This window comes from Amblyraja radiata, chromosome 29 (assembly GCF_010909765.2).
Source record: "Amblyraja radiata isolate CabotCenter1 chromosome 29, sAmbRad1.1.pri, whole genome shotgun sequence".
In the NCBI taxonomy this organism is placed as follows: Eukaryota; Metazoa; Chordata; class Chondrichthyes; order Rajiformes; family Rajidae; genus Amblyraja; species Amblyraja radiata.
In genome coordinates, this window is record NC_045984.1 from 1,801,211 (window position 1) to 1,873,299 (window position 72,089).

General features: G+C 45.1%; 4 protein-coding genes across 4 annotated transcripts; 1 reads left to right on the plus strand and 3 right to left on the minus strand.

The window, feature by feature from the left end:
- Nucleotides 1-17,038: 17,038 nt before the first annotated feature.
- LOC116989713 (histone H2A-like) lies at nucleotides 17,039-17,428 on the minus strand. The gene has a single exon (XM_033047310.1). It carries the CDS (start codon nucleotides 17,426-17,428, stop codon nucleotides 17,039-17,041), a length of 390 nt encoding a protein of 129 aa, XP_032903201.1.
- A 25,321-nt stretch (nucleotides 17,429-42,749) lies between these two features.
- On the minus strand, nucleotides 42,750-43,188 carry LOC116989754 (late histone H2B.L4-like). Its single transcript, XM_033047351.1, has one exon. The coding sequence runs from the start codon at nucleotides 43,169-43,171 to the stop codon at nucleotides 42,806-42,808; it is 366 nt and encodes a 121-aa protein (XP_032903242.1). The 5' UTR covers nucleotides 43,172-43,188; the 3' UTR covers nucleotides 42,750-42,805.
- Nucleotides 43,189-57,279: 14,091 nt separating this feature from the next.
- On the plus strand, nucleotides 57,280-57,690 carry LOC116989751 (histone H3.1-like). The gene has a single exon (XM_033047346.1). It carries the CDS (start codon nucleotides 57,280-57,282, stop codon nucleotides 57,688-57,690), a length of 411 nt encoding a protein of 136 aa, XP_032903237.1.
- Nucleotides 57,691-60,129: 2,439 nt separating this feature from the next.
- Nucleotides 60,130-70,142, minus strand: LOC116989678 (histone H2AX-like; the record flags this gene model as incomplete). The annotated part of the gene is made up of 2 exons (XM_033047290.1): nucleotides 69,765-70,142; nucleotides 60,130-60,138 (listed from the first exon to the last, which is right to left on the minus strand). Coding segments are annotated over exons 1-2 (387 nt in total), but the record flags the coding sequence as incomplete, so codon positions are not given.
- Between the last annotated feature and the right edge of the window lie 1,947 nt (nucleotides 70,143-72,089).

The window sequence follows — 72,089 nt, forward strand, 5'->3', positions numbered from 1 at the left end:
GGACGCGGTGCAGCGGGTGGCGAGACAAAGAGCTTGTATCTGGCGCTGTGGCCACCAAACAATCGAGGGGCAGACGTACGACCAAAAATCCTGCTCCCGTTAAGCAACCTCAAAAGAAAGGAACATCCCGGCAGAGAATGAAGGACGGCACTTGGCCGCAGGAAATTGGTGAAAGATGACAGCAAGCTGAAAAATGCTCTGTGAAAAGCAGCTAGAAAAGGCGGGAAGGGAAAGCGCCAACGGGCAAAGCAGAGGAAACTAACCAGGCCGCAGAAGAAAGCAAAGGAACCTCTCCTTGCAACATCGGATTCTCAGAAAGCTGGTTCGGAGCAGCAAGAGAGCATATGAATAAAGGCAGATCATTGATTACAGGGACAACGGCTCTTTTCAGAGCCACAAATTTATTTCATCTAAAGGCCAAAACTTTTGTATGAAGTTTCATTTAGGGGGATTGGAATTTTAAAATTAACAATTTGACAAGCACATTTTTGCGGAATGACGAATAATGAAAACAAAAACATGCGAAATGTAATTAAAGTTTACCCTACAATTATTGATTTGTTTGTGCTCTGTTGATGACGTATGACAAAATGGATATCTGCAGGGTTTTTTTATTGTATTCATTTGTTTAAGATTAAATCCCCTCAATGTCGGGCTGTAAGAAGATATGCCCATAGTGCTCACAGGGGTGAAAATCCACACGAAGAACAATTTTATGATCGTTTGGCAGGTGCCTAGCTGTCAAAGTATGGGTGAGGTTAGATGTGTTGGTGTGTGATGTATGGGGAGGGGACACAGTCCGTTACCAGTCTTATTGCCTGTGGAAAGAAGCTGTGTAGCATCCTGCTGGTTTTTCAGCTGATGCTCCTGTACCTCTTCCCAGATGGCAGAATGGAGAAGATGTGGTGTGATGGATGATAGGGGGTCCTTAATATTGGAGATGGCTCTGCTGATGCTACTCTTCTGATAGATCTCCAACAGGAAAGGGAGTGGAGCACCAATGATCCTACTGGCTGTCTTCACTATCCTGTTAAGTTGTTTTTGTTCATAAACCTTGCAGCTCCCAAACAAGGAAGTGATGCCGTAGGTCAGTATACAGTATACAGATGGTGCCCCTGTAGAAGGTCCTTAGGTGAACAGTAAGGAGACGTGCTTTTCTTCTTAGTCTCCGGAGAGGGTGGAGCCGCTGTTGACTGCTGTGGTGTTGGTCGTTGAGGTCAGGTCGTCCGCCAGGTGAAGTCCCAAGTCCCAAAAACTTCACACTGCTGACCCTTTCCACAGCAGAACCATCAATGTGCAGCAGTGTGTGATGGTGTTTACCAGCCCTCCTGAAATCGATCACCGTCTCCTTTGAATTTTTCACGTTGAGGGTGAGATCTGCACCACTCTGTAAACAGCTCCACCTCCATCCTGTATGCCGACTCATTGTTGTCACTGATGAGACCCACCAGTTGTCATCAGCGAACTATAACCACAGATTTTACTTCGGAGTCACGTGAGTGACTACGTGAAGAAGGCCGTCCAGGCGCACGCGCGTCATCTCGTCAGATGCATTGCGCTGCGACCGCGGTAGGAGGTGTGGAACCTCCAAGCGGTGAGTGAAAGAAAACCTGAATGTAAGTATTTTCTACTTTTACTTTCAGGCTGCTTTTCTTCGGAGACTGCGTGCAGAGACACAGGCAAGTCTTATGCATGGAGAAAGGTGGGAGGAAGAATAGTAAGCGCACCACAGTAAGCACTCTATAAGACAAAGTGTCTGAGAGTAGCGGGCGCCCACTAAAAAGTCGATTGTAAAGAAATAACTATTTTACACGGGGGGGGGGGGGGGGACAGTCCCGTTGAAACTCCCATAGGGAGCAAGGCCATAAAGAAATAACAGGCCTGGAAGACTCTGAGGAGTCTAATCTATAGAATTTATAAACTGGAATTCCTCATGGGTAAAACAAACTCCAGAAGGAGTATAAAAGACGCGGGCTTAAAGAGCAACCGCATGGAACACCCAGAAGAGGTTCTGGGAAACGTTGGCCCAGATTTGAGTGAAACCCAGAAATGTCTGAAAGATAATAGAGACGTTGGTCTACAGGAGACCCAGAATATGGAGCAGCACCCAAAAGTGGGCTGCTAATATACAGCTCAATGGAAGAGCTTGATGTACCCCAAAGAGGGACAACAAAGCGTAGGCCTATCATAGAGCCATCGCATGTAATACCTGATATGAAAATCCAGGTGAAACCCATTATGAGGAGGAATATCCAGAATACTCTGATAACGAATCAGTTGAGGACCAGAGCCAGTGCAAAAAAGAATAGTGCCAGGGCTGGCCCAAAAGTTCTGTAGTCCCAGAAACAAGGGACTACCTCTATCAGAGGAGATAGCAGAGAGTATAAATTACCTGCTTTCCCATCAGTTGGAAGACCAACGATGGATGAAATTGTGAACAAATATAAAATCCCGCAGAACTGTGCTCGGTTAAGAGTTCCAGCTGTTTACAAAGCAGTGTGGAATTATATGGGCACTGCAGTAAGAGCTCAAGAAATGAGATTACAGCGGGTATTAAAATTAATGGGGTCAAGCATTACGGCATTTGCCAGAGATCTGGAAGAAGGAAATGTGACAACGTCACAACAGGATGTGATGAGAATGATGTGTAATGCATATTTTGGAGTAAGTCTGTGATAAGACCTAACATACATCCTAAGTTTGCAGGACTTTGTAAACCATCTAATATATAATTGCCACACTTACTCTTTGCAGTGGTGCTTGCCAAAAAACTGACGGTTCTCAACAAAGAATCAATAACCATCGGGATGATGAAGCCACCGATGTTTGGCAGCACAGCTAGAAGGCAAAATCCATACTGAAGGGGAACTGAATAAAACCCCAGGATGTGGAGGACATGGTATTCCCACAAGGGGCAAGGTACAAAAAGTGATACCGGTAAACCCTGAGGTAGGTGGTTCTGGTTCTGAAAGAATATCAGATGTGTCCTACTTACAAATTGGGGGTAGGTTACAATTCTTTTTAAAAGAATGGAAACTAATAACATCTGATGCATATATACTGTGCAGTATAATGAGGTTTAGAATTGAATTTTAACAGAATGAAATTCCCCTACTCAACATATTAACCATATAACCATATAACAATTACAGCACGGAAACAGGCCATCTCGACCCTTCTAGTCCGTGCCGAACACATAATCTCCCCTAGTCCCATATACCTGCGCTCAGACCATAACCCTCCATTCCTTTCCCATCCATATAACTATCCAATTTATTTTTAAATGATAAAAACGAACCTGCCTCCACCACCTTCACTGGAAGCTCATTCCACACAGCTACCACTCTCTGAGTAAAGAAGTTCCCCCTCATGTTACCCCTAAACTTCAGTCCCTTAATTCTCAAGTCATGTCCCCTTGTTTGAATCTTCCCTACTCTCAGTGGGAAAAGCTTTTCCACGTCAACTCTGTCTATCCCTCTCATCATTTAAAAAACCTCTATCAAGTCCCCCCTTAACCTTCTGCGCTCCAAAGAATAAAGCCCTAACTTGTTCAACCTTTCTCTGTAACTTAGTTGCTGAAACCCAGGCAACATTCTAGTAAATCTCCTCTGTACTCTCTCTATTTTGTTGACATCCTTCCTATAATTAGGCGACCAAAATTGTACACCATACTCCAGAATTGGCCTCACCAATGCCTTGTACAATTTTAACATTACATCCCAACTTCTATACTCAATGCTCTGATTTATAAAGGCCAGCACACCAAAACCTTTCTTTACCACCCTATCTACATGAGATTCCACTTTCATGGAACTGTGCACAGTTATTCCCAGATCCCTCTGTTCACCTACATTCTTCAATTCCCTACCATTTACCATGTACGTCCTATTTTGATTTGTCCTGCCAAGATGTAGCACCTCACACTTATCAGCATTAAACTCCATCTGCCATCTTTCAGCCCACTCTTCCAACTGGCATAAATCTCTCTGTAGACTTTGAAACTCTACTTCATTACCCGCAACCCCACCTATCTTAGTATCATCTGCATACTTACTAATCCAATTTACCACACCATCGTCCAGATCATTGATGTACATGACAAACAACAGTGGACCCAACACAGATCCCTGTGGCACCCCACTCGTCACTGGCCTCCAACCTGACAAACAACCATCCACCATTACTCTCTGGCATCTCCCATTCAGCCACTGTTGAATCCATCTTGCTACTCCACCATTTATACCCAACCATTGAACCTTCTTAACCAACCTTCCATGAGGAACCTTGTCAAAGGCCTTACTGAAGTCCATATACACAACATCCACTGCTTTACCCTCATCAATTTCCCGAGTAACATCTTCAAAAAATTCAAGAAGATTAGTTAAACATGACCTTCCAGGCACAAATCCATGTTGACTGTTCCTAATCAGACCCTGTTTATCCAGATGCTTATATATATTCCAAAAAGTATTCAATTTTCTCTAAAGAAGAGATTAGAAAATTCAAATAGAAATTGATATTTTGAGTAAAAAAGGGGTAATGGAGAAAACAACATAAAAAAACCTCACAAATCTCAAACATTTTTGTACAGTATAAACATTTCAAAATGGAGATTTTACTAATGCTTTGCAATTAATTTCAACAGAATGCTATATGGCAAGCATACATCTCCAAGATAAAGATCGTAGAGATTTCAAATCTGTCTGGATGACTCAAATGGCAATTCAAAGCATTGCCTAATGTTTTAACATCAGCTCCTAGATTGTTTACAGAACTGCTGAAACCAATCTTAGCATTGTTAAGAGCTCAAGGCCATTTGATAATGGCATATTTGGATGACATGTTATTGTGGGAGACACTGAAGACATGGCAACAAGCCTCAGTTTTAAAAGTTAAACTTACATTTCAATAACTGGGCTTTGTGATTCACCGAGAAAAATCCAGACTGACACACAACAAAATAATTGATTACTTGAGGTTCACTATTAATTCAGAACACAAGACAGTGAGCTTACCCAAGGACAAAAAGTTGCAAGTGATTAAGGGTTGTAAGAGCTGATTGCAGGCAAACAACCATCAATCAGGCAAGTAGCAAGTCTAATTGGCAAGTTAATTGCTTCATTTCCAGCTGTTCAGTTTGGACCACGGCATTATCAGCAGCTGCAGTGAGCAAAGATATCATTATTGGGAAGACATGCTGGACATTTTGATAGGCCTATGCAACTAACTAACACAGCAATTGAGGATATAAAATGGTGGATTAAAAATGTGGATTACTCTTACAGGAAAATTCTGATTGAATCACCAGCTACCATTTTACAAACAGATGCAAGTGCACTGGGATGGGGAGCTGCAGATGCCATCTCAAGCTGTGGAGATAGATGGAATGCAGGGGAAGAACCTTTGCTCGAGACACATGGCATAAATTATCTTTAATTACTAAGTGCATTGCATGGGTTGAAAGCCCTTTGCCGAAAGGTACAAAATTTGCATGTACAGGTTCAGATTGACAACACACGGCAGTGGCACATGTCAATCACATGGGTGGAATCAAGTCAGAAGCATGTGACAGATTGGCAAACATGATTTGGCACTGGTTCATTGAGAAAGATATTTGGCTTTCTGCAATTTACCTTCCAGGTAAATTCAACATCATTGCAGATACTAGGTCAAGAAATTTCAATGACAACACAGAATGGATGTTAAATCGTGACATTTTCCACAAAATTGTGAAAAAATTTGTAAAACACCAGGCGGTAGATGAGTTTACGTTAAATTGGGGTGGAATGTTTTGTATGCATTTCCTCCTTTTTGTCTCATCAATAGGTGTCTACAGAAGATCAAATAAGATTATGCTTCAGGATTGTTGGTGGTTCCAGATTGGCCCACACAAACATGGCATCTATTAGGGTTAAAAATGGTGACTGAATCCATTATTAATGTCTTTAGACAAGAAAACCTACTTGTGCACCCTGTAACTGGTGAATTTCATCCTTTACATGATCGTATTGATTTATTGATTTGCAGATTCTAAAAAGTACCTAGAAGCAGTACATTTCTTACATTAAGGAATGGGAAGTTTCTTCAACACAAAATATTTCTTACCACACTGCAGACGCTTCAGATGTTGTAGAAATTTGTCAAAATTACATGTTGATGATAATTTAAGCTATAGTGTGATCAACACAGCAAGGAATGCTTTGTCGGCATATTTATCGAGACCATCGGAACATCAAGTTCTAGGATCACAACTTTTGACTTGTAGATACATGAAGGGCATCTTTAATGCTACTTAGGGATTGGGATCCCATCTCAAATTTGTCGTTAGACAAAATTACGATAAAAGTAGTCATGTTAATGGCTTTAGTATCAGCTCAAAGAGTACACACATTACACAAGTTAAGGATAGACAGAATGGGAATGAAAACAGAGGAAATTGCATTCTATGTCTATGACCTGCTAAAACAGAGCAGACCAGGAGTCTCGGGGTGTAAATTGATTTTCAGCATATCCTGCAGATCAAAGACTTTGTGTAGTTACATATTTAAAATACTACATTGAGACTACCAAACATCTTAGAGGTGTAGAATCTGGATTATTCATCAGTCATAAAGGATGTTGCACAAGTATTATCACAAAGAAATTGCAGACACTGGTGTATTTGGTGGTACTATTTTGAATTCAGTATTAAATGTCTCTAGAGATTAAAATGGGACACATAATGTTTTACCATAAAATAAACCATTAATTAATTAAACAAGTATGATGGTTTGCATGTTATTGACTGTTTTTCACTCATAGAGTCAAGCAAAATGCAGTGATACGCCGGAACCCAATCTACGGCCTGAAATCACAGAAGCTTTAAAACCTTCACGTAGTCACTCACGTGACTCCGAAGTAAAATAGTAAGATTAAACGAGAACTTACCAGTTTGAAGTTTGATCTTTATTTTATGAGGAGATACGTCGAGGGACTACGTGCCCTCCGCTCCCACCCTAATAAGATCAAAGGTAAGTTAAGTTTGTATCACGTAGCTTACTATTATGCTTCGGAGTATATCATCTGTGATTTCACATCGCTGCTTTGAAGTTTGACGCGTGTGCGCCTGGACGACCTTCTTCACGTAGTCCCTCGACGCAACTCCTCATAAAATAAAGATCAAACTTCAAACTGGAAAGTTCTCGTTTAATCTTACTATTATGTCTCCAAAACTTAACTGACAATGAATGAAACATATCTGCCCTTTGACAGGTTACTAATATCATAGAGCATATCATACTAATAGCATATAGCCCACTGTACTATCAAGATATTAAACGCAGAACAAGTTATTGCGTTAAATTACAATACGGATACCAATCATAGGCGGGTCATGAATATTGAAAGGTCTGGATAGATTGGATGTGGAGAGGATGTTTCTATTAGTGGAGAGTCTAGGGCCAGAGGCAAACATCTCAGAATAAAAGGACGTACCTTTAGGAAGATGAGGAGTAATGTATTTAGTCCAAGGGTGGTGAATCTGTGAAATTCATTGCCACAGGAGGCTGTGGAGGCATGTCAATGGATGTTGTTAGGCAGAGATTTATAGATTCGTGGTTAGTACTGGTGTTGGGGTTATGGGGAAAAAGGCAGAAGAATGTGGTTGAGAGATAAAGACAGATCTGCCATGGTTGAATGGCGGTGTAGACGATGGGCTGAATGGTATAATTCTGCTCCTATCACACGAATTTACGGATTCATAGGCAATTTAAACCATTCCACCTGCGAAAAATAGATACACCATTTTATCAAAAATATAATTTTATTTAAGTCTTCTTGAAAACGGAATCCTTTTATTGCAATTACATATCTATTTCTATTATGTATTTTACAAAGGCAGAATAAATGTTTCCTCTCAAAATAAGCACAAAGATACAACATATAGTGATGTTGCCGGGTACATTTACTGCACAATAATTTTATTGAGGGCTCTTTGTCCTGTGATTATAATGTTTATTTATATTTATTCTCTTTAATTCAAAATTATTGTTTTTTTTAATTTCTAATAATACATGAGTAAATACTTTCCTTTCCATTCAAATTAAAGTAATTTGTGAATATCTTGGATTGTATTTCGAGCGTAGATCTGTGGATATCTTACATCATATCTAAGCTGAATGCATTTACGAAATTCAGTAAATTCATTCAGCTTTCACACGAAAGCAGTTGGGCGAAAGTCTACGTTCTCGTCTGTGATTATTGCATCGCCATTTTACCAGCTGTGGAATCCACCTTTCCTTCCAATCTGTGCGGAAATGCAATGGATGCAAATGCAAACGTTGACTGGTGGGTTTCTGAATTAACTCGTTTATCAAAATATGGGGAGGAACTTTATGCAAATTGCATCGGTTAATTCATAATCACCATCTGTAGCCACTGTAATATTTGCATTTTCAAACGTCCCGCAAAATCTGTATTTGAACCGTTACTGCCCCAATGCCATCAAAACAAATTGCATGCATTTGCTATAAATAAGCGCGGTCCCGTTGGAGCATCCAAACAGTCGTCATCGGCATCCTTTAATCTCATTGCTTGAAATGTGGCAAGGACACAGCTTTCTCCTTGGCTGCGACACTGCAGTTTTCAGCAATGTCATGATCTTTGTTTTCAAGTATATTTCGATCCGTCCACGCAAATGAGATGTCCGGTTACTCAACAAACGGTTTACTGTTAGCCGTTGGCTGCTTTGAAATTTCAAACCTGTAAATGAAACCGTCAATTTCTGAATTTTTTATGATATTAAATGACCTTAAAATATCCTAAAGATTGTTTATTGGGGCAATTTCAATCTGAATATTTGATTGACGAGGATTTTTTTTCTGCTATCTTGTGAGCTAAATTTAGCATTGTATTATACAATTCTGAATACATTGCGTTTCCTTGTTACAAAATCTTGAAGTGTAACATCATCGTTCAATTTTACTTGTTTTTTATTTAAATAATTAAATACATTAAATAATTTTATTCAATACAATGAGATAACCCTCAACAAGGTCACCAACATTTAAACGAATGGCTCAGCTGGCAACATTAAAATGGCTGCAGCTAATTATTTGCATTTAACTTCTCTTCAACTGTTGATTAGCTGTATCCATACGATTAAGTGACCGCCTCTGTATACTGTGGAAGTCCAGGTGATTATAATGTTGTTTAATTAAAGTCAAATCAAGTTTATTGTTGGCATACAGGTACAAATGAAATCTTGAAGCAGGATGAAAGATAAACACACACAAACGTAAATCATACACAAAGAGCATATAAAGTTGGCTTCTTCTTCTTGCGTAGGGCGTGCACAGCCTAAATTTGTAGGGCAACTTGTTCTCTTTGATTGTGCAAGCCAGGTTGATTGCATTCATTGAAACGTGAAGGTTGCAATCTCCCACGCCATAAAGTTTGCAAGAGACTAAAAAGAAAAATGTTAAGAAAAGCCAAGGAACTGCAATATCATAAATGGACAAAGTCTGGTTAAGTTATTGGCATGGAACGTGACTTTGAAGGAAAATTGGCAAGTAGGTAATTTGCTGTATGTAGCACACTGCTACCCTGATGTTTGTGCTGCTTTTACCACAACACCCTGTGACACAGGACACCAACCTGTGAACCATCCAAGCCAAGTGGCTCACCACCATGCCCAAGGACATCAATTTGGCCCGGTGCATTCAACAGTGCGCGCGCCCAAGTTTCTTTGGGTCTGGCGAAGAGGCCGATTTGGGAGTTCCATGCCGCGGAGAGAGTTTCAACTGCCCCGACGCGGGAGTTTCGATCGTCGGCTGCGGGGCTTTGATCGCCCCGACTGCGGATGGTTTGACTGCCCCGACTGACGAGGAAGAAGATGGAACGTTATTGCCTTCCATCACAGTGAGGAATGTGGAATCCACTGTGATGGATGTTTATGTTAACTTCCCTGGGGTTGTGTGTCTTGTTGCTTTTTACTTAGTATGGCAGTAAGGTAACTCAAAAATCACTGTACCTTAATCGGTACATGTAACAATAAACTGACCTTGAAACCTTGACCTAAAACCTTTTAGAATAGTAGTCCAGCTTTACATACAATAAAGATATGGTTTTACCAATGTCCCATGTCACTGCAGGAAGACATCTTTGTTTCTGCACTCAAAACCGCTTACAATACTATTGAACATCTCAACTGTGTGCTGCATCTTCTTTGCTTGATGTTCAGATCCATTTGAGCATCAACATTTCTTGTTTGTTATTGAAAAATACTTGGTATTGCTGGTGATCATGGTAAAATTCAACCCCTGCAGCAGGATCTCATCCAGCATATGCACACCATCTTCTGACATTGTATGTTTAATGGAACATCCTGGCAAACTAATGTTAATAATTTACCCAAAGAATATTCCTTTAAAATTTCAATTATCAATTTAAAATATGATCTCTGCAATTGTTTCTACAGATAGATTGTAAAGATTTAGGAGAACCAAGGATATGTGTAAACAAGGAAATAATGGAAACAGACTAATTGACCTCAAAATAGTCAGTCCATCAAACACTGATGACACCATTTGTTTGGTGATCCTGATAGTCCAACATCCGGCTCAGTCATTATGTGAGCCAGGTGATCCCGAGTGCAAGCATGGTGTGTGATCGGAGTCGAACACCAAGGGTCAGGAATGTGGGTGGATCTGCAGATGGAGCCAGGGTACAGAAAGCTTGTCTATTTCCAAAGTCTGAAGAAGGGATTCGACCCGAAACGTTGCATATTTCCTTTGCTCCATAGATGCTGCCACACCCACTGAGTTTCTCCAGCATTTTTGTCTACCTTCTATTTCATAGAAACATAGAAATTAGGTGCAGGAGTAGGCCATTCGGCCCTTCGAGCCTGCACCGCCATTCAATATGATCATGGCTGATCATCCAACTCAGTATCCCGTACCTGCCTTCTCTCCATACCCTCTGATCCCCTTAGCCACAAGGGCCACATCTAACTCCCTCTTAAATATAGCCAATGAACTGGCCTCGACTACCCTCTGTGGCAGAGAGTTCCAGAGATTCACCACTCTCTGTGTGAAAAAAGTTATTCTCATCTAAAGGATTTCCCCCTTATCCTTAAGCTGTGACCCCTTGTCCTGGACTTCCCCAACATCGGGAGCAAACTTCCTGCATCTAGCCTGTCCAACCCCTTAAGAATTTTATAAGTTTCTATAAGATCCCCTCTCAATCTCCTAAATTCTAGAGAGTATAAACCAAGTCTATCCAGTCTTTCTTCATAAGACAGTCCTGACATCCCAGGAATCAGTCTGGTGAACCTTCTCTGCACTCCCTCTATGGCAATAATGTCCTTCCCCAGATTTGGAGACCAAAACTGTACGCAATACTCCAGGTGTGGTCTCACCAAGACCCTGTACAACTGCAGTAGAACCTCCCTGCTCCTATACTCAAATCCTTTTGCTATGAAAGCTAACATACCATTCGCTTTCTTCACTGCCTGCTGCACCTGCATGCCTACTTTCAATGACTGGTGTACCATGACACCCAGGTCTCGCTGCATCTCCCCTTTTCCTAGTTGGCCACCATTTTGATAATAGTCTGCTTTCCTGTTTTTGCCACCAAAATGGATAACCTCACATTTATCCACATTATACTGCATCTGCCAAACATTTGCCCACTCACCCAGCCTATCCAAATCACCTTGCAGTCTCCTAGCATCCTCCTCACAGCTAACATTGCCCCCCAGCTTAGTGTCATCCGCAAACTTGGAGATATTGCCTTCAATTCCCTCATCCAGATCATTAATATATATTGTAAATAGCTGGGGTCCCAGCACTGAGCCTTGCGGTACCCCACTAGTCACTGCCTGCCATTGTGAAAAGGACCCGTTTACTCCTACTCTTTGCTTCCTGTTTGCCAGCCAGTTCTCTATCCACACCAATACTGAACCACCAATGCCGTGTGCTTTAAGTTTGTATACTAATCTCTTATGTGGGACCTTGTCGAAAGCCTTCTGGAAGTCCAGATACACCACATCCACTGGTTCTCCCCTATCCACGCTACTAGTTACATCCTCGAAAAATTCTATAAGATTCGTCAGACATGATTTACCTTTTGTAAATCCATGCTGACTTTGTCCAATGATTTCACCACTTTCCAAATGTGCTGCTATCCCATCTTTAATAACTGACTCTAGCAGTTTCCCCACTACCGATGTTAGACTAACTGGTCTGTAATTCCCCGTTTTCTCTCTCCCTCCCTTCTTAAAAAGTGGGGTTACGTTTGCTACCCGCCAATCCTCAGGAACTACTCCAGAATCTAAAGAGTTTTGAAAGAATATTACTAATGCATCCACTATTTCTGGAGCTACTTCCTTAAGTACTCTGGGATGCAGCCTATCTGGCCCTGGGGATTTATCGGCCTTTAATCCATTCAATTTACCCAACACCACTTCCCGGCTAACCTGGATTTCACTCAATTCCTCCAACTCCTTTGACCCGCGGTCCCCTGCTATTTCCGGCATATTATTTATGTCTTCCTTAGTGAAGACGGAACCAAAGTAGTTATTCAATTGGTCCGCCATATCCTGGTTCCCCATGATCAACTCACCTGTTTCTGACTGCAAGGGACCTACATTTGTTTTAACTAATCTCTTTCTTTTCACATATCTATAAAAGCTTTTGCAGTCAGTTTTTATGTTCCCTGCCAGTTTTCTTTCATAATCTATTTTTCCTTTCCTAATTAAGCCCTTTGTCCTCCTCTGCTGGTCTCTGAATTTCTCCCAGTCCTCCGGTATGCTGCTTTTTCTGGCTAATTTGTACGCATCATCCTTCGCTTTGATACTATCCCTGATTTCCCTTGTTATCCACGGATGTACTACCTTCCCTGATTTATTCTTTTGCCAAACTGGGATGAACAATTTTTGTAGTTCATCCATGCAGTCTTTAAATGTCTTCCATTGCATATCCACCGTCAACCCTTTTAGAATTAATTGCCAGTCAATCTTGGCCAATTCACGTCTCATACCCTCAAAGTTACCTTTCTTTAAGTTCAGAACCATTGTTTCTGAATTAACAATGTCAATCTCCATCCTAATGAAGAACTCAACCATATTATGGTCACTCTTGCCCAAGGGGGCACGTACAACAAGACTGCTAACTAACCCTTCCTCATTACTCAATACCCAGTCTAAAATAGCCTGCTCTCTCGTTGGTTCCTCTACATGTTGATTTAGATAACTATCCCGCATACATTCCAAGAAATCCTCTTCCTCAGCACCCCTGCCAATTTGATTCACCCAATCTATATGTAGATTGAAGTCACCCATTATAACGGTTTTGCCTTTGTCGCACGCATTTCTAATTTCTTGTTTGATACCATCTCCAACTTCACTACTACTGTTAGGTGGCCTGTACACAACACCCACCAGCATTTTCTGCCCCTTAGTGTTTCGCAGCTCTACCCATACCGATTCCACATCCTCCAAACTAATGTCCTTCCTTTCCATTGCGTTAATCTCCTCTCTAATCAGCAACGCTACCCCACCTCCTTTTCCTTTCTCTCTATCCCTCCTGAATATTGAATAACCCTGGATGTTCAGCTCCCAGCCTTGGTCACCCTGGAGCCATGTCTCCGTGATCCCAACTATATCATAGTCATTAATGGCTATCTGCACGTTCAACTCATCCACCTTATTACGAATGCTCCTTGCATTGAGACACAAAGCCTTCAGGCTTGTTTTTACAACGCTCTTACCCCTTATACAATTATGTTGAAAAGTGGCCCTTTTTGATTTTTGCCCTGGTTTTGTCTGCCTGCCACTTTTACTTTGCACCTTGCTACCTATTGCTTTTACCCTCATTTTACACCCCTGTCTCTACGCTCACACATTTAAGAAACCCTTTCCCTTTAACTCCATCCTCCACTATCCCATTCGACACCCCACCCCCCTTATTCAGTTTAAAACCACCCGTGTAGCAGTGGCAAACCTGCCTGCCAGAATGCTGGTCCCACACCTGTTAAGATGCAATCCGTCCATTTTGTACATTTCCCCCTTACCCCAAAACAGATCCCAGTGATCTAAGAATCTAAATCCCTGCCCCGTGCACCAGTTCCTCAGCCACACGTTCAGGTCCCGTAACTCCCTGTTCCTGCTCTCGCCAGCACGAGGAACTGGAAGCAAACCGGAGATAACAACCCTGGAGGTCCTGCTTTTCAGCATTTTTCTGAGCTCTCTGAAGTCACGCTGCAGAATATTCATCCCCTTCTTTCCGACGTTGTTTGTGCCGACATGCACTACCACTTCCGGATGTTCACCTTCGCCCTTGAGGATTTTCTTCACTCTGTCCGTGACATCCTGGATCCTGGCACCAGGAAGGCAGCACACCATCCTCACATCCCTTCTGTTGCCGCAGAAACCCCTGTCCGTACCTCTCACAATGGAGTCTCCCACTACAATGGCATTGCCTGCCTTAGGCCTTTTTGGTTTTGGCTCAACAGCCCTATTCGCATCACAAGCCAGTCCGCCGCCCAGTGTAAACACCTCTTCTGTCCCGACAGCTTCTAAGTGGGTGAACCTGTTCACAAGAGGTACAACACCCGGGGACGTTGGCATTCCATGCCTCCCTCCCGTTCTCACTGTCTCCCACCTTCTCTCTTCCAGTACCTTAGGTGTAACAATCGTACTGTAGGACTTGTCGAGGAACGACCCCGTTTCTCGGACGAACCGGAGGTCATCCACTTGCTTCTCCAGTTCCCCAACACGGCCCTTCAGGAGCTCTACCTGGATGCACTTCTCGCATTTGTAGCAGCCAGAGGCACCAGCGGTGTCCTTGACCTCCCACATACTGCAAGCATCGCACTGAATCAGCTTGCCTGACATCTCCTTCTTTCCTCTCCTCTCCTCAGCCTCCTCGCCGAAGACTCTCGAGCCAAAGACTCACACTTTTCTCACAGGGCACTTCCCTCACAAGGCCGCTCACTCACTGCCGCTCGCTAAGAGCCGTCTTGCTTAAATTTCCTGAGAGTCTCTGTGTCCATCACAGCCTCAGTCAGTGAGCTCCAGATTGCAATCATGTTGTTCTCGTATCTCCTTCAACTTCCTCTGGCAGCGTGTTCCATATACCCATATGCTCTGTGTCAAAAAGTTGCCTCCCAGGTGCATATTGTGCCAATCCCCTCTCACCTTAAACATTTGTCCCATGGTTATTGATTGTCCTATTCTGGGTAAAATGCAGTGCATCTACCGTAATATTCCCACCATGATCTTGTACACCTCCATAAAATCACCTCCTGTGCTCCAAGAAATAAAGTCCTAGCCTGCCCAATCTCTCCTTATAGCTCAGACCAAAGATTATAGAGCAGAGCATCTTTGCTCTTCCCTGCGACCTGATATAAGCGCAGATTGTATAACTGTGGAGTCCGTCCCCGCTATAAGATACTAGAGGATCTTCGCTTTGGATTACACAGCGGGAGGCATACATAGTCGTGTTTGGCTTAAACAAATGGCGTATTACACGTCAGTCCATTGGATTTCGGAGGAGTGGTCTATCTTGCTCCTCTAGGATCTTTGGCTCAGACCCTTACGATCTGGCAACATCCATGTACATCTTGTCTACACTCCTTTCAACGTAATGAATTCATTTAATTAACAAAAATATTCGTCTTATATGCACAGAAAATTAACAAATAACATGTTAACTGGATGGGAGATTGCAAACTTCACGTGGTCCATCCTGTTTCGACGAACGCAATCAACCTGTCGGAGTGCAAATTACAGACAGTCTCACCTGGTCCAGGAACAACACTGGGATTGTCAAACGGGCACATCAGCGACTGCACTTCCTGAGGAAACTCAAACAGGCCTCACTCCCCACCAACATACTCAGGACTTTCTACAGGGGCACGGTGGAGTCTGTACTCGCGTACTACATAAACACGTGGTACTCCAACTGCAACTGCTCAGACAGGAAGGCTCTGCAGAGGGTAGTGAGCAAAGATCATATGCTCTGCTATAAGATCTTTGGTAGTGAGGGGAGCAGAGAGGATCATTGGCGTCTCCCTACCCTCGGTACAAGAACTGTTCCAGTCGCTGTCTGAAAAAAGCTCTGAGAATAGCTAAGGACAAACTGCACCCCCTCCACACACACCCGGATCTCCTGCCATCAGGCAAGAGATACCATAGCATCAAAGCCCAGACTACAAGACTGTAAAACAGCTTCCTGCCACAGGCTGTTAGGCTGCTAAACAGTCACTCTGTACTCAGTCACCTGATTCTGCGGGTTTGAACTGAGATTTTAATAACTCTTGCACTGGCCATTCAAAACAGCTGCCCTGGACATTTTAATGACTGGTTTTACTGTATTTTAATGTTTTACCTGCTTTTAACTATTTATACTGTTTCATCAGGGACTGGATTGTTTTTATTGTTTTATGTGTGAAATGTTTTTAAATTTCATGTGCGATGCTCCGGTATTCCCTGGGAAACGTCGTCTCATTTTGCACTGTACAACTGTTGCTTTGCAAGATGACAATAAAGGTTGATTGACCTGGTGTGCACAAACAAGTCCAAACAGAACAAGTTGTCTTACTAGGCTGTGCACGTCATACGCAAAAAGACGTGTTGACAGGCTGCACGATGGATTCCAGCAAAGATCACAGAGCGGAATAAAGATCATAGATCAAAGATCCGCTCTATGATCTTCAGACACTGGTTCGATCCTGATTCCGGGTGCTGCCTGTGTGGACTTCGCACATTTTCCATTTGACAATGTAAAATCAACCGTCTTCCCGCACATCAGAAAGGCGTGTGGATTTGTAAATTATACGCACTTCAAATTACCTAAATGAGTATGGAGTTGATGACAAAGTTGGACACGGTTGACCTTTAGTCGGCCTAGATACGGTCGGACATAGGGCGTTTCCATGCTACATAAACTAAACTAAAATTTCTATTAAAATATATTACACCCGAGTAAAACTCTTTCGGGATAGGTTTAATGGCTCTTAAAAGAGCCTTTTGTGTTCGGTTGAGTTATGTTGATGTCATTTAGACATAAACTTTGCTCTGATGACCGGTTTTCTTCGGCAGCAGCACAGCCTGGATGTTGGGCAAAACCCCACCCTGGGCAATGGTGACCCCACCCAACAGTTTGTTGAGCTCCTCATCGTTGCGGACGGCGAGCTGTAGGTGGCGGGGGATGATCCTGGTCTTCTTGTTGTCGCGGGCCGCGTTTCCCGCCAGTTCCAAAATCTCCGCTGTCAGGTACTCGAGCACCGCCGCTAAATAAACCGGAGCGCCAGCACCAATGCGCTCAGCATAGTGACCTTTTCGTAACAATCGATGGATTCGTCCAACAGGGAATTGCAAACCAGCTCGAGAGGAACGGGTCTTTGTTTTGGCGCGAACTTTCCCACCAGTTTTACCTCTTCCTGACATCTTCGCTCTACTCCACAGAAACCAAATGATTCCGAAACAACGGTCGCAGGTTCTTTTATAGCTTCGTCGTGGACAGAAGATCGAACCGTTTTTCATTGGTCAATTGATTCCCCTTTGTTTCTGATTGGCTTTCTATAGCAGACAAATCTAGAAACGTTTGTAAATTTCAGCCAATGGAAATCCAACTCTTATCTATCCCTAATTAGCATATGGTATCAATCCGAGAAGTTGACACTTTCTCTTTCTTCGACGTCATCTGTCCCGCTGAGTATTTCTAGCGGTATCTGATTTTATTTCAGGTTCCATTTTGCACATCCAATTAAATCAAGTTGTTTAGTGGACCATCAAGGAACTGTAAATGCACAATTGATTTAAACCTGTTTCCTCGGGATTAGGTACAATGATAATGCATTGTATTAGCGTGTCAACCTACATCTGTGTAGAGGATGGCCGGATGACATTTTTTTAATGCAGTGTTGAATCTCTGGAACTTTCTCCCCCTAGCAGGTGGTGGAGGCAAGGGTATTTGAAGAACCCGGAGATTTTTCTTAACTTAAGTAAATCAAGGAATTAAAGGCATGGAAGAGGAGATGAGTTTCAGGGTAGATCATCCATGACAATAGTAAATGCTATGGTAGACATGAGGGGTCGAGTGGTGAGCAAATATGGGCCCCGTATCTGAGGAAGGATGTGCTGGCTCTGGTGAGGATCCAGAGGAGGTTTACAAGAATGATTCCAGGAATGAGTGGGTTATCATATGATGAGCGTTTGACAGCATTGGGCCTGTACTCGCATGAGTTTAGAAGGTTGAGGGGGGAGGGACCTCATTGAAACTTAACAAAATTATGATTGACATAGAGTGCATGTGGAATGCATGTTTCCACTAGTGGGAGAGTCAAGAACCAGAGGTCACAGCCTCAGCATTAAGGGGCGCACTTTTAGAAATGAGGCGAGGAGGAACTTTTTTAGTCCGAGACTATTTAACACGTGGAACTCATTGCCACTGATAGCTGGGGAAGTCAAGTCAGTGGATATTTTTAAGACAGAAATAGACAAATTCTTGATTAGAATGGGTGTCAAGGATTATGAGGAGAAGGCAGGAAATTGGGATTCGGAGGCATATATCAGCCATGATTGAATGGCGGAGTGGACTTGATGGGCCAAATGGCCTAATTCTACTCCTATAACGTCAACTTGTCTCCTCTTGCCCCCATTTTGTTCTGTCATCTCATACTTGTTCAACAGGTCATAGAATCAGAGTAGCATAGAAACCAGTCATTCAGCCCCACTTGCTTATGCCAAACAAGATACCCCATTTACACCCATCCCATCTACCCGCTTTGGTCGATATTCCATTAAAACATTCCTCTCTGTACTTGTCCAAATGTCTTGAAAATGCTGTTATAGTCTCTGTCTCAACTGCCCGTCTGTGAGCAATGGAAGGCCGTGTAGTAGGGAACTGCTCCAACGACGATAGTCCCATTTGACCATTTTTGGCCCATATCCATCTAAAGTTTACCTATGCTTGTGAAGTAGGGCAAGTGACAGGTGTCAGTGGGGAGACACTTTGGGTCGAGTGACCATAGTTATTTTTGTGTAAACATCGTTATGGAAAAGGGCAGGACTGCTCCACGAGCTGAAGTTACAAAGTGCAGACTGTTGATGGTATTAAACAGAAGCGTAGAAATATTGGATGGAGTTTGTTGTTTGACGGAAAAGGGACGTCTGGTTGGTGAGACAGTGATATGCAGCTTTCTGTTGGAGTAAGAGGAAATACCAGTAGGAAGATGCAATGCTGGGTGACCAAAAGTATGGAGTCTCTGGACAGTAAAGGTTGGAAGGAGGAATGGTCAGGTTCAGGCAGCTGGGACCAAGTCAGCCACTGGAGCACTAGGTGACTGTAGGTGATGTAGAGGAGGGCTTAATAGCGGTGTGAGATATCTTCGGCAGAAAAGATTAAGAAGAATACAAGATAGATTTTCAAGGTATGTTAGCAAAAATAAAAGACTAACTTGGGAGTGACTAGGCCCCTCAAAGTATATATACCCAGTTGCCAAACATTTTACATCCTTTTCCCATTCCTATACTGACCTTTCTATCTTGGGCCTCCTTCACAGTCAGTGTGGCTAAATGCAAATTGGATGCACAGCACCTCATATTTCGATGGGGCAGTATACAACCCAACAATAGGAATATTGATTTCTCTAATTTCAAATGACCCTTGTATTCCCCCTCTTTCCATCCCTCCCCCGCCCGAGTCATTCGACTAGTTTCATTGTTGTCCTGATTATTTTCATTGTTTGTATCCCCTTGTTATCACATTTTCTACAGCCAACAATGGAGCATTGTGGGCTCCACCTTTCCGTGATCGCCGTGTCGGAAGGAACAAAGGCGGTGAGCCAATACACCAGCTCCATGTAAAGATCCTGAGAGTGCAAACAATAGAAACTGAAAATCCAACGGTTCTTTTCAGAACCACCCACATTTCATCAAATAATCTTACTAATATTTTGCCAAATAATTTTAACACAGATGTTGCTCTCAAGTTTTCTGCTTCGGATTTAATAGCCTTGGTTTTAACACATTTAAGCATCAGCTGTCCAGAATACCCCACGCATAGCTGTAGAATTCCTGCCACGAAAAGTGCACAATTTCCTTCTCTGTGTTTCTTTGTCATCACATTTAATGACAATTTCAAGCCGACAATTGTGGGCAAAACATTTCCGTGCCTGCTGCTGCTGGCTGTTTAATTGCTTTGGCTAAAACAATGTGTTAAAAGTTGCACCCCTCCCCTCCACCCGTTTTGTAACTACCCTGAATCCCATTACAATTCAAGAGGGAAATTAATTATCGGTCCTTTCACAAAACAATTCTGCAGTAAAAACAAGGAACTCCAGGTATTTTTTTACTCATCTGTTCAGGCAGCACAGTACAATGCTGAGTAAGGTGGGCCAAATATTCTAGCACTATTTCGTACTGTTTTTGTGCAAATATAGGTACAAACAAACAAACAAGATGAGAGTTTTACTAATATAGAGATGCAACCTCGATTTCCATTTTTCCCCTTGTGCAATCCATTCCAACCTATATCTAACACCCCACACACCCGTCAACTGTTCAATCTTGCCATTCCTACGCTCCCATTGCCTCATAGATGTCCAGTCCCTTTGTACCTTCATCTTTTACCAGCCCTCCTGTTCCTCCTTGAACTACCCGTCCTTTATTAATTTCTCTTTCCATCACAGGGGACAGACTACCGATTGACATCCACTGCAAACATACTGACCACAGATATCTGGACTGCACTTCCTCCCTCCCTGCCTCTTGCAAAGATGGTATACCCGAGTCTCAAGCCTCCTTCTTTACTGCTTCTGCTCACAAGATGAGGGTTTCCAGTCTAGGCATCGTTATGCCGCCCCAAATACATTTTGGGTCCTTGGCGGCTCCTGAGGTCAAAGAGTCATACAGCATGGAAACAAGCCCTATGATCCAATTAGTCCATGCCAAAGATCATAGAGCAGAGCAGTGCAGTGTTTTAATGAAACCAATGTTTTAACGAAGTTCAACACAACCTTGCCTTTGTCCCCTCACCTTCAGTTACAAACCCGTGCAAATGGTTGGCATTGTTGATACGGCATATTTTTTTACAATTTCCCCAATCACCCTGAGTGTATTTCCTATTGGAAAGCAGAATACAGTTGATGCGGTCGGTTACATCAGACTAAAGCTGGTTCCGAAATGTGTTTAATATCGCCCAACGCATTTGATCAAGGTTTCCTCAACTGATCCACTTTTCCAACCCGAAGGAAATCACCAAGCGCAAAACGACCAGAATTGTCATATCACTGAACAGACTCAGGGAGCGTAGATATTCTTTAAAAAAACAGTAATATTTTTTTGTCTGGTTTGTCGAAAGGACCACTGGCTTTCAAGATGCACAGTAGTGTATGTAAATGTATTGTAGTAGTAAAAATATAATTGTTACAGCATTACAGTGGTGTAAATATCTATGGAACCAATATGGATTATCATTTTGTTAAATCAACCAAAAGTTCCAATCACACGGGATTTTATTTTATATTCAGGAAAGTCCAAAAATGGCAAAGGAAAATTTAAAATATATATATATATTGCAGCGACTGGACTCTCGCCATGACGGTAATCTCGAGGCAGCAAATCAAGATGCCGCGAAAAATTACCCATTACGTACTAATTGCTTTTTCACAGAGTGGAGTATCCTGGTCTTTGGTCCATGCCGAACAAATGTTGAACTCCTTCGACAATGGAAGTGCAACCATTCAACCTGTGGAAGAGTTACTATCTCAACTAATTTGCACCTCCATTTAGATGGATACTCACTGAAATGAAGTAGAGCAAGAGGCTCATGTAAAGACTATCTTGAAGTCTGTTATATTAGAACAAATTAAGATCAGGTTGCAATATTCAACCAAATGCTCTCTTTTAATTTTGCAGCAATATTCAAATAATCTTTCACTTTCTTCTGACAAATAAATACAGCAAACTTTGTGCAGCCAATTACGAACATCACACACATTACATCTGACAGAGGTTCATTAATCATAAGGGGCATTGATAAGTTGAACGCCCCCAGTAATTTCCTCAGGGTAAGTGAGGCTAAAAGCACTGGGCCGAGGCTTAAGGTGAAAGGGAAAATGTTTTAAGGGGATTGGTGGAGCAATTTTTCACACAGAGGATGATGGGTCTGTGGAATGAGCTCCCTGGGGAAGCAGTAGAGGCAGGTACAGTTATAACAAGGCTCTCAGGCAGCTAAATATACAGGGAAGGTTTGGAGGGAAATGGGACAAAAGTGGGAAAAGAAAATGGAACCAGCTAGTAAGGAAAATTGGTGGTCTTGGTCACGTTGGGCCAAAGGGACTGTTTTGGTGCTGTCCAGCTCTACGACTTTCTGACTCTATAAATTATGACTTAACAGCCCAATTATACTTTTTTTTCTTACATTCAGTAACTGTTTACAATAGTTATATATTTCAGAATACTGAGTCCAGGAGTTGGAATATCATGTCATGAAATCGTTAAGATCATATTTGGAGTAGTGCACACAGCTCTGGTCACTCTGCTTTAGGAAGTACTGGACCAAATGGGACCCTTTGGGTCGCGTCCCCTCAATGCGCGGATGCGGAGGGGGGGACGGCCTGCGGCGTCACACACACACTAAGGGGGGTGGGAGGGTGGGAGAGGGGAGTAAAGGGAGGGGAAGAAGGGGGAAGGAAGGGGAGAGGGGGGGAGAGACGTGGGGAGGGGGAGAGGGTGGATGGGGTGGATGGGGCTCAAAGGAGGGCAGTGGGGGCGGGAGAGAGAGGGGGAGGGAGAGAGAGGGGGGGAGAGAGAGAGGGGGGGGGAGAGAGGGGGGGAGAGAAAGAGAGAGAGAGGGCGGGAGAGAGAGGGCGCGAGAGAGAGAACCGGAGAGAGAGAGGGCGGGAGAGAGAGAGGGCGGGAGAGAGAGAGGGCGGGAGAGAGAGAGGGCGGGAGAGAGACGAGGGCGGGAGAGAGAGAGGGCGGGAGAGAGAGAGGGCGGGAGAGAGAGGGCGGGAGAGAGAGGGCGGGAGAGAGAGGGCGGGAGAGAGAGGGCGGGAGAGAGAGGGCGGGAGGGAAGAGGGCGAGGGGGAAGAGGGCGAGGGGGAAGAGGGCGAGGGGGAAGAGGGAGAGGGGGAAGAGGGAGAGGGGGAAGAGGGAGAGGGGGAAGAGGGAGAGGGGGAAGAGGGAGAGGGGGAAGAGGGAGAGGGGGAAGAGGGAGAGGGGGAAGAGGGAGAGGGGGAAGAGGGAGAGGGGGAAGAGGGAGAAGAGGGAGAGGGGGAAGAGGGAGAGGGGGAAGAGGGAGAGGGGGAAGAGGAAGAGGGAGAGAGAGGGAGTAGAGAGAGGTTGAGAGAGGGTAGAGAGAGAGCAAGAGGGAGAGAGAGGGAGAGAGAGGGGGAGGAGAGGGGGAGGAGAGGGGGTAGAGAGAGGGGGGACAGAGAGAAGTGGGAGAGAAAGAGAAGGGAGAGACGGGGAGAGGGGAGGGGGGGAGAGAGGGGAGGGGGGAGAGAGGGGAGGGGGGGAGAGAGGGGAGGGGGGAGAGAGGGTGGGTGGGAGAGAGGGTGGGGGGGAGAGAGGGAGGGGGAGAGAGGGAGGGGGGAGAGAGGGAGGGGGAGAGAGGGAGGGGGAGAGGGGGTGGGGGAGGGAGGGAGGGGGGGGGAGAGAGGGGGGGGGAGGGAGGGAGGGGGTGAGTGGGGGGGAGAGGGAGGGGGAGAGAGAGGGGAAGAGAGGGAGGGGGAGAGAGAGGGGGAGAGAGGGGGGGAGAGAGGGAGGGGGGAGAGAGGGAGGGGTAGAGGAGGTGAGGGGGTTAGAGAGGGGATGAGAGAGAGGGGAACAGAGAGAAATGGAAGAGAGAGCAGGGGAGAGAGGGGGTGGAACCGCAGTTTAAATCGCACTTAAAAAACTGCAAAGCCTTTGAAATTAAATGTTATCTTTAAGAATTAGTGCAGTGTTTTAAAGAACAACTGGACTAAGTGGGACCCGTTGGGTCCCAGCTTCACACGGGAGGGTTGGTCCCCAAATACAATATTCCACCTCTCCACCAATTCCAATATTCCTGGCCAGTGGGGGGCTTTCTGGAACACTAGCATGGTGTTGTGGGCCGAATGGACTGGTTTCCAGAGGGCAAGTATGGACATTGTGGGCTGAACAGATTCTTGGGCTGGCAGTTCAGTGTTGATTACACTGCGAGTCGGGTTACTGAAATGGATGAAAAAAAGGCCTACGTTCCGCACCGTTGCGTACTACACGTCAGCCCATTGCATTTAGAAGGAGTGGTCTATCTTGCTTCGCTATAGGATCTTTGGCTCAATCCATGTGGAGGACATGGCTGCCTCGGCACACACTGTTAACACACGGAACGCGTACTTTCTTACCTGTTAAAAACTGCCAAAATTGTCATTTTTTGCACTATAAATATTTGTGGGTGCTGTCATTGGAAGCGGGAAGGTCTGCTCTGAACCCGAGCACCAAGGTGTAAGCGGCTGAAGGAGCACAGCCCTCAGGACAGCCCTCACTCTCCCCCCAGGGTCAGCGCTGCCCGGCCATGACTGCCCTGCGCCCCGTCTCCCTCTGTGGGCCGCACTGTCACGGGGCTGTGGGTCGGCAGCACCCACACACGGGGTCGGGGTGGAGCAGGGCCGGGGTGGAGCAGGGCCGCGGCTCCAGGCAACGTCAGCTGCAGCAGAGTTTGGGACAGTCTGCTCCCTCCGCCCACCCAGAGTCACTAACCGCGCTGCATCGGCACCCCGACCTCTTCCTCCCCCCCGACCCCCTCCTCCTTCTCCGACCCCCGGCCGCGGGGATAAACGGCCCGGGGTCCGTGAGTGTGCAACCAGTCTGGATGCTGGGCTAGAAGAAGGGCCCGCTGTGCTGCCAGCCATAGTAAATGCTTACCTGCAGTTCACCACGTGTACACCAGTTGGCATTGCGTGGCAACAGTACGGGTCACGGGTCATGACTTCGATTGCGTGCAATCTCCCTATAGATGTGATCACACACAAACAAATAAAGAAATAAACAAACACACACATACACCCACATCCAAGATAAGAGTTTTATAGTTATAAAATAAGGATGTCATTCGACTGGAGACAGTGCAAACAGGAATTATAAAGATGTTACCAGGACTGGAGAGATTGAGATTTTTTGTCCCTGCAGTGCAAGGGTCAGACAGAATCTGGGGAGGGGATGGACAGTGGACGTTTCGATTCGTATCCCTTCTTCAGACTGATTGCAATAGAGTGCTGGGGGGAAAAGAGAGGGCAGGTGGGACAAAGTCTGGCATTTAGATAGCGCCCAGGTCAGCTCGTCTGCCCCAGAATCTAAAGACGTGCAGGTTTGTAGATTAAGTGCTTCAACAAACAATAGATAATAGGTGCAGTAGGCCATTTGGCCCTTTGAGCCAGCACCACCATTCAATGTGATCATGGCTGATCATCCCAAATCAGTTCCTGCCTTCTCCCCACTGCTATTTTTAAGAGCCCTATCTAGCTCTCTCCTTAAAGCATCCAGAGAACCTGCCTCCACCGCCCTCTGAGGCAGAGAATTCCACAGACTCACCACTCTGTGCGAAAAAGTGTTTCCTCGTCTCCGTTCTAAATGGCTTACTCCTTATTCTTAAACTGTGGCCCCTGGTTCTGGATTCCCCCAACATCGGGAACATGTTTCCTGCCTCTAGTGTGTCCAAGCCCTTAACAATCTTAAATGTTTCAATGAGATGCCCTCTCATCCTTCTAAACTCCAGAGTGTACAAGCCCAGCTGCTCCATTCTCTCAGCATATGACAGTCCCGCCATCCCGGGAATTAACCATGTAAACCTACCATGTTGCACTCCCTCAATAGCAAGAATATCCTTGCTCAAATTAGGGGAACAAAACTGCACACAATACTCCAGGTGTGGTCTCACTAGGGCTCTGTACAACTGCAGAAGGACCTCTTTGCTCTTATATTCGATTCCTCTTGTTGTAAAGGCCAACATGCCATTCGCTTTCTTCACTGCCTGCTTACTTTCATAGACTGATCTACAAGGACCCCCAGATCCCGTTGTACTTCCCCTTTTGCCTTTGATAAATTGTCCCTAGTGTTTCGGATGGTGTTAGTGTACGGGCTGATTGCTGGTCGGCATGGACACGGTGGGTCAAAGGACCTGCAGTTCCCAGGTCACCTGCGCGCCCAGGCCGGCTCGGTTGCCCCGGGACTGGCTGTAGCGCCCAGATCGCGAAAACTAATTGAAAAAAAAATACTCCTGCGGGCCGGATGATTTCGGGTTACGGGCCGGATCTGGCCCGTGGATCGTGGGTTGCCGACCCTTGCCCTAGATGTCAGGCCTCATTGTCCCCCCCCCCCCCATGTTTTAAAAGCAATTTCCGCCCATGCTTGCGGGGACTTTTGGCCGCCCGCTTCTTAGCACCTTTCTGGGCAGCAGGTTTGGCAGCTGCCACTCTCCTCTGGCCCACTTTCCTGGCAGATGCTTTTCTCTTTTGCTCCGATATTTGGCTTCTCCCTGCTTGCCCTCTGCCCCTCTCGACTGCGGATCCGCGGAAGTGCAAGTGCTGTCCTCTGCTGGAGCGCTCTTGTTAGCTATAACGCTGACTGACTGGATGGGCCGGGCGCCGGCCTTGCCCTAGACTGTGGTCCTCCCCCACCGACCCTTGGCGTTGGCTGCACCGAGCTTCAGTGCATCCCTCAGTCTCCTGCAGTCTGCAGCAGGCCATTCGGCAACATTCCCTGACGGACATCTCGCTCTGCTGTGTGGTGAACAATGCTCGGGCAGACCAAAGAGCGTCATTCACCGAGTTGAGGACCCTCCAGCTGCACTCGATGTCAGTCTCTGAATGGGTCCCTGGGAACAGCCCGTAAATCACATAGTCCTCTTTGACGGAGGTGTTCGGGATAAAGCGTGCCAGGGATCCTTGCATACCCCTCCAGACCCTCTTTGCAAATCCACACTCTGCGAAGCGACGTAGCAGCCGTCCCGAGGGCAGCGTGCGCTGGTAGTGAGGTTCCGACGGTGCAGGAAGGATCTGACTGGGAGGGCTCCCCTCACCGCCAGCCAAGCCAGGTCTTGGTGCTTCTTTATATCCTTCATCTCCCCCTTCTGCTTGTAGATTAGGGTGATGCAGCCCTTCCTCATGGAGTCTGACATGCTGCCGGCTAGAAGCATGTCATTGTACACTTCCAGTAGGTCCGGGCCCAACCAGTCCCACAGAGCCGAATACAAGTCTGTAGCCTTTTGGTCATACAAATCCGTGTAAAAGGATTTGCAGATCCTCAGCATGTCCGTCTGCGAGGATGCTACCGAGCCGTCCTCCTCCCTAAGGCTGTTCATCACAGTGCTCCCCCTGTGAACCTTATGGAAGAAGAAACGTGAGCACGTCGCATCCTGCTCCACATGGCGGACCCTGGATCGGAAGATGATCTTGGAGGATTCAGAGATAAAGAGCCGAGCTTGCCTCTCTAAGTTCCTCCCTCACATCCACCCCTCTCGACAGCAGAAGGAGCAGTTGCTGCAAATCTGTCTGGAGCTGACACAATTCCCTCTGACTCTGGCTTGCTCTCTGAACCCCTTTAGAAACATAGAAAATAGGTGCAGGAGGAGGCCATTCGGCCCTTCGAGCCAGCACCGCCATTCATCGTGATCATGGCTGATCGTCCCCTATCAATAACCCGTGCCTGTCTTCCCCCATATCCCTTCACTCCACTAGCCCCAAAAGCTCTATCTAACTCGCTCTTAAATCCATCCAGTGACTTGGCCTCCACTGCCCTCTGTGGCAGGGAATTCCATAAATTCACAACTCTCTGGGTGAAAAAGCTTTTTCTCACCTCAGTCTTAAATGACCTCCCCTTTATTCTAAGACTGTGGCCCCTGGTTCTGGACTCGCCCAACATTGGGAACATTTTTCCTGCATCTAGCTTGTCCAGTCCTTTTATAATTTTATATGTTTCTATAAGATGCCCCCTCATCCTTCTAAACTCTAGTGAATACAAGCCTAGTCTTTGCAATCTTTCCTCATATGACAGTCCCGCCATCTTAGGGATCAATCTCGTGAACCTACGCTGCACTGCCTCAATCACAAGGATGTCCTTCCTCATATTAGGAGACCAAAACTGTACAAAATACTCTAGATGAAGTCTCACCAAAGCCCTATACAACTGCAGAAGAACCTCTTTACTCCTATACTGATATCCTCTTGTTATGAAGGTTAACATTCCATTAGCTTTCTTCACTGCCTGCTGTACCTGTAAGCCAACTTTCAGTGACCGGTGTACAAGGATGCCCAGTTCTCGCTGCACCTCACCCTTACCTAACCTAACCCCATTGAGATAATAATCTGCCCCCTTGTTTTTGCCGCCAAAGTGGATAACTTCACATTTATCTATATTATACTGCATCTGCCACGCATCTGCCCACTCCCTCAACCTGTCCAGGTCACCCTGCAACCTCCTAACATCCTCTTCACAGCTCACACTGCCACCCAGCTTTGTGTCATCCGCAAACTTGCTAGTGTTGCTCTTAATTACCTCTTCCAAATCATTAATATATATGGTAAACAGTTGCGGCCCCAACACCGAGCCTTGTGGCACTCCACTCGCCACTGCCTGCCATTCTGAAAAGGACCCATTCACTCCTACTCTTTGCTTCCGGTCTGCCAACCAATTTTCTATCCATGTCAACACCCTACCCCCAATACCATGTGCTCTAATTTTAGTCACCAGTCTCCCCGCGGGACCTTTTCAAAGGCTTTCTGAAAGTCTAGATACACTACATCCACTGGCACCCCTTCATTCATTTTACTTGTCACATCCTCAAAAAAATTCAGAAGTTTAGTCAAGCATGATTTCCCTTTCATAAATCCATGTTGGACTAATCCTTTTACTGCTCTCCAAATGCCACATTATTACCTCTTTAATAATTGACTCCAGCATCTTTCCCACCACCGAAGTCAGGCTAACTGGTCTGTAATTCCCCATTTTCTCTCTTGCTTCTTTCTTGAAAAGTGGGAAAACATTAGCTATCCTCCAATCCACAGGAACTGATCCTGAATCTATTGAACATTGGAAAATGATCACCAATGGGTCCACTATTTCTAGAGCCAACTCCCTGAGGACCCTGGGATGCAGACCATCAGGTCCAGGGGATTCATCATCCTTCAGTCCCATTAGCCTACCCAACAGTATTTCTCGCCGAATGAAAATTTATTTCAGTTCCTCTACCCCCTTAGATCCTCTGTCCTCCAGTGCATCTGGGAGATTGTTTGTGACTTCCTTAGTGAAGACAGATCCGAAGTACCTATTCAACTCTTCTGCCATTTCCATGTTGCCCATAATAATTTCACCCGTGTCTGCCTTCAAGGGACCCAAATTTGACTTTGCTACTCTTTTTCCCTTAATAATAATAATAATAATAATAATAATAATAAACTTTATTACGGACTCAAGGTCCAGCCAAGGGGCAACATTACATTAAAAATGCATTGCATATCAAATATCATAAATATATATAAAATCATGGTATATCACATAAAAACATCATAATTTATATTTAACAAAAACCCACAATACTTAAGTTAAAAATCCATATTAAAAGATGATCAATGTCCTACAACGAGACAACAATACCAGTGTCTCCACAACTGGGATTCGTAGCGTGTAGTGCTAACCCTTATGTTTGTCAAGGCCACAATAAGCACATTTTTAGAGTCATTTATCCTGCAAATGAATTTATACATGTGGTGTCTTAGGATAGCTTCTAAAGTACTGACTCCTGCAGCCACAAACATATTACTGGCACTACACCATCTAGGTTGCCTTAGCAGTGTTCTCATGGCATCGTTATATGCCACCTTTAGTCTCTGCATACTTGTCTTTAAATAGTTCGACCACAGGTCGCAGTGTGGAGGGGTGTGCAGTATGCTCTAAATAGCGACATCTTCACCACATCTGCACACGCACCAAATTTACGCAAGAGGATATTTGCCTGTACATACAGCATGCGTCGTTGCCTATAAATATCCTCATCATCTGTCATTTGTTCTGTAATAATATGCCCTAGATATTTTATCTTATTACAGACACTAAGATTGTTGTCAGACAATTTAAAAACAGGATATTTTAGGCATTTATCCTCTTTGGTTCTACAGACCATAACAGCACTCTTACTAGCATTATATTTAATGTCATGTTCCAAACCATACACGGAACATATAGTAAGGAGCTGCTGGAGACCAGCACTAGATGGACTAAAGACCACAAGATCATCTGCATACATAATATGGTTCACTAAAATATTATCAATCACGCACCCAGTGTTACAGGCTTTCAATTGTTTAGACAGATCATCAATATGTAGATCAAAAAGGACTGGGGACAAAATTCCCCCTTGTCTAACACCATTGCTAACCCCAAATGGGGCTGAGACCCTATTGCCCCATTTTATTTGCATAGTCTGGTGGGCATACCAGTAGGCCAGAATTCTAACAATGTATTCAGGCACCCCTCTTTGACTCATTTTACCAAACAGCTTTCTGTGATTAACACAGTCAAAGGCTTTGGAAGCATCAATAAAGCACATAAGGATTGAAGAGTTTTTGCCTCTATATTTGTTTACAATCTCTTTTAGGGCATATATGCATAAGTCAGTGCCATGTTTAGCTTTAAAGCCAAACTGGTTATCTGTGGAGTTAACAAACTCATTTATTCTATCCAGCAGAACTCTTTCTAAGACTTTTGACAATATGCTGGCTAAAGCTATGGGCCTGTAATTATTTAGGCTGCCTACTTTACCAGCTTTGTCCTTAATGACCGGCACTAACAGGACAGACAACATTGAGTCTGGTAACAAGCCATGAATCATAAAGCCAGTAAAACAAATAGCTAGGAGAGGAACTATCCTCATACTCGCATACTTAAGATGTTCAGCAGAGATATGATCCAAGCCACTTGCTTTGTTGTTGGACAGCTTGTTCATGGCATGATACACCTCATGTGACATAATCACCATCGAGTCATTACTCTCAATATTTTCCACCCTATACAAGTCACCTTGGACACAGTTGAATAAAGTGCTATAATGTTGTCGCCATAACTCCGCGATATTAGCTGTTCCGGAGATTTCAGCTACAGTACATGGTAGAGATGTTTTGCAACTGCTAAGAGCTCTCACTTCCTTCCAAAAATCTGTAGCATTGTTACTTAGCAGCTTCTTAGCTATGGAATCAGCCTTCATAGCTTGCTCATTTTTACAGATGAAGCGAACAGCATACTTATTAGTGAGCATTAGTGAGCTTCTTGTGCTCAAACACAGGCCCCTGTCCGGGTCTACCTGCCATAGCCCATGATTTGGTGGCTTCACGGGCTTCAGTATGATACTCAGCTACATACTTATTTCAGCCAGGTCTGATGTTATGAGTCTTATTTTTATGCTTGCAGTAGGGCTTACTGCCTACATATAAAGCGCTTACTATATCATTATACATGGAGCAGATATCTCTCCTATGCTTCATATCTTTACAATTAACATTACTACATATTATTGCATCTTTAGGTAGATTAATATTGCTTAAGGATTTATCTGTATGGGCATAATAGGCTAGGATGTCTTCCTTTGTAAGCGTTGACCAGTCCAGTTTTTCTGTATTAAAGCTATTTCTATCTCTGGATACCACAGGTATGTGTTCAACGTGTCCCCTTAACATATCTAATGAAGCTTTTACTGTCCTTCTTTATATTCCTGGCCAGCTTCCCTTCGTACTTCATCTTTTCAGCCCATATTACCCGTTTTGTTTCCTTCCGATGTCCTATGAAAGTTTCCCAATCCTCTAGCTTCCGGCTACTCTTTGCTGTGTTATACATCTTTTCTTTTTGTTTTATTCTATCCCTAACTTCTCTTGTCAGCCACGGTTGCCTCCTCCTCCCCTTAGAATCTTTCTTCCTTTTTGGAATGAAATTATCCTGCGTCTTCCAGATTATACCCAGAAATTCCTGCCATTGCTGTTCCACCGTCATTCCTGCTAGGATCCCTTTCCAGTCTACCTTGGCCAGCTCCCCTCTCATGCCTTCATAGTTCCCTTTGTTCAACTGCATCACTGACACTTCCGATTTAGCGTACTCCTTCGCACATTGCAGATTAAAACTAATCATATTATGATCACTACCTCCAAGCGGTTCCTTTACCTCGAGTTCTCTTATCATATCTGGTTCATTGGACAACACTAAATACAGAATTGCCTTTACTCTGGTCGGCTCCATTACAAGCTGCTCTAAGAATCCATCTCGGAGGCATTCTACAAACTCTCTTTCTTGGGGTCCTGAACCAACCTGATTTTCCCAGTCTACCTGCATATTGAAATCCCCCATCACCACAGCGGCATTACCTTTGTTACATGCCAGTTTTAACTCCTGCTGCAACTTACACCCTACATCCGGGCTACTATTTGGGGGTCTGTAGATAACACCAATTAGTGTCTTTAACTATGAAGAACCTCTTAATATTCTCCTTGGTTGCTTCCCACCAGAGTGTTGGGAGTCAAAGAGGGGCTTCACCGTTCTCCAACATGTGTAGTCCCTCTTTAGCTCCTCAACGTTCTCTGGGGTCAACAGCTTCATATTTAACTTCCACATCCCTCTACCTGCCTTTTGGTCCTCCTGTAGATGACAGGAAGCCTGAAGGAAGCAGTGGTCAGAGAAGAACACCAGCGTGAGGTCAGTGTGTCTGACCGTGACGGCCTTCGTCATGAAGACGAAGTCTATCCAGGATCGGGCTAAACCGTCCGATCTCGACCAGGTGAACCGCGGCTGGGACCCGCCTGCAGGGTCGCTGAAGGCGTCGTGCAGCTTTGCGTCTTTTACCGTCTCAATCAGGAACTTGGACATGCTGTCCAGTCTGTGGTTGGCACTGCCGGATCGTCCAGCCACATCGATGATGCAGCTGAAGTCACCGGCCAGAAGGAGTTGCCGGGACGTGGCCAGCAGCGGTGGGAGCTGTTGGAGAACGGCCAGCCGCTCGCTCTGCATGGGTGAGGCATACACATTAATCAGCCGGAGCGGAGAACCCCGGTACATTACATCCACCACGAGGAGACGCCCCCAACCACCTCCCTGACCTCAGTGATAGCGAAGTTCCCTCCCCGCAGCAAGATCCCCGTCCGGAAACGCGACAGTCATTGTCCCCCGACCACACTGACAGTCCTTGGGGCCACCGTCGCGACCACCTCCGATAACAGCGGAGATGTGGCAGCCCGCACTCCTGGAGAAAAGTCACATCTGCCCTGTCCTTGGCCAGGTATTGTAAGGCATTTACACATCACGCAGTGCTCTTCATACTGCGCACATTTAAAGATGTCAGTTTGAGCTCCATTGTCTTTAGAGTCACTGACCATTCTCTTGTCCCCTCATGCCCACTGCTTCGGTGAACTGCCTCACCTTTCCTGGGCTCAGGTACTCGGTGCCGGCATCCTCAAGTAGGTGGGTTCCCTGTGGCGTAAACCAAGATGTTGTTGGGGGGGGCTACTTGTTCCACCCCCTTCTGGGTGCTCAGCTTCCTCCGTCTCCTGTAGCTGGGGTACGGTGGCTGATTTACTGCTCTCAGTATCCCGGAGATGGGGCCCATTGGCCGCTGCACTGCTGCCGATGTCCTGGGGCTGGAGCCCCTTGGCCGCTGCATTGCTCTGCCTCCTGGGGCTGGGGGACAAAAGGCGTGGCCTTTCTCTTTTCCTCCCGTTTTCTTCCTCTGCCTCCGTCGTTGGGACTTCACGGTCGCCTCATCCTCTGACGAGGAGAGATTGTTGCCATCTGTCAGGGAGAGAGATCTTTTTTTGGACTTACCAGCCCTTTCCGGCCTCGGCTCTTTGGGCTGAACCCTCTGGTGTTTCTTCTTCGTCACCGTCGTCCATTCCTCCTGCTGTTCCCCCTCCTCCATCGACTCTCCCTCCAGGTCTCCTTCCGGCAATTGGCTGTCCTCATCCCTGTTCCCCCTTTCTGCTGGGCTCTTGGTAGTGGTGGGGGGTGTCTCGCCCACCCTGGGTGTGCTGCCAGCAGCCCCTCTTGTCGCCTTGGCAAGCCCTGTAAAGGTGGCCTGCCTCCCCGCACAGGTTGCAGTTCTTGCTGGCCTGACAGTCCTTTGTTCCATGGCCTTCCGTCTTGCAGTTCTTGCAGACAACTGCAGTGCATTGGGCCATCGCATGCCCAGGCTTGTTGCATTTCCTGCACAGCCTGGGTTGTCCCGCGTAGCTCATGTATCCTCGGTTCCCTCCAATCGCGAAAACCAAGAGAGGGTGGAGGATTGCTCCGTTCTTGTCCACCCTCAGCTTTACATTCACTTGCCGCTTGCTTGTCCAAATCCCATGCAGGTCCTTCACGTCCACACAGTTCCCTATTCCCTCGACATAACGAGCAAAGAAGGCGAGGACATCCACTCCGGGCACATGTGGGTTGAACATGTGCACCGTGATCATCCTTTTCCTTCTGGGTGGGGAGGGTGAAGAACGGCTGCACTTTCAGCAGCGCCAGCGGAGCTTCATTCCCCTTCTCCCAGAAGTATTCCATCAACTTCTGCCATCCTGTTGGATACTTGAAGGTAACATCAAAATATCCGTTACCCGTGAAGTCCTGGAGGCAGTAGATGTCCTGGACCTCAAATTTGCAGGCCTTTAGCAAGACCTTCTTCACGAACAGGTCCCGTGAGAAGGGAGTCCCCTTGCTGAGGTCCTTTACTCTGACTTTCAGGGTATTTGGGATACCCTGTACTCCCGCTCCAGTTGCTGCTCCCATTTGGCTGGATGAGGTGTTAGGTTGGTTACCCAACCAGCATGGATCCACCTCTAAGCCCGCAGCCGACCGACTCATCCTCACCGATTTCAATCCGAGATTCACGGTTCTTGTCCCCAAGGGACCGCCAGAACTGTTCTAATAAGAACAGATAGTCTATTTTACTCAAGTAGCTCGTCCTGAAAGAACCGCCTTGGTGATCACTGTTTCTCCCCTCCCAGGTAAGGGGACTGGTGGAGCATTTTTTTGCACAGAGGATGATGGGTCTGTGGAATGAGCTCCCTGGGGAAGCAGTAGAGGCAGGTATAGTTATAACAAGGCTCTCAGACAGCTAAATATACAGGGAGGTTTTGGAGAGAAATTGGCCAGAAGTGGGAAAAGAAAATGGAACCAGCAAGTAAGGAAAATTGGTGGTCTTGGTCACGTTGGGCCAAAGGGACTGTTTTGGTGCTGTCCAGCTCTACGACTTTCTGACTCTATAAATTATGATTTAGCAGCCCAATTATGATTTTTTTTTTTACATTCAGTGACTTATATATTTCAGGATACTGAGTACAGGACTTGGAATACCATGTCATGCCTTCACCTGAAATCGGTGAGTTCATATTTGGAGTAGTGCATACCGTTCTGGTCACTCTACTTTGGGAAGTATGTCATTCGACTGGAGAGAGTGCTAACAGGAATTACAAAGGTGTTACCAGGCCTGGTGGGTTTGAGATACAAGGAATCTGGATTTTTCGTCCCTGCACTGCAGGGGACTGACTGGTGACCTTAGAGGTTCATAACACAATTTTTTTTTCATGATAGAATGCAAAAATGGATGATTTTACTTCGGAGTCACGTGAGTGACTACGTGAAGAAAGCCGTCCAGGCGCATGCGCGTCATCTCGTCAGACGCATTGTGTTGTGACCGCGGTGGGGGGATGGTCCTCCAAGTGGTGAGTGAAAGAAAACCTGAAAGTAAGTATTTTCTACTTTCATTTTCAGGCTGCTTTTCTCCAGAGACTGCGTGCAGAGACAGGCAAGTCATAAAAGTATGGAGAAAGGTGGGAGGATTACGGGAAAGCGCACCGCAGTAAGCACTCAAGACGACAAAATGTCTGAGAGTAGCGGGCGCCCCACTAAAAAGTAGGTAGATAAACCGAGTACTTCAATACCGGGAGAAAAAAGTCCGTTGAAACTCCCGCAGGGAGCAAAGCCAAAAAGAAAACTAATCGGCTGATAGACTCGGATGATTCTGAGCCAGAGAGAGACAGACTTTCTCAACTGGAATTCCTCATGGGTAAAATGATTTATAAAGGCAAACTCCAGAAGGAGAAAAAACGCGGGCTCAAAGAGCAACCACATGGAACACCCAGAAGTGGTTCTGGGAAACGTTGGCCCAGATTTGAGCCAGCGACCGAAATGCCTGATGATGAAGATGAATATGTAGGCTGGCCTGACAGGGAGGCAGCACCAGAAATGTCTGAAAGACAATACAGACGTTGGTCTACAGGAGACCCAGAATATGGAGCAGCACCCAAAAGTGGGCTGCCAATATACAGCTCAATGGAAGAGCTTGATGTACCCCAAAGAGGGACAAAAAAGCGTTGGCCTATAATAGAGCCATCGCATGAAATACCTGATGATGAATATCCAGGTGAAACCCATTATGAGGAGGAATATCCAGAATACTCTGATAATGAATCAGTTGAGGACCAGAACTCAATGCAAAAAAGAAAAATGCCAGGGCTGGCTCAAAAGTTCTATAGTCCCAGACACAAGAGACAACCTCTTCCAGAGGAAATAGCAGAAAGTATAAATTACCTGCTTTCCCATCAATCAGAAGATACAACAATGGATGAAATTATGAACAAATATGAAATCCCACAGAACTGTGCTCTACTAGGAGTTCCAGCTGTTAACAAAGAAATGTGGAAGTATATGGGCATTGCAGTAAGAGCTCAAGAAATGAGATTATAGCGGGTATTAAGATTGATTGGGTCAAGTATTACGGCATTTGCCAAAGATCTGGAAGAAGGAAATGTGACAACGTCACAACAGGATGTAATGGGAATGATGTGTAATGCACATTTTGAAATAAACTGTATTCGTAAAACTGCGATAAGACCTACCATAGATCCTAAGTTTGCAGGGCTCTGTAAACCATCTAATACACAATTGCCAAATTTACTCTTTGGAGAAAAGCTTGCCAAAAAACTAAAGGTGCTCAACGAAGAATCAAAAACCATCGGGATGATAAAACCACCGATGTTTGGCAGCACAGCTAGAAAGCAATATCCATACCGAAGGGGAACTGGTGAAGGAACAAGTCGCTCGTACTCACATACAAGATATGGACATACAACCTCAGGACGTGGAGGACCTGGTATTTCCACAAGGGGCAAGGTACAAAAAGTGACGCCAGTAAACCCTGAGGTAGGTGGCTCTGGTTCTGAAAGAAACATATCAGATGTATCCTACTTACAAATTGGGGGTAGGTTACAATTCTTTTTAAAATAATGGAAACTAATAACATCTGATGCATATATACTGTGCAGTATTATGGGGTTTAGAATTGAATTTTACCAGAATGAAAATCCCCCTACTCAACATACTCCAAAAAGAATACACTCTTTCTCTAAAGAAAAGATGAGAAGAATTCAAATAGAAATTGAGATTTTGAGTAAAAAAAGGGGTAATAGAGAAAACAACTTATCAAAACCATCAGTTTATATCTAGTATTTTCTCTAGAACAAAAAAGGATGGGGGTACCTGTACTAGAATAATTTTGGACCTCACAAGTCTTAACCCTTTTGTACAGTATAAACATTTCAAAATGGAGACTTTTACTAATGCTTTGCAATTAATTTCAACAGAATGCTATATGGCAAGCATAGATCTCCAAGATGCATATTACTCTGTTGCTGTGCATGTGCAATATCACAGATATTTGAAGTTTGTCTGGGTGAGTCAAATGTGACAGTTTAAAGCATTACCAAATGGTTTAACTTCAGCCCCCAGATTGTTTACAAAACTGCTGAAGCCAATCTTAGCATTGTTAAGAGCTCAAGGCCATTTGATAATGGCTTATTTGGATGACATTTTAATTGTGGGAGATGCTGAAGCCATGGCAACAGCCTCAGTTTTAAAAGTAAAACTTACATTTCAAAGAATGGGATTTGTGATTCATTCAGAGAAATCCAGACCACCTAACAAAATAATTGATTACTTGGGGTTCACTATTAACTCACACCACATGATAGTGAGCTTACCCAAGGATAAGAAGCTGCAATTGATTGAAGGTTGTAAGGAACTAATTGCAGGCAAACAACCATCAATCAGGCAAGTAGCAAGTCTACTGGGCAAGTTAATTGCTTCATTTCCAGCTGTGCAGCTGGGGCCACTGCACTATCGGCAACTGCAGAGAGCTAAAATTGCAGCATTAAAAAGACATGCTGGACATTTTGATAGGCCTATGCAATTACCGAACACAGCAATTGAGGATATAAAATGGTGGATTAAAAATGTGGATTGTTCCTACAGGAAAATAATGATTGAATCACCAGCTACCATTTTACAAACAGATGCAAGTGCACTGGGATGGGGAGCTGCGGATGCCAACTCAAGCTGTGGATGTAGATGGAATGCAGAGGAAGAACCTTTGCTCGAGACACATGGCATTAATTATCTTGAATTACTTAGTGTATTGCATAGCTTAAAAGCTCTTTGCCGAAAAGTACAAAATTTGCATGTACAGGTTCAGATTGACAACACTACGGCAGTGGCATATGTCAATCACATGGGTGGAATCAAGTCAGAAGCATGTGACAGATTGACAAACAGGATTTGGCACTGGTGCATTGAGAAAAATATTTGGCTTTCTGCAGTTTACCTACCAGGTAAATTTAACATAATTGCAGATACCAGGTCAAGAAATTTCAATGACAATACAGAATGGATGTTAAATCGTGACGTTTTCCACAAGATTGTGGGAAAATTTGGGAAACCAGAAATTGACTTGTTTGCATCCAGATTGAATCACCAGTTACCTCAATATGTTTCTTGGGAGCCAGATCCAGGTGCGACAGGGGTAGATGTGTTTACGCTAAATTGGGGTGGAATGTTTTTGTATGCATTTCCTCCCTTATGTCTGATCAGTAGGTGTCTACAGAAGATCAAACAAGATCATGCTTCAGGATTGTTGGTGGTTCCAGATTGGCCCACACAAACATGGTATCCATTGGGGTTAAAAATGGTGACTGAACCCATTATGCATGTATTTAGACAAGAAAACCTACTTGTGCACCCTGTAACTGGTGAATTTCATCCTATACATGATCATATTGATTTGTTGATTTGCAGATTCTACAAAGACCATATGTTGGAAGAGAACTATCAGATCGCTCTATGGATGTAATTACAGGATCATGGAGGGATAGTACCCAGAAGCAGTACATTTCTTACATTAAGAAATGGGAAGAGTTTTGTTCAACACAAAATATTTCTTACGAAACTGCAGACACTTCAGATGTTGTAGAATTTTTGTCAAAATTACATTTTGATGATAACTTAAGCTATAGTGCGATCAATACAGCAAGGAGTGCTTTGTCAGCATACTTATCAAGACCATCGGAACGTGAGGTTCTCGGATCACACCCTTTGATTTGTAGATACATGAAGGGCATCTTTAATGCTAAACTTCCCAGACCGAGATATACGGAAATCTGGAATGTGAGGGATGTACTATCACTACTTAGGGACTGGGATCAAATTCGTCGTTAGACAAAATTACAATGAAAGTAGTCATGTTAATGGCTTTGGTCTCAGCTCAATGAATACAAACATTACACAAGTTAAGGATAGACAGAATGGGAATGAAATCAGAGGAAATTACATTCTATGTCTATGACTTGCTAAAACAGAGCAGACCAGGAGTTTCGGGGTGTAAATTGTTTTTTTCAGCATATCCTTCAGATCAAAGACTTTGTGTAGTTACATATTTAAAATACTATATTGAAATGACCAAACATCTGAGAGGTGTTGAATCTGCATTATTCATCAGCCATAAAAAGCCACACAAAAAAGTGACAACACAAACAATTTCAAGATGGCTGAAGCAGGTGCTATTGGATTCAGGAATTGATACTGACAAATTTAAATCTCATTCCACCAGGGCGGCGGCAACATCGGCGGCCAAGGATTTGGACATGCCAATAGACCACATCCTCGCGGCCGTGGGATGGGCAAGTGAAAGGATGTTTCACAAGTATTATCACAAAGAAATTGCAGACCCTGGTGTATTTGGTGGTACTGTTGTGAATTCAGTATTAGATATCCTTAGTGAATAAAATGGGACACATGTTTATCATAAAATAAAATCTTCATGTAGTCACTCACGTGACTCCGAAGTAAAATAGTAAGATTAAACGAGAATTTACCAGTTTGATCTTTATTTTATGAGGAGTTACGTCGAGGGACTACGTGCCCTCCGCTCCCACCCTAAGATCAAACGTAAGTTAAGTTGTATCACGTACCTTACTATTATGCTTCGGAATATATCATCTGTGATTTCACACCGCTGCTTTGAAGTTTGACGCGCGTGCGCCTGGACGGCCTCCTTCACGTAGTCCCTCGACGTAACTCCTCATAAAATAGAGATCAAACTTCAAACTGGTGAGTTCTCGTTTAATCTTACTATTTTAGTTTGTGAGCAGTGGTGAGGAAGTATTTAAAAGACACCTGGGGGTCTCTTCTACAAAAAGGATGGGGTGCACATGGAACAAGCTACTTCGGGAAAAATGGGCCAAAGGGCCTGTTTTTGTGCTGTCTAGAGGTGGGTACAAATACAATATTCATAATGCAGGTACATGGATTTAAAAGGTTTGGAGGGATGTGGCTCAGGTGCAGGCAAATGGGACGAGCTCGGTTGGGCAGCTTGGTCGGCATGGACTAGTTGGAATGAAGGGCCTGTTTCTGCGCAAACCCGAAGTGCAGGAGTAACTCAGTAGGTCAGACAGAATCTGGGGAGGGGATGGACAGCGGATGCTTTGATTCGGGTCCCTTCTTCAGACTGATTGCAATAGGGTGGTGGGGGCGAAAAAGAGAGGTGGAACAAAGTCTGTGCACTTTTCTGGGCGGCAGGTTTGGCAGCTGTCAGGCGGAGAGTGGTCGCGGCGGTGCCGGTGTCGTCCTCTGCTGGAGCGCTCTTGTTAGCTATAACGCTGACCGACTGGTTGGGCCGGGCGCCGGCCTTGTCAATCCCGTAGCCGGTCACCGAGAGCGTTTTCTTTGCGGCCCCCAGCTTGGGAGCCCGACACTCCTTGATGGCGGCTACGACAGGATCTGCTCGGCCGCTGTGGCCGCGATAGACCGCCTTCTTCTTGGCGGCAGCAAGTACGGCGGGGGGAACGGGGCCACCGGCCAGATCACGAGGGACAGGGGCGTGGACATTCGTTTTGACGGGAACGGTCTCGGCCATCTTCACTTCCAGACTGATGGAAGTGGCAGCTTCTTCTTCTTCTTCTTTGGAGTTTTACGGCAGCCGGCATCCGCAATGTTGCATTGCTGCCACCTTCTGGCTTCATTCCACAGTACTCATGTCTTTATATTAGATCCTTTTTATAAGCCCAGAGGCCCTCAAGAAATTAAACAACAACTTTATTCCTTTTCCTTTTCCACACTCTAGAATGTTCTTTACTGATAGTTCTGTCAATCCAATTTTCCTCATTTCAATGAACATAAATCCTCTTTCTGTCTCATATCTCCTACATGCAACTAGGGCATGCTGAACTGTTTCTGGTTGATGGCATTCCTCACACAGCCCAGCAGGGTGTTTTCCCAATATTTTTAATGTGCTGTTCAGGTGAGTGTGTCCTATCCTCAATCTTGTTAATACTACCTGTTCCCTCCTCTTCTTGCTGTAATGCCCACTCTGTTTTGTAGCGAATAGAGGTGTCTCCCCTTTGTCTCCTGTTCCCTGTATTGTTGCCATTCCTGATTTATTTTCTTCCACACAATGTGTTTTCCTTCAGATTTGGATAGTTGTAAGTTTACCTCTATGTTTCTTTTTTTTACAGCCTCCTTTGCCAATGTATCCACCTTTTCATTCCCTAGAACACCAATGTGTGCTGGGACCCACAACAAAGTCACGTCACTGCCCCTCCTTGTCACTTGGCTTAATAGTAGCAGGATTTCATAAATTAAGTCAGGCCGCCTATGGGATGCACCAGACCCAATACTCTGGATTGCAGATAATGAGTCGCTACATATTACTGCTTTACATGGTTGCACCTGTTCCATCCACCGAACTGCCATCAAAATAGCGTAGTTCCACTGTATATACTGTCAAATAGTTGTTTGTTCTTTTGTAAAGCTCAACATTCATCCCCTGGACTACCACAGCCGCCCCTGTTGTTTCAGCTACTGGATCCTTTGATCCATCTGTGAAAATTAAGAGGTGTTCCCTGTATCTATATGGCTATGATATTCTGTCTTTAGGTCTGAATTTTTGTTCCTCCTTTTTGCCTCCCATATCTCCAGATCAACTTTTGGGATGTTCAGTAACCATATTGGCACAGATGGCCACAATACTGCAGGGCAGAACTCTTTGTCCTCTACTCCCATGTCCCTTGCCACAACTCCTCCAACCCAGCCGAAGCTTCCAGACTGAGCCACCCCTCTCCCAGCACTCCTGTATTACCTGTTTTGTTGGGTGGTTCTCTCCATGACCCTGGAAGTGGCAGCTCTGAACAGGACCACGGTTTATAAAAACTAAAGCCTGACAGGGGACGTTTGGCCGGTCCTATAACCGCAGTGGAGCTGCCCAATCCGTTGCTCCTAACGCCACTCAGCCGCGTCTCTGATCACCATCTCCCCACTCACTTCCCCCTCATTGGGAAGCTCTGGGTTTAGTGCAGCCATTGTGCAAAATGAAGAGTTTCTCCATTCATGATGAAAGTCGAGGAGAAAATGAAAGTCTGTGCCAAGATTAATTATCGAATTAGTAAATCTTTACCGAAAATATGGGTGGTTCTTAAAAGAACCGTTTTCGGTTTTTTTTGTGTGTTCTGGAACTCTTTATTTGGAGCTGGTGTACTTTGTCACCGCCTTTGTCCCTTCCGACACGGCGTGTTTAGCCAACTCACCGGGCAGAAGCAGGCGCACGGCGGTCTGGATCTCTCTGGAGCTGATGGTGGATCGTTTGTTGTGATAGGCCAGGCGGGACGCCTCTCCCGTGATGCGCTCAAAAATATCATTGACGAACGAGCTCATAATGTCCATGGCCTTGGAAGAGATGCCGGTGTCAGGGTGAACCTGCTTCTTCACTTTGTAGATGTAACTGGAGTAACTCTGTTTCCTCGACTTCTTGCGTTTTTTGCCCACTGGTTTCGGTAAGGTTTTCTTTGCGCCCTTCTTGGGAGCTGCTTTCTGCTGCTCCAGCATTTTCTCAGATTTCAAACACAAACAAGTGGTCGCTCGGAGCGCGGATTAAATAGGCAGCGCCGTCGCCCTATGCTAATGAGCGATGGAGCAGCAACGGATCTCATTGGTAGATCGGAGAGATGAATAATTACCTTTCTATTTAGACGTTCTGATTGGATATCTGAAGGGAAACGACACAATCCCTCCCTCCACCAATGGGAAGCCGTTCCCACTGCCCCATGTTGTGTCCGGGTCACACTGCGGACTGGGAATCGGCGACGATCAACCTCTGTTTTACCAAATGCAGTTATATCTTATCCTTCAGAATCCCCTCCTGTAATCTGGCTCACTGGTCGATAGTTCCCAGGTTTTCCTATGCAAGCCTCCTTAAATTGAAGCATAACATTGGACCCATGCATTGTACCAATTGCATATCACTGCCAACCTTAAGGATTTTCTTAATTTATTGGGAAATATGGGTAGCTAGGTCAGTGATATTAGAGGATTCATCAGAGATCTGGACACAACACTCGTCTTATTATAGCACAGGCACATCCTTGTTGATCTTTATGATCAATACTTACTTTATAGTAAGAACGTTTTTTAATATTTTCTTTCATTAATCAGTTGCAGAAATGGAGGTATACGGGTGTCTGATTTTAATTTGGTTTGAACCTGTCCTTGAGCTCGTAAAGGGATATGGCACAAACCCAACATCGTAATCAGATAAGGAAGCTTGTTTACCTTACAGCAGTGAGTTCACTTGCTAACTAACACTTCTATCATTTTAGCCCTTGTTGGCTGGCATGCTTTTTACTACTGCTGATAAAGCCACAGGATATCGGTCTTTATGCAGGGGTATGGAGAAAAAGGCTGAACATAGGTCAATTATTGTAAAGGTGTCGGCTTCTGCCAGTGCAGATGACAGAATAATATTGGCGACAGGTACTAAAGGAGCAATAGGGATCACTATTTTTTAATGGCTCTCAGTTCTTAGACAAAACAACATCCATTACGTCTTCCCATGTTCGGGATTGGCAGAATAGGAGTATTACACAGACTTTGCATTATCACTAATAGTGCTTGTTGCAATAAAGACATGATGACCATTAAACATGGCAAGGCAGCACCCATTTTTATAGACAGTTTATGTTCAGGGTCTGAATGCACTCATCCCACATGTTTCTTATGCTGTGCCCATAGCTCAAAGGGTACTTGGACCAGAGCCATTCGTAACCTTGGCGGATCCTCAGTAGGCTGCTGTTGCTTTTCATAGTGTCCCATTCCTTTCTGACCCATGTGATCTTTCCTTCTGTGTCAATGGCAACTTTAAAATATGAATTGTCTGTTTGTCCATCAGCCATTTTATCTTTATTCCTATTTCTTTAGCTGTTGCTGGAGGCCTCGCAGCTACGGTTAAGTGTGACTGAGAAGTGTCTTCCATCTCAAATCGATCCCTTTGGTTTAAAGAGAGGCGGACCATTATTCCTAATCCCGGGACCCCAAAGAACAAATAAGGGGTCACTATTAATTGTTCAAGTTTATTCAACCAGGGGGAGACTCGTTCCTGGTATCCGGGATTAGGGAGATACGTATATAATTCAGTGCAATGCGTTCGCGTATTTTCATGGCTAGTTTTAACAAGATACTGTAAATACTGGCTTTTCTTTTTAAATGGTATGGCTTCCTTTTAACTCCAGTTTTGCAAGAGTTCATACTTTTTCCAGTTTCCATTTTTTTTTGCAATCGGTTAGGTGTATCCAACAAGGATTATTTTCAACCATCACTGATGTAGGTTTAGTCAGTAGTACTGGGACGGGCTCCTTCCGCTGCTCCCAATTTCTTCTGATCCCGATTTCTTATCAGTTCGTGATCTCCTGGTTGTAAGGATTCTCCTTTATGGTCAGCTGATAGTGGTTTCAGCTAGCAGTTTCTGCGGTTCAGTGCTTTCTGCAAGACTGACAAGATTCGGGTCAATTGATTTGCATATGTAATTAATTCATCACTAAGGTCCTGTCCAGTCTCAGGCTTTACTAAAACTCTTTAACTACTTACAAGGCTGATCCTTTAAAAGTGGGTCGTTATAAAGAAAAACAATTTAAAAATTATTCCCAATTCTTTCAATCTATCTCCCCAAATTCACAATTTCAAATTAACAGAATTTTTCTGAGATAAAGGGATTTCCAATTCTCATCCAACACCTCAATCTGAATCCCACATGGCCAGTGTGCAATTCATATTTCCCTTGAATTCAATTCAAAATGTAAGAAATAGGAAGAAATCACACTTAAAATACCGGCAAGGTCACCAATCCTATTGCCAGGTTATGCGGCGAATAAAATGAACAGTCTCTTTGCTGAGCCACATCCGCTGTTTATTAAAAGTTGAGAAGACAGAGAATGAACAATTAATTTCCACATAGATTGCCAATGTATTTCCAAAGAGCAAAGGAAAAGAAAATAACTGTGCAGCTCCACCCCCACACAACTGCAACCTCATAAAGAGGCACTACCTTTTAAAACACATGAGACTCTGCAAAGATTTATCACGTAAATGAGCAAGCACATTCAATGACATCCTATTTCATCTGAATTATAGGATTAATTCAACATTCACCCAGAACCGGTTCCACAAACAAGTAAGTATTTAAACTCGCTCACTCTACACCCTTTTTTCAGTGGCATTCACTCACAAATTTCCACACCTCATGCAATATGCTGAATCTCAGATATTCACACACTTTAAAACAATAAAATTCTCACAAGAGTAAAACACAGTTATACACTCCTCAAGGAATTCATGCAAAACTCTTAAAACTTTGATACACCCAAAAAATGTTCATACTTTGTTCATAAATACAACACATACTGAAGAACGCTCAACCCACATTTACACATCCCTTATATCACACTCAACTCTCTCTATCTCTTGCTGCTACTACTGCCCCTCCCTCTTAGACACGGGTCTTTTCATTAAAGCTTCAAAGTGTAAGCTACATTCCCTTTCCTCCTTATCAGCATGCGGAAGGAAGTGTATATAGTGTAAAAGAACGGGCAGAAAAACATCAGGTACTCAAATTTGTCCGAGTGGGGTGAACCAGAGGCCCGTCAAAAGGTCAACAGTGCAGCCCCCTCGTTTCCAAAGATCTTTTTACATGACAGAACTTTACATTAATTAACTTTACATTCCCTTGTCTGACAGACACGTTCTTTCTACTAGAAACTTTGGTTCTGTGAGGACCAATGTGCATAATTTGAAATCTGCTGTGTGGGAAGTAATGTCAGCTAGGGTATTTCCCCAGGATATTTCGTTGTGGCCACTTGTATTGGCATCGCACTTAATAATGGCCAGTTGGGCTGGGATTGCTAATGCATGCAGTAGCTGGCGCAGGAGCCAGCACTGTTTTTAAGTTGCAACGGTCTTCTTCTTGAAAGTTTCCCCTCTCTCTCCATCAGGGAGACGAGCTCTGTATTTGCAAACAGGTCAGAGTATTTTGTTTCAAGTTTGTTTTAAACTGTACCAACTGTTGGCTGCAAAATGTTAAAGTTCTTAGGGCAGTGACCAGCCTCGAGTCTTGCGGGGTATTTAAGGTACAGTGCCTCGAAAGCCACCAGCTCAACATCCTGCTTTTTTCCTTTTCAGTCTTCTTTGATTTATCTGCTGTTTCTCTTTCTCTGGTGCTCTGTGTTGTTTACCTCTCTCACTGCTGGATTCATCACTGCTCTTCCTCTCCTGCCTAAGCTCTCTCCCTTCTTCTTTCTCATCTTCCTTTTCAGTTTTTCCTTCTTCTGGGGTTGCCCTTCCCTGTAGGAGTACTGGAGCCCCTTCCTCTTCACGGGATCTTAATGGGATGGTTCCTGCTGTTAGTGACTGGTGGCTAGGGCATGGAGAGGTGGTCTACACTATTTCCAATTTAGTTTCACTCAACAAATTTGTTCCTCATCCCCCCTCTCTCTGTAAACAGGGTCGCCATGCCAGACAAGGGGTCCCCGGGGACATTTTGCTTAGGTTTCCATGTTTGCATAATTGTTTAATATTATGTTGGCCAACCATATTCTCTTTTTAAAATTATGTAATCTTTACGTTTTCCTCGATCTAAATAACACATATGCTGTACAGAAGCTCCCACATATACCAAAGCTCCCACAACAATCTTATCCAGAGCCTGTCCCATTATTCGCCTCTTAAGCAATGATTATCTCACCCATTAATTCCAACAGACCACATGCAGTCTGACCTGATCAATCGAAAATACGGGTCCCGGAACCACTAATATCCTATCTACAATCTCGACCCACATGGTACTCCTGAAGAACTAGTTTCCAAGTCTGATCTGCTCAATCAACAAAAATGTCTTACCTTATCTTATGTTATCTGTCAAAGATCTTGGAAAGGAACCAGATCAAATTTGGACGAAGGACCACAGTGTTCCCGGGCACTGTCTGGAGTTCAGACTCAAGGAGTCTGATAGTGCACTTTCTACTCCCTTTGATATTCTGGCCAAACTGTAGCCTCTTACTCAGCCTTCAGAAATAGTTTCCATCAAGATCTATTGTTAGTACTGTACTTTGCAATCTGTAGAGCAGAGGGAAAGAACTGTTGTCCAAACATTTTTCAGATTGTTTATATCCTAGAGCCAAAATATCGAGTGTTATTGTGCTGAAATCTCGCTAGTGTTATAGAAGGGCGAAAACATTTCTGTTATTGTACTATAACCTTTCTAGTGTAATAGAGGAAACGTGAAAACATTTCTGTTATTCTGCAAAACTCTCACTAGTGTTAATAGGAGAAAGGTTAAGCATCCATTGTATTACTTCTAAATCTACAGCAGAATCCATTTTGTAACTTTTAAATCTTTAAATTTTCTCAACCCCTCCCCCCTCCCACTATTCAAAAGACACCACCAGAGATGAAGTCGGGCCCTGGACTGAAGCGGTCACTCGCAGTCCTTTTTGGTCCTCGGTCCTTGGGTCCTCAGCCCTCGAGTGCTCGGGTCCTCGATCCTTGGGTTGATGCCCGCTTGCCCATGACCTCTCCTTCCATGCCCTCTCCCTCTCTTTGCCCTCTCTCTGTCTCTGCCCTCTCCCTGTCTCCGCCCTCTCCCTGTCTCCGCCCTCTCCCTGTCTCCGCCCTCTCCCTGTCTCTGCCCTCTCCGTCTCCGCCCTCTCCCTGTCTCTGCCCTCTCTCTGCCCTCTCTGCCTCTCTCTTTCCTCTCTGCCTCTCTCTCTGCCCTCTCTCTGTCTGCCCTCTCTGACTGCCCTCTCGCTGCCTCTGCCCTCTCTCTGCCTCTGCCCTCTCTCTGTCTCTGCCCTCTCTTTGTCTCTGCCCTCTCTTTGCCTCTGCCCTCTCTGTCTCTGCCCTCTCTGTCTCTGCCCTCTCTGTCTCTGCCCTCTCTGTCTCTGCCCTCTCTGTCTCTGCCCTCTCTGTCTCTGCCCTCTCTGTCTCTCTCTCTGCCCTCTCTGTCTTCCCTCTCTGCCTCTCTCTCTGCCCTCTCTGCCTCTGTCTCTGCCCTCTCTGCCTCTGTCTCTGCCCTCTCAGCCTCTGCCCTCTCTCTGTTTCTGCCCTCTCAGCCTCTGTCTCTGCCCTCTCGCTTCCTCTGCCCTCTCGCTACCTCTGCCCTCTCGCTGCCTCTGCCCCCTCTGTCTCTGCCCCCTCTCTGTCTCTGCCCCCTCTCTGTCTCTACCCCCTCTCTGTCTCTTCCCCCTCTCTGTCTCTGCCCCCTCTCTGTCTCTGCCCCCTCTCTGTCTCTGCCCCATCTCTGTCTCTGCCCCCTCTCTGTCTCTGCCCCCTCTCTGTCTCTGCCCCCTCTCTGTCTCTCCCCTCTCTCTGTCTCTCCCCTCTCTCTCTGCCCACTGGCCACCTCGCTCAGGGTCCTCGGGTCAGCACATGGTGGAGAGGTTGCTGCCACGGGCCGAGCCCGTTGGCTGGACCTGGGCGAGAGCAGAGCCTGGAGCTGGAGTCTTGCATTCCGGAACCAGCCCTCCCCTGTGACGCCGACACCCCCACCACTAAAACTCTACCCCCCTCACTCTCTGTCCCACCCCCTCCCGCTATGACCCCCCTCCCTCTCTTCACACCCCTCCCTCTCTGCCCCCCTCCCTCTCTGCCCCTCCTCCCTCTCCGCCCCTTCCTCTCTGCTTCCCCTTCCTCTCTGCTTCCCCTACCTCTCTGCCTCCCCTACCTCTCTGCCTCGAGCCCTCCCACTCTGCCCCACCCTCTCCCTCTCTGCCCCCTCCCCCTCCCTCTCTGCCCCCTCCCTCTCTGCCCCCCTCCCTCTCTGCCCCCCTCCCTCTCTGCCCCCCCTCTCTTCCCCTTCCCTCTTTGCCCCCTCCCTCTCTGCCCCCTCCCTCTCTGCCCCCCTCCCTCTCTGCCCCCCTCCCTCTCTGCCCCCCCTCTCTTCCCCTTCCCTCTTTGCCCCCTCCCTCTCTTCCCCTTCCCTATTTGCCCCCTCCCTCTCTGCCCCCCTCCCTCTCTGCCCCCCCCTCCGACTCTGCCACCACCTGCATCTCTGCCCCCTCCCTCTCTTCCCCCTCCCCTCTGCCCCCCCCCCTCTGCCCCTCATCCTCTCTGCCCCCCTCACCCTCTGTCTCTCTCCCACTGCACCCCTTCCATTCTGCCCCCTCCCTCTCTGACACCCTCCCTCTCTGCCCCCTCTCTTTCCCCCTCCCTCTCTGCCCCCCCCCCTCTTTCCCTCTCCCTCTCGGTACACCCCTCCCTCTGCCCCCCCCCTCTTTCCCTCTCCCTCTCAGTACACCCCTTCCAATCTGCCCCCCTTCCAATCTGCCCCCCTCCCTATCCGCCCCCTCCCTCTCTGCCCCCCTCCCTCACTTCCTCCCTCCTTCTCTGCCCCCTCTCTGCTCCTCCTCCATCTCTGACTTCCCTCCCTCTCTGACCCCCCTCTGTCCCCCCTCCCTCTCTGCCCCCCTCCTTCTATGACCCCCCTGTCCCTCTCTGCCCCCTCCCTCTCTGCCCCGCCTCCCTCTCTGCCCCTCCTCCTATTTGCCCCCTTCCACCCCTCCTTCTCTGCCCCCTCCCTCTCTGCCCACCATCGCCCTATGTCCCACCTCCCTCTCGGCCCACCCCTTCCCTGCCTCATTCCAAACTGCCCCCTCCCTATCTGCCCCCTCCCTCTCTGCCCCTTCCCTCTCTTCCCTCTCCCTTCCTGCCCCCCTCCATCTCTGCCCATCTCCTCCCACTCTGCCCCCTCCCTCCTTGGTCCCCTACTTATCTGCCCCCCTCGCCCCAGCTGCCCCCCTCCCCCACTGCCTCCTCCCTCACTGCCTCCTCCCTCTTACCCCCCTCCCTCTCTCCCCCCCCCTCCCTCTCTTCCCCCGGTCCCTCTCTGCCCTCCCCTCTCTGCCCCCTCCCTCTCTGCCCCCTCCTTCGTACGCTCCGTCTGCAGGCCCTGTGGGCGATAACATCAGAAGCTCGCAGGTCCCTGGTGGGAGACCGCTTTTCGGAGCTTCTGCAACGGCAACTTCTCCCGCCAGAATCGCGGGGTTAAAGGACTTGGAGCAGGGCCTAACATCGCCCGACGCGGCTTAACGGCCGCAGGACTTACCATCGCCTGCCGAGGGTTTTAACATCGGGAGCCCCAGTTCACCTTGACGTTGCAGTTGGACTGCTGGACCGCGGGAGAAGAACAGAGAAGAGATAAGACTTTTGCCTTCCATCACAGTGAGGAGGTGTTAGAGATTCACTGTGATGGATGTTTGTGTAAATTGTGTTAAGTCTGGGTCTTGTTTTTTTTTGTAATGTTAAGACTGCAAAAATGAAATTTTGTTCAAACCAAGCTGTTTGAATGACATTAAAAGGCATTCTATTCTATTCTCTGACCCCCCTCCCTCTCAGCCCCCACCTCCCTCTCTGCTCCCCCTCCCTCTCTGCCCCCCTCCCTCTCCGCCCCCTCCCTCTCTGCCCCCCTCCCTCCTCCCAGGGCGGGGGATGGGTTAAAAGCAGCATATGAATAATATTAATATAATATCAAGGGGGGGGGCTATTGTGTGTATGGGGGGGGGGGGGTGATTAGTGTCTGTGTGACGCCGCAGGCTGCCACCCCCCTCCTACCCTAGTCCTTCTTGGTCACAGTGGTCATAGGTTTTGGAGATGTTGTCAGAATAAACCAACCCAGTAACTGCAGTGTGTTCTGTAGTTGTTCCACACTGGCAGTGTTGATCCTGCTCCCATTATCAGGCTGCACTTGAAGTCCAGGTTTTGTTGCCTCCCGACTGACTGCTTCTATGAAATTGCAAAGATCTGTGCTGTGATGGAGCAACGTTTGAGGTAACCTCACAGCTTCCTATGACCATGATTCAATCCTGACTATGGGTGCTGTTAGCACATTCTCATATTTCCCCCCCCAAAAAACTTTATTCAGAGTAAGTCAAATACGATACGATACAATAGAACTTTATTTATCCCAGGAGGGAAATTGATCTGCCAACAGTCATAAAAACACAAAATACATTAAATTAAAGTGACGTGTGGAAAGGATTGGGGGGGGGTCAGTCTCAGTCTCAATCTTTGCTTTATCTGTGGAAGAAGGCCAGTCTGCTGCTGGGCATTGTAGGGCAGATTCTGATGGCGACACCCTCAAACAACGGAAGGGGTATCACCTCAGAGGGGCACATGGATGGTAAGGGTGTTTTGTTTAAATATAAGTGTGTACACTACTGAATTTGCACATTGTCTGTATATATCATCATTGGGCGCGGGGAGTGTACGTGCGTTTGGAAATAGAAAGAGAATGCTGGAAACACTCAGCGCGTCAGCCCCTCGAACTAAACCATGAGCTTGTTCTCTCTGCACAGATGCAGCCACGCCTGCTGAAAAATTTCAGCATATTTCACCTTCCAGCATCTGTATTTATCTGTTTGTTTAAGCATGGCTGATAACTTCCCCAGCCAATTCAACGCCAATAATAATTTTTAGTCGGAGGTCTAGGAAATGAAGAGCGTCATGAATGTAACCGAAATCAACCGAAATTGTCTCAGAATAGCGGTCACGTGGATTCAATGTATCGCGCGCTCGGCATTCACATTTGCATGAAACACTGCGGACGTTTCTGATTGGCCAACTGGCAACAATTAATGCGCAGCTCGCACTGGAGACGACAAAACAAGAGCCAGTCCACCAATAGGAATCCTTCGCTTTATTATTCCTCATTCGCATAGTCAACCATTAAATAGCGCGCACGATACACCGTTGGTATAATGGGCATGTCGGACCATGCTGAATTGGTACCAAAATGCAGAGCGTCGAAAATGTGAGCAAAGACAGCGCGCACTAAAAAGGAAGATAAAGGTGAAATGAAACACAAAAAAACAAGGAGGCACTGCCACAGTACATACATCTACGACGTGTTGAAGCGGGTTCACGTGTTGAATACGGGTATTCAACTGTCAATTCGCTCAGCAGAGACCCTTCCGATGTTTCTGTTCAAAATCACCTGGCAACGTTCGTGACACGGTCCAATCTTTATGGCATTTTTTATCGGAGCAGACCGTGTCACTGCCCCCTCCCCAAACAGAAGCCCCCTTTGTCTGCAATGTTTCTGGGCTAATAGCAGCACGTGGTGTAGGTGGTCTACCCAAACATTGCTGTTGTGTTTTGTTCGCCAGTGCAGCCTTACCCAAGTCTACGTTCCCAGGCAATGATCACAGGTGCGAGGAGATAAACTTGTTTTTGAGAGGCTATGGAATGTAAGGGCTGCTAACTTAGCTGATAACTCCGTTGCACATTTTAGTTGAAATTGTCAGTTTAACCCTTACACTACAACAACAGACAGAAATTGAGCTGTTTTAATTGGTCAATTGATTTCCCTTTGTTTCTCATGGCCTTCCATTTCAGAACTTAATGAAATGTTCCAAAATGTCAGCCAATGGAAATCACCCTGAGAAGTCGAAACTACACAAAAAATATATGCAGTTTCATGTATACACAGACCCTTCATTTATTTATCGAAAAAGCGTCTAGAATTGAACTTTTGTGACCCATGTCTGGTATCTACATGAAATTTGGCACAGATTTAGGTACATATCATTAAGAAGGAATTCGTAACTCATCAGTGTCAATAGTTGCACACTGATTAATAAAGATAATTCAAAAATGTATTAGAAAAATTAACTTGTGCTCCATAATAGGTAGCTTAATATTACCCTATGGGGAGCTGGATTCCATGCTGCCGGCTATTTACTTCCTTGCTCAGGGAGATCACATAATAGAGAGAGAGAGAGAGAGAGAGAGAGAGAGTGAGAGCGCAGGACGAAGCTGGCAGCCTTCTGCCCTGTAGCTACCCACCAACCTCCCCGGGTTGCGCCTGTGCTGAAGGGCACCGTGGCAGGCGGGCCAGCAGAAGGCGCTGAGGTGGTGGCCGGTTCCGCTGTCCAGGCCCGGCGGCCGCTCGCAGCCACCCGAGCTACTTCCCTCCCCGGCCACAATGCCGTGGCAGCGGTGAGTAAAGGGCCTGTCCCACTAATGTGACTTTTCAGCGACTGTCTTCGACCTTCAAGCTCGAGGGCACTCGCCTGAAAAACCTCGAGTTGGGTCGACCAAAGATCATAGAGCGTTTCTTTGAGGTCGACCGTCAACGATGAAACTGAGCCGGATCGACCGTCTGCGCACACACACATACACACACACACACATCGCAAAGGTGGGGTCAGGGAAAGCGGGGGAACGCTGTCTGAAATTCACACCCGCGATGAACAGGAAGGTAAAAGACGGCTGGCACAGTTACGGTAAGTCCTTTATAGGGCGCGGTGGGGGTGAGAGAAGGGGAGAGAGGGGAAGAGAAGGGGGGGGGAGAAGGAGTGGAGAAACTTTTAAGAAGCCAGACAACTTTTAATAAAGTTTAGCAGGCATTTAAAATTACCCGTCGGTTTACTTACTTTTTTTTTCTCAACGAGCTTTACCTTCGATTGCCATCGACTACCTATGATAGCATTACGACCTACTGCGACCTACCTCAACTAATCCTACAAGTAAAAAAATATCGATTTTTTTCCATGGTGACCTTTTTTTACTCGCAGGTATTTTTCAGCATGTTGATAAAAACGCAGCGACCTAGCTGAGGCCTTGAGTACGCAGGGACTACTCTCGAGCATAAAGGAGAGTTACAAAGACCTCCTAGGAACTCGTTTCGACAATGCTGCGAGTATGAGTCGAGGGCAAACTCTTCTAAACTCGCGAATTAGGTCCCCGCAGTGGGACAGGCCCTTGAGTGAGTGAGTTGCTGACATGATCCCCAACCCCTTCCTTCTCAACGATCCTGCCCTCCCTGCAACTCTACCCCTGGCGGCCCAGCCATGTTTACTGATACATACAATGATACAATTTATTTGTTGTCATTTGAACCTCAACGAAATATGGTTTCTGCAGTCATACAAACAAGTAGAAGAACCAAGACACAACACAATTTACACAAGCATCCATCACAGTGAATCTCCTCCTCACTGTGATGGAAGGCAATGTCTTATCTCTCCCCTGCACTCCCCATTCTCCTCCCAATGTCACAGTCAAAGCCCCCGGCGGGCGATGATAAGTAAGTCCCGCAGCCATTAAAGCCACGCCGGGCGATGTAAGGCCACTACTACTTTGTGCAGCCCAGGCCGTGCTGACCTAGGCCAGACTCCCCACACGCTGTGGAAAGGAACTCTCCACCAGCTCGTTGGAAAGCTCTGGTGGCTGCGAGCGTCCGCCGGGACCGGACAGCGGAACCGCCACCTCAGCGCCTTCTGCCGGCCCGCCCCGCCAGCCAGCCACGGTGTTCTTCGGTACAGGCGCAACCAGTGGAGGTGGTGTGTGTCGGATCGCTACTGGGCAGAAGGCTAGCTGCTCTGCCCCGGGCTCTCTCACTCCGTTAAGTGATCTCCCTGAGCCAGGAAGTAAATAGCCCACAGCACGGAATTCAGCTCCCCAGAGCAATATGTTGTTGAAGTAAGACCAAAATGTGTTCTGTTCTTTGATGTCGGATTGGCACGTTTCTTGATTGTCGTAAACCAGAAATGCACAGCAGATGGTTAAGAATTGATTTGATTAAAAAAAAAGAATTTTACATCTTGTTCCAGACTCAACAGCTAATGGAAGTTTATAAACTCAGTAAAGGGGCTGTCCCACTTGGGAGACCTAATTGGCGAGTTTAGAAGAGTTTGAAAAAATGACATGTTCAAGACCTCCTTCGACAATGCAGAAGACCTCCTACGACCTCCTTCGACTATGTTGAAGACTAACTACGACTAGCTACGACTAACTTCGGGAAAATTGGACACCGAATAGTGGAAAGTGAAGACGACCTTCATCTTCGACCTCCTTCGACCTCATTTCGACTATGATGAAGACTATCTACGACTTCCCTCGACTACCTTTGACTACCCTCGATTACCTATGACTAACATTACAACCTACTACGACTAAACGTACGAGTAAAAAAAGTATCGATTTTTTTCCATGGCGACCTTTTTGTACCGGGCATTTTTTAACATATTGAAAAAAACGCCGCGACCTAGCTGAGGCCTCGAGTACGCGGAGACCACTATCGAGCATGAAGGAGAGTTACGAAGACCTCCTACAACCTCGTGTCGAGCATACTGTGAGTATGAGTCGAGGGAAAACTCGCCAGAACTCGCGTATTAGGTCGCCCAAGGCCCTTAACACTTAATTTGACACACTAAACAGCAAAAGTAAACTGTATATAATCATTTATTTTCCCAATCTTTTGATTTAGATTTCGTAGGTGGGAATGTTGTGAATGGCTAGTTTACAAACAGAAACATTGCATTTTTATTTGTTTATATTAGTGCATTCGATGTACGAAAGAAAACACTACAATCTCATGATAATAATCATGTGGATGCTGGTTCCCTTTTGAACATAATAATCATGTGTTGGACTGGTCTTTTTGGAGAACATTGTTCCTTCATTGCAGTTGGGTATTACTCAAAGTTGAACTCTTTCAAAGGTGTGCATGCACGGTGAATCACCCCGTGTGTTGGTGGGGGTCAAGCTACCAAGACAGATGTGTACAGCAATTCATTCTTCCCCCGCACAATTAAAGCATGGAATAGTCTTCACCCTACCATAGTTACCCAACCAGACGCAACTATATTTAAGGTAGTTCTTATTCTCCAATAACACTTTTTTTGCTTGTCCACCCTCCACCACCTCCAGTTTAAATTCCATTTGGAATATTTTTGGAGGACCAGGAAACTAAGAACAATGATCCCAGGGTGCTCTCTGTCTAGCTAGCCTGAAACAAAGCGCGTGATTGGTCAACAGGCATCAGACTCAATGTCAAACGTGCTTTAAATGGACAATTATTACTTGGAAAATTGGAGGGTTTTTCCATAATAAAAAAATATGTGCAGGATTTGTTCTTGACGAGTTTCAGGTATGATTTCTATAATATTTCTACACAGTATGGTATAAATAGAGGTAGATATGTGATGTGGGTCACGTGGTCGTGGTGGCAACTTACCATCACCCCTGGAGGGGAGCTTCGACCGCCGGCCCTGCGGTCTGCGGTGCTTCTGGCTGCGGCGCCGCGGGAACTTTAAACTTTAAATCTCGACCGCCGGCCTGCGGCCTACACCAACTTAAAGCCGCGGTCTCCGGTGGGGAAGAGCCGATCCTGGACTTACCTAGACTTGTACCTTGTCCTTTTATCATCTGGACGCCCGCAGCAATGGCTGCGGAGGGTTGAGGTCCCGACCACGGGGGAAAATGGAGGAGGACTGGCCAAATTGTGTGTCTTCCACCACAGTGATGAATGCTGTGGTGGATGTTTATGTTAAATTTTTATTGTGTTTTTGTGTGTGTTCTTTATCATTGTACCGCTGCTGACATATTCATTTCACTTGCACTTTATGTGCAATGTGACAAATAAACCGTATTGTATTGTAAAAATGAAACGAAAAAGCACCTCGGCCCACAGTCTAGGCCGGCCTCAGACCTTCTGAAACTGCCGGCTGGAGCTGACAGACCTGCAGCCAATCTCAGCACTGGGACACTGTGATAGACCGCCTATACACCAGCCAATCAGAAGCTGTGGGCCGGCCCTTCACCAAAGCTTTAAAAGCCGCTCCCAGATCCGGCTCCGTCCATCAGTTCCTGTATTTCACTGTTGAAAGATAATGGCCCGGACCAAGCAGACTGCGCGTAAATCGACCGGAGGAAAAGCTCCTCGCAAACAACTGGCGACCAAAGCAGCGAGGAAGAGCGCCCCAGCCACGGGCGGAGTGAAGAAGCCTCATCGCTACCGGCCCGGCACCGTGGCTCTTAGAGAGATCCGGCGCTACCAGAAATCCACCGAGCTGCTCATCCGCAAACTGCCCTTCCAGCGCCTGGTGCGGGAGATCGCTCAGGACTTCAAGACAGACCTGCGCTTCCAGAGCTCGGCCATCATGGCCCTGCAGGAGGCCTGTGAGGCTTACCTGGTGGGGCTCTTTGAGGACACCAATCTGTGCGCCATCCACGCCAAGCGAGTCACCATCATGCCCAAAGACATCCATCTGGCCCGCCGCATCCGTGGGGAGCGCGCCTGAACCCGGCCCCTCTAACACCGATAACGAACGGCTCTTTTAAGAGCCACCGACCCGGCAGCAGAAAGAAGTGCGACCTTGTCCTGTTATATTACTGTCTCCAGAGGTTTAGGTGCAATGGTGCCGCAATCACTTGCTGATGGAGTCTAATCCCGTTGACAAGACCGGTTGTAAAGTTATTTTACAAGCCGCCTGGTGTCTTGGGATTGGTTCGGAGTACGGCTCTGTCGGGTAGAATTGGTGGGGTCCCCGTTTGTATAGTGGCGAGTCAGATCCTTGGAGATAAGGTAGAAGAAAAGTGGTTCTGAAATCCGTGACAGTAACACTTTTGGACGTGAATGAAGTAAGGTAGATGTTCATACTGTTTATTATTGGCGGGATATTGAGTGGTATCGAGGAACCGCGACATGTACATCCACAGATTGTAAATGTTATCCACACTGGTTAGGATGGTTAAGAATGAGACATCAATTTAGCATGCCCACCAGGTGGATGCCCACATATCCCGTGTATCAGTCACCAAAGCTTGTCAGATCAAGTGCGGGAATTTAAAGTTTCAAATTTCTCGGGAAGTACAAGACTCGTACATTATTAATGTATTAATGAAGAAGGGTCTGGACCTGAATGGCACCCATTTTCTGCAGAGATGCTTTCTGACCACCTAGTTACTCAAACTTGTGTTTATTTTCGGTTTAAACCTTTTCCTTCCTACGCATTTGTAATATCGCCCTATTCTCTTACATATTGTACTGTGCAGTTAATGTGTTTTTGGTTATGATCAATGACTGAACTATTTTATCACGAGACTACAACGTTTGATTGTGAATTTAACTACCAATTAACGTCGCATAATGACATATTGGTGCTACATTTCATCCCTGGGAGCGTCAGCCGCGCAGAGATCAAAGGGGAAATGGTTTTTATTGCAGACATGACTGACACTGCACGCGCGGAGAATGAAGGACGGCGGCCGCAGGAAGTTGGTGAAGGCGGCAGAAAACTTATAAATGCTCCGAGGAGAAAAGCATCCAGAAAAGGCGGGAAGAAAAAGCGCCAACGGGCAAAGCAGAGGAAACTAACCAGGCCGCAGAAGAAAGCAGAGGAACCTCTCCTTGCGACATCGCACTCTCAGAAAGCTGGTTCGGAGCAGCAAGAGAGCACATAAATAAAGGCAGATCATTGATTACAGGGACAGCGGCTCTTTTCAGAGACACAAAAAAATGTCATCTAAAGGCCAAAACTTTTGTATGAAGTTTCATTTGGAATATTTCATATAGGGGGATTGGAATTTATAAATTAACAATTTAATAAGCGCATTTTTTTGCGGAATAACGAATAATGAAAACAAAAACCTGCGTAACATAACCATATAACCATATAACAATTACAGCACGGAAACAGGCCATCTCGACCCTTCTAGTCCGTGCCGAACACGTATTCTCCCCTAGTCCAACACACCTGCGCTCAGACCATAACCATTCATTCCTTTCCCGTCCATATAACCATATAACCATATAACCATATAACAATTACAGCACGGAAACAGGCCATCTCGACCCCTCTAGTCCGTGCCGAACACATAATCTCCCCTAGTCCCATATACCTGCGCTCAGACCATAACCCTCCATTCCTTTCCCATCCATATAACTATCCAATTTATTTTTAAATGATAAAAACGAACCTGCCTCCACCACCTTCACTGGAAGCTCATTCCACACAGCCACCACTCTCTGAGTAAAGAAGTTCCCCCTCATGTTACCCCTAAACTTCTGTCCCTTAATTCTCAAGTCATGTCCCCTTGTTTGAATCTCCCCTCCTCTCAGTGGGAAAAGCTTATCCACGTCAACTCTGTCTATCCCTCTCATCATTTTAAAGACCTCTATCAAGTCCCCACTTAACCTTCTGCGCTCCAAAGAATAAAGCCCTAACTTGTTCAACCTTTCTCTGTAACTTAGTTGCTGAAACCCAGGCAACATTCTAGTAAATCTCCTCTGTACTCTATTTTGTTGACATCCTTCCTATAATTAGGCGACCAAAATTGTACACCATACTCCAAAATTGGCCTCACCAATGCCTTGTACAATTTTAACATTACATCCCAACTTCTATACTCAATGCTCTGATTTATAAAGGCCAGCACACCAAAAGATTTCTTTACCACCCAGCTACATGAGATTCCACTTTCAGGGAACTGTGCACAGTTATTCCCAGATCCCTCTGTTCACCCTACCATTTACCATATACGTCCTATTTTGATTTGTCCTGCCAAGATGTAGCACCTCACACTTATCAGCATTAAACTCCATCTGCCATCTTTCAGCCCACTCTTCCAACTGGCATAAATTTATCCAGATGCTTATATATATTATCTCTAAGTATCCTTTCCATTAATTTGCCCACCACTAACATCAAACTAACAGGTCTATAATTGCTAGGTTTACTCTTAGACCCCTTTTTAAACAATGGAACAACATGCGCAGTACGCCAATCCTCCGGCACTATTCCCGTTTCTAATGACATTTGAAATATTTCTGTCATAGCCCCTGCTATTTCTACACTAACTTCCCTCAATGTCCTAGGGAATATCCTGTCCGGACCTGGAGACTTATCCACTTTTATATTTCTCAAAAGTGTCAGTACAAGTTCAAGTTCAAGTGATTCTCATAGTTTCCATAGCTACTCTATTTGTTTCCCTTACCTCACATAATTCAATATCCTTCTCCTTGGTGAATACCGAAGAAAATAAATTGTTCAATATCTCCCCCATCTCTTTTGGCTCTGCAGATAGCTGTCCACTCTGACTCTCTAATGGACCAACTTTATCCCTCGTTATCCTTTTGCTATTAATATAGCTGTAGAAACCCTTTGGATTTACTTTCACCTTACTTGCCAAATCAACCTCATATCTTCTTTTAGCTTTTCTAATTTCTTTCTTAAGATTCTTTTTACATTCTTTATACTCCTCAAGCACCTCATTTACTCCATGCTGCCTATAATTATTGTAAATCTCTCTCTTTTTCCGAACCAAGTGTCTAATTTCCCTTGAAACCCATGGCTCTTTCCAATTTTTACTATTTCCTTTCAACCTAACAGGGACATAAAGATTCTGTACTCTTAAAATGTCACCTTTAAATGTCCTCCATTTCTCTTCCACATCATTCCCATAAAACAAACTGTCCCAATTTACTCCTTTTAAATCCTTTCGCATCTCCTCAAAGTTAGCCTTTCTCCAATCAAAAATCTCAACCCTGGGTCCAGTTCTGACCCTCTCCATAATTATATTGAAACTAATGGTATTGTGGTGGAAGGGGCAGAAAACGCTGGTGGGTGTTGCGTACAGGAAATTAGAAATGCGTGCGACAAAGGCAAAACCGTTATAATGGGTGACTTCAATCTACATATAGATTGGGTGAATCAAATTGGCAGGGGTGCTGAGGAAGAGGATTTCTTGGAATGTATGCGGGATAGTTATCTAAATCAACATGTAGAGGAACCAACGAGAGAGCAGGCTATTTTAGACTGGGTATTGAGTAATGAGGAAGGGTTAGTTAGCAGTCTTGTTGTACGTGCCCCCTTGGGCAAGAGTGACCATAATATGGTTGAGTTCTTCATTAGGATGGAGAGTGACATTGTTAATTCAGAAACAATGGTTCTGAACTTAAAGAAAGGTAACTTTGAGGGTATGTGACGTGAATTGGCCAAGATTGACTGGCAATTAATTCGAAAAGGGTTGATGGTGGATATGCAATGGAAGACATTTAAAGACTGCATGGATGAACTACAAAAATTGTTCATCCCAGTTTGGCAAAAGAATAAATCAGGGAAGGTAGTACATCCGTGGATAACAAGGGAAATCAGGGATAGTATCAAAGCGAAGGATGATGCGTACAAATTAGCCAGAAAAAGCAGCATACCGGAGGACTGGGAGAAATTCAGAGACCAGCAGAGGAGGACAAAGGGCTTAATTAGGAAAGGAAAAATAGATTATGAAAGAAAACTGGCAGGGAACATGAAAACTGACTGCAAAAGTTTTTATAGATATGTGAAAAGAAAGAGATTAGTTAAAACAAATGTAGGTCCCTTGCAGTCAGAAACAGGTGAGTTGATCATGGGGAACAAGGATATGGCGGACCAATTGAATAACTACTTTGGTTCCGTCTTCACTAAGGAAGACATAAATAATCTGCCGGAAATAGCAGGGGACCGCGGGTCAAAGGAGTTGGAGGAATTGAGTGAAATCCAGGTTAGCCGGGAAGTGGTGTTGGGTAAATTGAATGGATTAAAGGCCGATAAATCCCCAGGGCCAGATAGGCTGCATCCCAGAGTACTTAAGGAAGTAGCTCCAGAAATAGTGGATGCATTAGTAATAATCTTTCAAAACTCTTTAGATTATGGAGTAGTTCCCGAGGATTGGCGGGTAGCAAACGTAACCCCACTTTTTAAGAAAGGAGGGAGAGAGAAAACGGGGAATTACAGATCAGTTAGTCTAACATCGGTAGTGGGGAAACTGCTAGAGTCAGTTATTAAAGATGGGATAGCAGCACATATGGAAAGTGGTGAAATCATTGGACAAAGTCAGCATGGATTTACAAAAGGTAAATCATGTCTGACGAATCTTATAGAATTTTTCGAGGATGTAACTAGTAGCGTGGATAGGGGAGAACCAGTGGATGTGGTGTATCTGGACTTCCAGAAAGCTTTCGACAAGGTCCCACATAAGAGATTAGTATACAAACTTAAAGCACACGGCATTGGGGGTTCAGTATTGATGTGGATAGAGAACTGGCTGGCAAACAGGAAGCAAAGAGTAGGAGTAAACGGGTCCTTTTCACAATGGCAGGCAGTGACTAGTGGGGTACCGCAAGGCTCAGTGCTGGGACCCCAGCTATTTACAATATATATTAATGATCTGGATGAGGGAATTGAAGGTTATATCTCCAAGTTTGCGGATGACACTAAGCTGGGGGACAGTGTTAGCTGTGAGGAGGATGCTAGGAGACTGCAAGGTGACTTGGATAGGCTGGGTGAGTGGGCAAATGTTTGGAAGATGCAGTATAATGTGGATAAATGTGAGGTTATCCATTTTGGTGGCAAAAACAGGAAAGCAGACTATTATCTAAATGGTGGACGACTAGGAAAAGGGGAGATGCAGCGAGACCTGGGTCTCATGGTACACCAGTCATTGAAAGTAGGCATGCAGGTGCAGCAGGCAGTGAAGAAAGCGAATGGTATGTTAGCTTTCATAGCAAAAGGATTTGAGTATAGGAGCAGGGAGGTACTACTGCAGTTGTACAGGGTCTTGGTGAGACCACACCTGGAGTATTGCGTACAGTTTTGGTCTCCTAATCTGAGGAAGGACGTTATTGCCATAGAGGGAGTGCAGAGAAGGTTCACCAGACTGATTCCTGGGATGTCAGGACTGTCTTATGAAGAAAGACTGGATAGACTTGGTTTATACTCTCTAGAATTTAGGAGATTGAGAGGGGATCTTATAGAAACTTATAAAATTCTTAAGGGGTTGGACAGGCTAGATGCAGGAAGATTGCTCCCGATGTTGGGGAAGTCCAGGACAAGGGGTCACAGCTTAAGGATAAGGGGGAAATCCTTTAAAACCGAGATGAGAAGAACTTTTTTCACACCGAGAGTGGTGAATCTCTGGAACTATCTGCCACAGAGGGTAGTCGAGGCCAGTTCATTGGCTATATTTAAGAGGGAGTTAGATGTGGCCCTTGTGGCTAAGGGGATCAGAGGGTATGGAGAGAAGGCAGGTATGGGATACTGAGTTGGATGATCAGCCATGATCATATTGAATGGCGGTGCAGGCTCGAAGGGCCGAATGGCCTACTCCTGCACCTAATTTCTATGTTTCTATGTGATCACTGGTCCCGAACTGTTCCCCAACGCATACCTCTGCCACCTGACCCGTCTCATTTCCTAACAGGAGGTCCAGCACCGCCCCTTCTCTAGTAGGTACTTCTATGTATTGCTGCAAAAAACTATCCTGCACACATTTTACAAACTCCAACCCATCCAGCCCATTTACAGAATGTGTTTCCCTGTCTATGTGTTGAAAATTGAAATCTGCAAATGAAACAGTCTATTTCAGAAATGTTAATGATATTAAATGGCCTTAGAATATCCTAAAGATTGTTTATTTGGACAATTTCATTTTGAATATTTGATTGACTTTAGGGATTTTTTCTGCTATCCTGTGAGCTAAATTTAGCATTGCATTTTACAATTCTGAACACATTGCACACTCCAGAAAGTTCTTAATTCATTTTTACATTCCTTTCTGTTACAAAATGTTGATGTGTAGCATCAATGTTCAATTTTTACTTGATTCTTATTTAAATAATTTCATTCAATACATTGAGCAAACCCTCAACAAGGTCACCAACATTTAAAATATATGGCTCAGCCAGCAACATGAGGGGGAACTTCTTTACTCAGAGAGTGGTAGCTGTGTGGAATGAGCCTCCAGTGGAAGTGGTGGAGGCAGGTTCGATTTTATAATTTTAAAATAAATTGGATAGGTATAGGGTGATTTCACGAAAGGTCACTGGAGCGTAAATCCCCACTCACGTGACCGAAAATTTTAACTGAGGGACAAGCGTCACTTCCGGTACATGTTAGTGAATGGGAAAACACGCACTTTCACACCCGTTAAAAACATCGAAAACGGCCAGTTTTTGAGCTGCAATTAAGTGAGCCAGTCGGGGTGACCGTGAGGAACAGCTACCTAAATTTACAGTAAAAAAAAAAGATAGAAACTAAGGTAAATACAAGAGGGAGCTGAAGGGGCCAAAACGGCGGAAGTTGATTGCGGACATTTTTCGTGGAGATTTAAAGATCCAAAATATCGGGAATTATCGCGTTTGCTCGCTGCATTTCATCAAAAGTGGCATTATTGACTTTTTATCTTTATTCATTTGTTAGATGAAAAGTATTACAAGTTAGAAATCCTTCAGTAAAATTGCAAAATCGCCCATGGTTCTCAGGTAGGTTTTAACATGCAAAATGAAAACGCTTCTGAAGCTACATTCACCATTTAAATAATCGTAAACTTGCAATGCGTTTGGAAATCAATTTTACTGAGATGCAAGTTTACGATTATTTAAATGGTGAATGTAGCTTCAGAAGCGTTTTCATTTTGCATGTTAAAACCTACCTGAGAATCATGGGCGATTTTGAGATTTTAAAAATCAAGTCTGCAATTTATCCCATCAGATAAAGCATAAAAATAAGTTTAATTTGACACCTAATTCACTTTCATATCTCAAGTATTTAAAAAGTTATGGCCATTTTCATACTGGGAAATGAGCATCTTGTTCCCTATTGATTTTCTATGGACATAACAAAAAAGCTGTGATCGTGAACAGTCAAAAGCCCATAATTTTCTTAAAAATTAAGAGAACTGAATGAAATTTTCAGTTATCATAGATTGAAGCATTCTGAAACAAATATAAAATTATCTTACTAGGATGACCTGAAATTAAAGCATATAATTAGTTAGTTACCTAATTGTAGCTAATTTCAGACTTCAATTACTAGATCTAAACATCTATCCATTTCTTAATAAATGATTAACATTTTTAAATAGCCTAAATGTCCAAATAATATTCACAAATAATTCACAATAAAACATGATTTTTAAATCTCATTTACATTAATTTATAGACCAAATGGAAGGAATTTAGTGTTCAATTGCTGTAAATTAAAGTCCATTTAAATCAGCTTTCCAGTGGGATCCTGTGAACGCGCTGGTTTAGAACGTTCACATTGCGGTAGATTTGTGCCCTCAAATGCCGAGAAAAATACTGCGGGATATAATGGGCCCAAAATGAGCTACTCGCAATATTAAACTTTGTATAAAGGGATCTTTAGAAGCCCTTTTTAATGTAAAAATATACAGCCTACCTTCTACTATTTGCTTTATGAGACCCTGCGGTTGTTGGTGGTCGCGGGTTTAGAGATTGATTTGTAAACTACTATAACTATTATACGAGGCCTTTAAAACTAATAATAGCTTTTGCGACGGGGTCTTCCAGCGATTTTTCGTTAATAATTAACTAGGCTGAACATCTTCGATTTGAACAGCCTAGCGAAAATCGCGTTTTAAACCCGCCCCCTCTAAACGGCGCCAAAATCGCGCACACCCGCAGCGACAGATTTTCAGCGACGCTTCAGGTAGGCTTTGCAACATACCTACTAGAAGGGCCGAGATGGCCCGTTTCCATGCTGTAATTGTTATATGGTTATAAATGTGATTAAATCAAAGTTTACTCTCCAATTATTGATTTGTTTGTGCTCTGGTGATAATATATGACCAAATGGATATATGCAGGTGTTTTTTTATTGTTTTCATTTCAAATTCATTTGTTGAAGATTAAACCCCCTCTATGTCGGGCTGCAAGAAGATATGCTCACAGGGGTAAAAATTCGCCCGAAGACGCTACCGTCGATGAGCACTGGGCAAAAGCCTGGTAAGCAGCGCCTCAATGGCAACAAGACTGGTCAGGAGCAAAGATACTAGAGCGGAAATAGTATATTTGGTCAGGAGACCTTCACACACAGCAAAAGGCAGAGAGGCCATGATGGAGACCTCATCGTACAATCATGAATCAGATAGGAGAGACAGAAGTATTTTCCCATGATGGATCTGTCAAAGACTACAGGCTTAACGTTTAAAGGCGAGAGAAAGTTTAAAGGAGGTGTATGGGGTAATGTTTTTCACTCCTGAAACGTGCCTGAAACGCTTTGTCGGGGTGGTGGAGCAATTCATTTTTGCAATCGGACCGACAGCAGTTGAATCGGGTTACTGTTTGCCTCTCCATTTAAATAAACCCAACCCAATGTAAGTATCCGAAACGTGGAATAAAGCCCTGGAAATAAAGTCGTAGCGCCGTAATGTACACAACATTAAACGATAAAGGCACAAATAAGGCTCCCAGAAATAAATTGAAATATGGCACTATGAATTCATCCTTGGTGTCGTTATTTCTGCGTTGTTCTAAACTCAGACACTCTTCCCACCAAAGACCTTATAGCTCCTCTATAATCTTTGCTTCCCACGATGTCTAAACACGCACAGTCCAAATTTCTCTCTGACCATCCTTGGGACGCTGTGTTATTGGAGCATCTAAACACTCGTCATCGACATTCTTTAATCTCATTGGTTGAAATGTGGCAAGGATACAGCTTTCTCATTGGCTGTGACTCTGCAGTTTTCAAGTATATTTCGATCCGTCTATGCAAATGAGACGTCCGGTTGCTCTGCAAACGGTTTACTGGTGGCCGTTGGCTGTTTTGAAATTTCAAACCTGCAAATGAAACAGTCTATTTCAGAAATGTTAATGATATTAAATGGCCTTAGAATATCCTAAAGATTGTTTATTTGGACAATTTCATTTTGAATATTTGATTGACTTTAGGAATTTTCTCTGCTATCCTGTGAGCTAAATTTAGCATTGCATTTTACAATTCTGAACACATTGCACACTCCAGAAAGTTCTTAATTCATTTTTACATTCCTTTCTGTTACAAAATCTTGATGTGTAGCATCATTGTTCAATTTTTACTTGATTCTCATTTAAATAATTTCATTCAATACATTGAGCAAACCCTCAACAAGGTCACCAACATTTAAAATATATGGCTCAGCCAGCAACGTTAAATTGACTACAGCTAATTATTTGCATTTAACTTCTTCTCTTCAACTGTTGATTAGCTTTGTCCATACAATAAATTAACAAATAATGTAGAACCATCTCTGTATACTGTGGAAAACCATGTGATTAGAATGTTATTTAATTTGTCAAATCAAGTTTATTGTCGGCGTACAGGTACAAATGAAATCTTGTTTGCAGCAGGATGACAAACGCACAAAAACGTAAATCATTCATAAATAGCACATGAAAAGTCTGCAAGAGAGTAACAAGAAAAATGTTAAGAAAAACCAAGGAATTGCAATATCATAAGTGGTCGAGGTCTGGTTAAGTTATTGGAATGGAAAGTGATTTTGAAGTAAAATTGGCAAGTAGATAATTTGCTGTATGTAGCACAGTGCTACCCTGATGTTTGTGCTGCCTTTATCACAACACCCTGTGACACAGGACACCAACCTGTGAACCATCTTAGCCAAGTGGGTCACCGCCATGCCCAAGGACTTCCATTTGGCCTGGCGCATTCACAGTGAATACGCCCACATTTCTTTGGGTCTGGCGATTTGACTAAAAATAACCCAAACACTCATTTAACAGCTACAAAAATGGATGGGTAACCCAGCTGCAAGGCGGTGAAACCTAAACTGCATTATCCCACGTTTGCTACCACAAAATATGATAGAAATGCAAGTCAGTTAACCAACATGTGCAATTATTCTGTAACACCCATTTGATTCTACACAACAGACACATGCGTCTGCTACCTCTATCATCTAATATTCGTTGAAGTACTTTATATTCATAAAATGCATTGAATAGTGATTTTGGTGAGCCCAGGTTGGCTCTTTTTTCCATATCGTATCTCCGTCCCCATTGCGGCCTAACATCGCAGAGCTTGTGATCACTTTGCCGGGGATTGAAGAACCAACCGGGGGGTCTGTGGACTTTAACATCGTGAAGCGCACGGTCTCTGGTAAGAAGAGGCTGACTTGGGAGCTCCATTGGGAGTGTTTCAACCACCCTGACGCGGGAGGTTTGATCACCCTGAAGGTGCCTTCGATCGTTGGCTGCAGCGGCTTTGATCGCTACCACTGCAGATGGTTTGACTGCCCCGACCGCAGGAAAACAAGAGAAAGAGGATTGAACTTTATTGCCTTCCATCATAGTGAGTAATGTGGAATCCACTGTGATGGATGTTTGGTTATCAATATAAGTAACATCCATTTGTTCCAAATATCTATCAGTCAAGCACCACTAAAAACCCAAGAGCATTATATTCCACACTTTGGGAACAGGTGGCTCTGGAGACACTAGTTATCATCTTCCAAAATGTTGTAAGAATCTGAAATCACTTCCTCATGGAGTGAACTACATTGATTAGCATTTAGTAGTCTATATCATTCTCTTCCTTGGTGATTTAAAAGCTTGTCGAGATACTTAAACTTTGTGAGTCTCTGCCTCCATCACCGCCTCAGTCAATGAACTCCAGATTGCAATCATGTTGTCTAGCATCTCCTTCAACTTCCTCTCTTGACAGCTTATTCCACATACCCACTATGCTCTGTGAGGTGGGAGATTGCAACCTTCACGTGGTCCGCCCTGTTTTGACGAATGCAATCAACCTGGCGTGTACAATCAAATAAGATCAAATAGAACAAGTTGTCCTACAACTTTAGGCTCTGCACGCCATACTCAAGAAGAGACTATGCTTTGTGTCAAAAAGTTGCCCTACCCAGGTACATATTGAGTCAGTCCCGTCACCTTAAACATTTGTCCCATGGTTATTGATTGTCCTATTCTGGGTAAAATACAGTGCATCTACCATAATATTCCCCCCATGATCTTGTACACCTCCATAAAATCATCTCTCAACCTCCTGTGCTCCAAGAAATAAAGTCGAAGCCTGCCCAATCTCTCCTTATAGCTCAGACCCTTAAGAACAGAAAACATCCATGTAAGTCTTGTCTGCATTCCTTCCTGCGTAATGTTTTTTTTACATTATTTAAAAAAATATTCGTCATATTCAGAAACATATCAAATAACGTGTTAATAGACTGCACGATGGATCCTGATCTCGGGTGCTGCATATGTGGACTTCACACATTGTCCGTGACGATGTAAATTCATCGGCCCTTTCGTCTCCTCCCACATCTGAAAGACGAGTAATTTGTAAAATAATCGCACATTAAATTACCCCAATGTACATCGAGTTGATGACAAAGTGGGATAACGGTTTACTTATACTCGGCATCGAATCAATGGTGCGAAGGGCCTGTTTCCATGCTACAAAAATAGATTTATTTGTTAAAATATATTACACCAGGATAAAACTCTTTAGGGATAGCTTTAGTGGCTCTTAAAAGAGCCTTTTTGTGTTTAGTTGAATTATGTTGATGTCATTTAGACATAAACTTTGCTTTGTTGGCCGGTTTTCTTGGGCAGCAGTACAGCCTGGATATTGGGCAAAACCCCACCCTGGGCAATGGTGACCCCACCCAACAGCTTGTTGAGCTCCTCATCGTTGCGGACGGCGAGTTGCAGGTGGCGGGGGATGATCCTGGTCTTCTTGTTGTCGCGGGCCGCGTTTCCCGCCAATTCTAAAATCTCCGCTGTCAGGTACTCGAGCACCGCTGCTAAATAAACCGGAGCGCCAGCACCAATGCGCTCAGCATAGTGACCTTTTCGTAACAATCGATGGATTCGTCCAACAGGGAATTGCAAACCAGCTCGGGAAGAACGGGTCTTTGTTTTGGCGCGAACTTTCCCACCAGTTTTGCCTCTTCCTGACATCTTCGCTCTACTCCACAGAAACCAAATGATTCCGAAACAACGGTCGCAGGTTCTTTTATAGCTTCGTCATGGACAGAAGATGGAGCCGTTTTTCATTGGTCAATTGTTTCCCCTTTGTTTCTGATTGGCTTTCTATAGAAGACTAATAGAGAAACGTTCCTAAATTTCAGCCAATGGAAATAGAGCTCTTATCTATCCCTAATTAGCATATGGTATAAATCCGAAAAGTTGACACTTTCTCTTTCTTCGACGTCATCTGTCCCGTTGAGTATTTCCAGCGGTATCTGATTTTACTCAAGGTTCAAAAATAAATAAAACCTGATTTTACTTAAGGTTCCATTTTGCAGATCCAATTAAGTTGTTTAGTGGACCATCAAGAAACTATAAGTGAACAATTGATTTAAATATGTTTCCTCGGGATTAGCCACAATGATAATGCATTGTAGTAGCATGTCAACCTATATATGTGTAGAGAATGACCGGATGACATTTTTTCATGCAATGTTGAATCTCTGGAACTTTCTTTCCCTAGCGGGTTGTGGAGGCGAGGGTATTTGAAGAAGCCGGAGAAGTTCAAAAAAGGAATTAGAGGCAATGGAGAAAAGGGGGAAATCTTTTAGGACCGAGATGAGAAAAACATTTTTCACACAGACAGTGGTGAATCTCTGGAATTGTCTGCCACAGAATGTAGTTGAGGCCAGTTCATTGGCTATATTTAAGAGGGAGTTAGATGTGACCCTTGTGGCTAAAGGGATCAAGCGGTATGGAGAGCCAGAAGTATTTCCCCGAGGCATTTACCACCATTGCTGGGGACTTCAATAAGGCAAACCTAAAGAAATCACTCCCTAACTTCCACCAACATGTCTCCTGCTGCACCAGAGGACCTAACACCCTCGACCACTGTTACACCGCCATCAAGAATGCCTATCGTTCTATCCCTCGCCCTCACTTCGGTAAATCCGACCATCCCGCGGTGCTGCTTCTTCCTGCCTACAGGCAGCAATTGAAGAGCGCACCCCCAGAAGTGAGGACAGTACAGAGCTGGTCTTGGGGGGCAGAGGAACAACTCCAGGACTGTTTGGAGTCTGTAGACTGGGCAATGTTCCAGGACTCGGCAACGGACTTGAACGAATACGCCACAGTCGTTACAGACTTCGTAAAGAAATGTGTGGAGGACTGCATCCCTACAAAAACCTTCCGAGTGTTTCCCAATCAGAAACCTTGGATGAACTTTGAGATCCGCACTCTTCTGAAGTCCAGACACAGGGCATTCACTTCCAATGATACAGTGGCCTACATGAAGTCCACATACAACCTTGGTAAGGCCATCAAAAAGGCCAAAAGGGACTTCTGCTCCAAACTGGAGGATGAGACAGATGTTTGGCAGCTGTGGCGGGGCCTGAATGCAATCATCTCCTACAAGGCGAAACCAGGAGGCAGCTCAAATGTCGACGAAACATCACTCCCTGTCGAGCTCAATGCGTTTTACGCACGCTTTGATAGGGAGAATACTGATGTGCCTTCACGATCCCCCATTCGCTGTGATGGCATTTCAGTCTCAGTCACAGAGGCCGACGTCAGGTAATCCTTCAGAGGGGTGAACCCCCGAAAAGCACCTGTACCTGATGGTATACCCGGTCGTGTTCTAAAAACCTGTGCGGACCAACTGGCTGGAGTTTTTACGGATATTTTCAACCTCTCACTTCTGAGGTCTGAGGTCCCCACCTGCTTTAAAAGGGAATCAATTATACCAGTGCCCAAGTAAGGTGACGTGCCTCAATGACTATCGACCAGTGGCACTAATGAGAGGTTGATCATGGAGCAAATCAACTCCTATCTCGACAAAAACCTGGACCCACTGCAGTTCGCTTACCGCCACAACAGATCAACGGTGGATGCGATCTCGCTGGCCCTCCACTCCGCTCTGGACCACTTGGACAACAAAAA

What these genes read in the sequence shown, in the direction of transcription:
- LOC116989751 (XM_033047346.1), top strand. Translation starts at nt 57,280, where the DNA reads ATGGCCCGGACCAAGCAGACTGCGCGTAAATCGACCGGAGGAAAAGCT.
- LOC116989713 (XM_033047310.1), bottom strand. Translation starts at nt 17,428, where the DNA reads ATGTCAGGAAGAGGTAAAACTGGTGGGAAAGTTCGCGCCAAAACAAAG.
- LOC116989754 (XM_033047351.1), bottom strand. Translation starts at nt 43,171, where the DNA reads ATGCTGGAGCAGCAGAAAGCAGCTCCCAAGAAGGGCGCAAAGAAAACC.